Genomic DNA, 71,419 nt, shown 5'->3' on the forward strand with positions numbered 1-71,419 from the left:
CTACAGCTCATTTCTCTGTGTCTTTTTTATACCAGGTTTTATGTTTAAAATGTCTGCACATCAGAGCGCATGGCTGGCTCAGTCAGAAGAGCATGTGACTCTTGATCTCAGGGTCTTGAGTTCGAGTCCCACACTGGGTGTAGAGATTACGAAAAAAAAAAATACCAACTTTAAAAAAATTAAAAAAATAAAAAACAAAATGTACATAAATCCCGATCAAGACATTTTAAATGATAATCTCTTCCATTCTTGATAGTTATCATGCATGGAGAACAAATTTTCTTGGCACAAGAAGCGACGATGATAAAAAGTACAAGCCGTTTTTATCAGTTCATAATTTTATGTAAGATTTTGCATAGAGGTAGGTCTTGGGGCACCTGGGTGGCTCAGCAGGTTAAGCGTCCGACTCTTGATTTCAGTTTAGGTCATAATCTCACGGTTTAGGAGTTTGAGCCCTGCCTCGCGCTGACACTGTGGAGTCTGCTTGGGATCCCCTGTCTCTCCCTCTCTCTCTGCCTCTCCCCTGCTCACGCGCGGTCTCTCTCTCTCTCTCTCTCTCAAAAATACAATAAAAAAAAAACTTTAAAAAAAATCATTAAAAAAGAAAAAGAAAAGTAGGTCTTGCTACAGTAAAATCCGTGTGTCCCTTGTTCATTTTCATGAACACCCAGTACCAGCAACTAGGTCAAGAAACAGAATGATACCAGCATCCCGGAAGCCGCATTCAAGGCTTCTCACATCAAATAGTCCCTCTGCCCTCCCGATAGGGGAACCACCATGCCGACTTCTGGAAGTGTGATGTATACAGACATACTTGCACCTGTGTGTTGGTGCACACGTATGCAGTTCTGCTGGGAAGTGTCTGGGGGTGAAGTTGGTGGGTCACGGAGCTCACACCTGTTCAGCTCCAGCAGCTCCAGCTGAAATGGTTCCAACTCAAGGGGCGCAGTGCTCCAGCTGCCCCGTGTCTTTGTCAACGCGCGGTGGTGTCTGATAAAGCCACAATTTTTTAACACTGATTTATAAATACATAGCAGCCGAAATCATGTTTCAAGGCTCTCATAGCTCTCTTCTTCCATTAACAATGGCAATGGTGACTTTTTTTTTTTCTGACAATGTGACTGGATTTTGGATCCGAGAGAGGTCGGTCACACCGAGTATTTGGACACCATGAAAGTAATCCAGGGTTTGGGCAAGCTGGGTGAGAGGCCTCACTGCAGCCGCCTGCTAAGAGGTCACCAAAAGGCCCACTCAGTTGCAAAAGAAGAGACATTTCCTAAATAGGCGAAGCCAGGATTCAGGGTCACTCCCCACAGCAGCGGTGGGGGAGCCTTCTCCTCCCTCCAGGGCCGAGGGGTTCCCATCTTAAGGCTCACTGGCTGGGATGCGCCAACATGCATTATAACCAGATGCCTGACTTTGGTGTAGTCATGATACTAATTCATCATCTCAAACAGAAAGCCAAGGAGGTAGCAGACATATCACTGTCCCCTTAGTACAGAGGAGGAAACTGAGGCCCCAAAATGTAAGGGATCGTCCTCTGAGTAAAGCCAGAATCCCTGCTTTGCACCTTTTTGCTGCTGCAGAGCCTCATTCACAGAGGCCATCTTCTGAGAACAATATCCTGCTGGAGAGCTGCGAGCCTTCCCTATCAAAGGGAGGCGTGGAAGACCCAAAAACAGAATTCCAAAGGTGAGTGTTATTCCCTCAGAACCTACTGAGGCTTCCTGTGGGCTTCTCTGCTCTCTTCTGTTTCTCTCTCTCTTCCCTTTCCCATCAGGTGCCGAGTCCTGTCTTCCTCACTCCTTCCTCTTTTCCCTCTCTTGCCTACTCTCCTCCCATTTTTACTTATTTTTATTTTTCAAAAGCTTATTTACTTTTGAGAGAGAGAGAGAGAGAGAGCAAACAGGGAGGTGCAGAGAGAGAGGGAGACACAGAATCCAAAGCAGGCTCCAGGCTGAGTAGTGAGCACAGAGCCCGACACAGGGCTCGAACTCACAGCCCAGAGTTCGAGATCTCAGATCATGATCTGAGCCAAAGTTGTCCGCTTAACCAACTGAGCCACCCAGGTGCCTCTCTCCTCCCATTTTTAAAAAGTGTCTATTTGTTTATTTTGAAGGAGAGAGAGTGTGTGTGCACGAAAGGGGAGGGGCAGAGAGAGAGGAGAGAGAAAATCCAAAAGCCAAAAGCCAAGCAGGTTCCGAGCTACCAGCGCAGAGCCCCACTTGGGGCTCCATCTCATGTGAGATCACAACCTGAGCCAAAATCAAGAGTCGGACACTTAACCGACTGAGCCACCCAGGCACCCCTCGTCCAATTTTTTAAGTAGCTAAATACAGGATGAGAAGATTCTAGATACACACATTCTCCTTGTGTCTGTAAGAAGATATCCATTCTCTGTTTTAAACTTTAAACCAGGCAGTTTTAATCTTTTATGTCTTTGAATAGAAAACTAAAAACCAATTAAGTTGCTCTGTAACTTTCTGGCTGTGGGTAAGTTATCTAACACTGTGCCTCACTTTCCTCACCTGTAAAATGGGGACACGGACAGCACCTATTTTGTTGGGTCATTGTGAAGATGAAATGGGTTGATATATATAAATTGCTTTTTTCCCCCCACTTTCTTTTACAGCTTTATTGAAATAATTAATATACCATAAAATTTACCCTTTTAAAGAGCCCACTCCAGTGGGTTTTAGTAGAGTCAGAATTGTACACCCGTCACCATGATCTAATTCTAGAACATTTTCATTATCCCCCAAAAGAAACTCATTAGCAGTCACTCCCCATCTCCCAAACCCCCGAGCCCTTGGCAAACAGTAATCTACTTCTGCCTCTATGGATTGGCCTATTCTGGACACTTTGTATAAATGGAATCATACAATACCTGGTCTTTTGTGACTAGCTTCTTTACTTAGCATAATGTTTGTAAGGTTTCAGGTTTCGTCCACGTTGTAGTATGTATCACTACTTCTTTTCTTTTCCTTGAGCATGTGTAGTATGTGTGTGTGTATAATTTATTTTTTCTTCTTGGTGCTTTGAAATTTTTTCCTATAATTTCTTTTTTTCCTAACTTTATTGAGGCATAATTTACTAATAAAAATTGTTTCTAAGGTTGCCTGTGTGGCTCAGTTGGTTAAGCGTCGGACTCTTGATTTGGGCTCAGCTCATGACCTCACAGTTGTGAGGTCAAGCCCCAAGGCTCCTTGCTGGGTGTGGAACCTGCTTAAGACTCTCTCCCTCTGCCTCTGTCTCCCTCAAGTGTGCACGTGTTCTTTCTCTCTCATAATAACAATAACAATAATAATAGTTTCTATTTAAGGTGTACAATGTGATGATTTGATATACCTATACACTGTGAGATCATTACTACAATCTAGCTAATTAATACATCCATCACTTCACATAGTTACCTTTTTGGTGTGTGGTGAGAACACTGAAGTTCTACTCCCTTAGTGAATTTCAAGTGTACAACACAGTATTATTAACTAGCGTCACCACACTGTACTTTACACCCCCGGAACTCATTTGTCTGGTAACTGAAATGGTCAACGGGTATACGAAAAGGTGCTCGACGCCACTGATCATCAGTGAAGTAAATTTGTGAAAACACAAATTACAACCACAAAGAGGTATCACCTCACACCTGCTAGAATGGCTATCATCAAAAAGACAAGAAGTAACAAGTGTTGGCAAGGATGTGGAGAAAAGGGAAGCACATTAATGTGCTAAGTGTTTGCCAATATTAATTTTAAGACTTCTACCTTGTAGTAAGAGCTCTGCCTCGACTTACCTCTGTGATTATTAAAGGAGCCCCTCTTACTCAGAGTCTCCAGTGGTTAAGCAGGACTCTTCCATTAAGCTGGCATAAGTAATGATTTACCATTGAGAAAAAGGGAGTGAGGAATTCAAAACCAATCGGCACCTAGTTCCTGGAGGAAAGTTGCTGGAACTTTCTGACCCAGAGAAGCGGGTCTTGAGTCTTCTGTATTAGGTGATACTGACTCTGCAGCAGTAAATGCACACTCATACTTCACTTTGGGGAACAGTTCCTTGCTGTCTTACCTTGGGCTGCTAGAACAAAAATATCATAGACTGCATGGCTTAAATGGCGGATATGTGTCTGTCTGTTCTGGAGGCTGGGAAGTCTGAGATTAGGGTACCAGCCTGGTTGGGTTCTAGTGAGGGCCCTCTTCCTGGTTTGCAGATAGCTGTCATCTTGCTGTGTCCTGACATGGTGGAGAGCGAGCTGTAGTCTCTTGTTCTTAAGAGGACACTAATCCAGCCTGGGGGCTTGACCCTAATGAGCCTATCTAAACCTAACTACCTCCCAAAGTCCCCATCTCCTATACCACCCCACCAGGGGGTTAGGATTTCAACATACAAGTGTTAGGGGGGACACAAACATGTGAACCATAGCAAATTGCTACTTGTCAACTGTCTCCCTGTCTTTTTTTAAGTAATGTTTATTTATTTATTTTTGAGAAAGTGGGGGAGGGGAGAGAGAGGGAGAGAGAGAATCCCAAGTAGGTTCCACCCTGTCAGCGCAGAGCCCGATGCAGGGCTCCATCTCACGTGAGATCATGACCTGAGCCGAAATCAAGAGGTGAATGCTCGCTCAACAGACTGAGCCACATAGGCATCCCTCGTCTTTTGTATTGTGATTATTGGCTAGAGGAGTCTATACTCATTCCCTCCTATCCCTGTCATTTATGTGACAATAATCACACAAAACACCCTGCTGGGGGTCATAAATATTTAAACAGATAATCCACTTTTAAATTTGACACCGTTAACACATAAAGGATGTTTTGAAAGGAGAACAAAAGTATATTTCAAGAAGACAAGTTGAAAATTGGTTACAATAGTGAAAGGCCATCTAACTGACAAATTCTAAGGACATGTAGCTTTGCTGAAGGCTCACTGACTTACAGAGAAAAATATCTGGAGTCCACCACAAGTAAAAAAGCAGTCTAATATTGTTTGTTCTTTTCCGAATCACCTGGGTGGCTCAGTCAATTAAGCGTCTGACTTCAGCTCAGGTCATGAAGTAAAAAAGCAGTCTAATACTGTTTTTTCTTTTCTATTACAAAAGAATACAAATACACCTTGAATTGAAGTGCTTCTAACTCCACAGTCTATTAGGGGAGGAACTCAGTTTCCCAATTCAGTGATATATCCTCCTCTGGCTGAGAAAAATGCCATGGACAAAATGTGGTTTGAAAAAAGTATTCAATTTTTTTTATTACATTTCTTACAAGCAATAATCATCTCATGCCGTTTACACTAAGTAACAAACTGGAATAGCAAAGCACTACAGAAATGAATATTGGAGAAGCCCTTGGGTGGTGCTAACCAAGACCTGGTCCTAATCAGTACTGGCCATAGTTCTTTCCACAGGAAGAAGCTTGCTCTCTGTGAATTCCAGTGGGAAAGCATGACTTAATGGGAATACCTTTCCGTTGCCTATTCTATTAGATACTTTACACTTTCCGGAAAGCCAAATTTCTTTCTACCACAAGGAAAAGTGAAAATGATGCCTTGCATAATGCCTTACATTCATTCATTCATTCATTCATTCATTCATTTCCCTAGTAATGTGGGAATCAGGAATCCTGTCTTATTGGTGCAGGAACTGAGGCTCCAAAGGTATAAAGGCAATCTCTTAGTAATTACACGGGAAGCAAGTTGACCAGCGCTTTAAACGAAGAGGCATCGCTACCCAGTTAGCATGCCCTTTAGCCAGAAAGCTTTTCGGTTTTAAGAAAAATCAGAGCCTGACCAGCCAGCCCACAGTATTTAGATGAAAACAGGTGACCGTGTCTGCAACATTTAATTATGGATCTACAAGCAAAAACTCCATCTTCTGGTGGCACCTACCGCGCAAAGGGCCAAAGAGGCTGCGATTACTAAGGCTGGTATTGAGCAAAGGACCAGGGTCAGCAGAACGCTCAGAGGGGACAGATTATGTGTGTGTGAGGGGACGGGAAGAAGAGGCAACCGCAGCCACACTTTCAGCAGTGCAGGGACGCCGCTCCGCGCTCGGCTCTCGATTGCTAGCGCCTGGCGCGGCGGGCGGTGCAGCGGCTGCAGGGGCTCTGCGCTCGAGCGGTCGAGCCTGACCCGCAGCCTCCGAGTCGCGTTCGGTTGCGGCCCTGGGGCCTGGGGCGGGTAGGCGGAGGCCGCGGCGGCCGGCGCGGGGATGTCGAGGAGCTCGAAGGTGGTGCTGGGCCTGTCGGTGGTGCTGACGGCGGCCACCGTGGCCGGCGTGCATCTGAAGCAGCGGCAGGACCGGCAGGTCGGTGTCACGTGACCTCCTCTTCCGGGGCCCGCGAGGGCGACCTAAGGCCCAGTGGCCTCTCTCCGCGTGGTTCTCCGTTGCTCCTCGTCTCTCCCTCTTTCGTCGGCTCCGCGGCGGCGCGATCCTGCGTCCCACCCATTCCTCGATCACCCCGGTCACGCGACTGCGGCTCCCACGCCGTCCGCCCGGCCCGGGCGCCGCAGCCCCCGCGGCCGCGTGCACCGGGAGGCCCCGGCGACCCTGTCCTGCCGGCGCGGGGGAGCCCCTGCCTTCCGCGCCCGCAGCCTCCTGGCTCCAGCTAAGGCAGGCCTGCAGGGTGGTGGGTGGCCCGGTTCCCAGGTCACCTCCAGCCTACAGTGGCACGGACTTTTCAGCGTGTCGCTTGGGCCGCTGCAAAGTAGAGGCGGGAAAGGGTTTTCGTGGGGGTGCACTCAGCAAGTTGTCGGCCTCTCCCCAACCCCAGGCCCAAGGTTGAGGCTCAACCCTAATGTATCTCATTTCCAGTGTTAATGAGATTTTATCCTAGGATTAAGGAGGCTGCCCCGAATCCACTTTCTCTGCCTTTAGCCAAGGTAATTTAGTGGATGCTTTTTGTTTGTTTGTTTGTTTCTTTTAAGAAACAGTATGCTGTGGAAACAAGATTCTGGGAATTAGAGATACCAGCCTCCCAATTTTTCTTTTTTCTGTACCTGTATTTCTAGAAATATCTGTAACTTACTGATCGGTTGACCGACCGCCCGTTCCGTGTGTGTCAGTTCATATTGTTTTTACTCTAGTTGGCAAATGTTTAGTGATTGGTCTGTGTGTGCCAGGCACCACACTAGGCGCTTTGGGAAACAAAGATAGGAAGGACGGGCGTTCCTGAGTTTGTAACTGCTTCACACCGGTGCTGAAAGTTGAGTTGAGAACAGGCAACTAGGTCAGTGCGTGCGTTAGGGTTGGGCTTAGTTTTGCCAAGGGTGGAAGTAATGAACTGGATGAATCAATAGTAAATGGCCTTTTGTCGTACTGGGCTGTGCAGTGTGCTTGGTACACAGAGATGAAGCAGAAGAAGTGTTGTCCTTGTTCACAGTCTGGAAATCGGGAAGGTGTGATGGTATAAGAATTTGGGGGAGGGGCTATTGGGATGAGTAATGAGGGCATGGAAGAGGTTAGAGATTGGGGAACAAAGTATGGGTTCTGAGGGCGGAGCTTTTGGAATAGAGGCAGGCAAGTTTCTCTTCTAAAAGTGAAAGGAAAAGAGGGTGATCAAAAGAAATTTGAGGTGGAGTAGAGGATGGTCAGATGTAGTTCTGAGGTCAGTGGAGGCAGAGATTTTCAGACTATGGGGTAGGGATGGATGAGAGCTTGGTTCTGAACTAACTCAGCATCTCTCGTTTTTACAATGTCACCTACTCCAGACCTCTTAAATCAGAATCTCTTGGATATGGGGAATCTTGATCACGTATGTGTTAAAAGCCACCCAGGGGATTCTAACATGCAGCTGGGGTTGAGTATCTCTGTACTAGAGGGTGGAAAAACAAAGATTTAGGTATTTGGAAATTAGATGAAGAAAAGATTGACCGGAATAACCTGTGTTTATTTTGCATCCAGTCATTCAGTGGACTTTTTTTTTTACACTAGGAAGAAGACAAATGATTGACACATTGGGTATGTTGGAAGGTTCAAGGAAGCAAGAAATAAAATAATGACTGTTGTTTTCTAGCATTTCTTGACTGTTTACCACATGCCAGGCACTGACATTAATCCTCACAGGAACCCAGCAAAACGAGTTGTACTACATGAGTAATAGTGAAGAGGTCTTGGTGGTTAGTAAGAGAGGTGATTAGTAAGGTAGCTAAGTGCAGGTCACAGGCAGTCGGCATACACTGCAACTTGAAAGAAGGTAGCACTACAATGATGGCAGGAGAGCAAGCTCCTAAGCCATATGCTGAAGTCTGAGGAAGGAAGATCAGGTATGGAAGATCCCAGAGGCAGGTATGGAAAGAATGATTCCAGTGGATGGTGTGGGCTTTGGGGGTGGGGTGGGGTGTGTGCATGGGTGTGTCATGGTACAGGAAGTACAGGACCCAAAGGACTGGGGAGGGAGGAGCCAAATGTCTCTGGAGATCTGGCTAAGGAGCAGGGTCCAAAAAAGATGGTTTTCAATTGTGTTATCTGTTCTAGGACTCTTAAACTTCCCAATTCCCCCCATAATAGTGAGTGAAACTCTAGGCCTGGAGGAGATCTGGCAAGTAGGTACTTGGCGAGTTTCTTTAAATAGGCATAATAGGGACACCTCAGTAGCTCAGTCGGTTGAGCGTCTGACTCTTGATCTCAGCTCAGGTCTTGATCTCAGGGTTGTGAGTTTAAGTGCATTGTTGGGCTCTGTGCTGGGCATAGTGCCCGCTTAAAAATAATAATGATGATAGTAGTAAAATAAAATAGACCTAATGATTACCAACAAACAAAACCCCAGGCCCTGGGCCCCACCCCCATTAATTCTACCTCACAAGGCTGCTGTTAAAAAAAAATTAGTATTTGGGGACCTAAAAACTAGAAAATGGCAATTATTAGTAATGACTGGACTTAGGCTTTAAAAAGTCTCATCTTAGGTGCCAAGTCCGTGTTCTGGAATTTCCCACCTGTCTTTAGTGCTTCTCAAAGTAACTACCACCTTTCTTTTTTCCTCTGGTAGTAGCATTGTATTTTTCCCGTCTCTCTCAGTCATGTAATTGATTAGTAATTCTGTATAATTTTTACTTCTTCTTATGCACTAGAAGAAGCTAAGATCTTTATTTTCTTGATCCTGATAGTTTGCTTAAATTTCAGGAATCTTTTTTTCTTTGATATTTATTATTCAGCTAGGATCATTGCTAATAGGAAAGTAGTTTGTAAAGTTACTGTAGTAATTCTCACCAGATCTTTTAAAGCATTGTATATCAATTAAACTTTTAAAATTCACCTCAGGAACAGTTTTTTTTTTCTTTTCTTTTTTTAATTTCCCATGAAGCTTCTATACTGAATGTTCAGGAATTTCTTAAAATATGGTTAAGAAGTCATTTTAAGTAATAACACTGGTGGAGCACACGACCAAATTAATCTGATAGCTTGTTACATTTTACATTTATGCAGAAAGTTGAAATAGTAATTAGGTATTTGGAGTCTCAAAGTTTTCAGTGTATTTTGGTAGTACTGTTACTCAGATTGAATGGCACAAGGAAGGGAACCACCTGTTTGGGTGTTACTGAAATCTGTTTCTTGCGTTTTTAGAGGCTTCACGATGGAGTGATCAGAGACATTGAGAGGCAGAATCGGAAAAAAGAAAACATTCGTCTCTTGGGAGAACAGATTATTTTGACTGAGCAACTTGAAGCAGAAAGAGAGAAGATGTTATTGGCAAAAGGATCTCAAAAAACATGACTTGAAATGGATGCCAAATATTGATGGGACAGTGTTGAGTGTGGGTGTGTGTGGATGGAGAATAGCTTTGTGAGGTGTTCACCCTTTTTTTGTCACTGTCCTTTCAAACTTGACCAAAGACAAGGACAGTGGATCACATATTCTAAATTATTGCTTAAAAGTCCCTTCTATCTGAGTAAAGAAGTAGGCAGACACTCTCGTGAAGTTTCTGTCTGTGTGATCCTGGTAGAAGCCCCTTGAAGCCTGGTGTCCAGAGCTTAGGATTGTTCGTGAAAAGCACTTGAGAGCCTGGGAGAGGAAGGGATGGATAGTAACATCCACCTGAGTAGTTTGATAAGCCGGCATGATGATGAAGCCACGAGAACATCTACCTCAGAAGGGCTGGAGGAGGGAGAGGTGGAGGGGGAGACTCTCCTGATCGTTGAATCGGAGGACCAGGCATCAGTGGACTTATCTCATGATCAGAGTGGGGATTCCCTCAACAGTGACGAAGGAGATGTGTCCTGGATGGAGGAGCAGCTGTCCTACTTCTGTGACAAGTGCCAAAAATGGATACCGGCCAGTAAGGAGCTTCTCAATTCCTTTGATTTGTCAGTTCCAATGTGAAGGTTTGTTTTTCTCACCTGTGAACGAAACATGAATGTACAATGGACCTAAATAAAAAGATAATTATTAATTTATGATTAGTTTAGTTGGTTAATGACAGATTTATATAAAACGTAGACACATTTGTGCTAATAAAAATTACTGTCAACCTCTCACATTGTTAAGTTAACATTTTGGACGGCAACCCAATAAAAGAAAGTTGGAAATCCTGTGTTATTTAAAGAATTAGCCACATTGTTTAACAAGATCACGTTATGGATTTAGGGCCCAATACTAGGCCCAGTATAGAATGAAAGTTCAAGTTATTCTATTAATATTTAACTTCCGTGGAAAACTGCTGTTGTATGCTGAAGTAAGTCAGAATTAGCAGATTAAAAATATTTTATGCTTTTTTTCTGGGACCATTCTTGTTTTCTGCTTGCTGGCTTCCTAGATCTGCTGACAACAGATATATATACACATGCTGCCCCGATACCTCACTCTTTCAGCTAATCTTTTCATCTGCCAGTATCCTGGCTCTCAAGGAGCATGCTTTGGCAGCCATCACGAGTCTTACCAAAATGGGATTTTCCCATTCGGCAGAGACTAGGAAAGACATCGGTACCAGAGGAATTCTTTGTGTAATACTTTGTAACTAGGTCAGAGAAATTTCAGCTGAAACGGGTCAGTTTCTGGTATGTGGAAGTGTTTTTAAGATGGATTTAACTATTCAGATTAGTAGTTACTATTAATAAATTAATAGTAACAGTTTCATAGGAAACAATCTAGAACTTTCTATGCATTAGCTAGCGTTTGCTTCTGAGCTCTTTCTGCTTGTGATTTAGGGCCCTGCCTGAGAAATCTCTGGCGTTCCACCTTGTCCTCTAAGGATACATTTTAAACTGTCCATCAGGATAGGGTCCCTGCTAACTTCCTCAGCGTCTCTCCTCAGTATCCTGTCCCCACACAACCAGAACTTTGCAGTTAGGGTGAGCTTTTAATTCTCCACAAAAAAATTCTTATACCAAGGTCTCTGCACACTTTAATTTCCTCTCTGGAATATGTGTCTCTGTAGCCTCCGTGGGCTCCCGCCATTCACATAGGCACCCCTCTTCCCCTGGCCAATTCTAATCATCCTTCAGGTCCCCTGTCAATGCCACTTTTTCTAGCTCTCCCATCTTCCTTGTATGGGTTGGGCCTCCCTTTTATGTACCCTCGCATTGCCCTGTGGCACACACCACATTCCATTCCAGTGGTTGTCCTGTCTCCCAGAGCATTGGCATCACCTGGGGAACATTAGAAAATGGAGAGACCCAGACCCCGCCTTTTAGAGATTGGTTCATTCTGTGTGAGTAGGCCCAGGCATCTTTTAAAAAAACAAAACCACTCCATGGGTGATTCCAATGTACAGTGAGGATGGAGAACCGTTGTGCTATTATGATTACCTATTTCCTTGTACATCACCCTCAGAACTTCTAAAATGCCAAAAGCAGACTATCTTGGGCGCTGTGTTCCGGTTCCTAGGCCAGTGCCTGGCACGCAGTGGGAACTCAGACATTTCTTGAAAGAGTGTGTGGAGACCCATAGGAGTCAGGAATGTTAACAGTTGGAAAATCCAGTGAGAGCAATGAAAACGTGATTTTCCAGCATCTTTCTCCTAAAAGCTAGGAAGCGTACACTTAACAGGCATACGCTTTCTTCTGTGCTTTTCTTCTGTTTTCCCTATTCCTGTCCTGCTATCATGGGTTAGCTGAAAAGGAGGAAGAACACACGGGAAGCATGGAAAATCTGGTTGATACACTGATAAATGCTGCTCTAGATAAACCTATGATGTGCTTTTTTGTTTTTCTCCTAGGTCAGCTGAGGGAACAGCTCAGTTACCTTAAGGGTGATAATTTTTTTAGATTCACTTGTTCCGATTGCTCAGAAGATGGCAAGGAGCAGTATGAAAGGCTGAAACTGACATGGCAGCAAGTGAGTAAAAAGCTCTTCCCCTAGAATTTGCAGGGTCAATCCCCCAAGGAATTCATTGGAATGAATATTCAGAGAACAGGGAGCTTACACATAGGCTTTTGAGCTGTTTTGAGGGTCGCTCCTTACTTCACAATGAAAATGATAAATATAGGGAGAAAGGAGTTCTTTGTGAAAATACTCCCTGCTAATGTGGTGAATTAGGTTTGAGATTCTCGAAAACCTCACACACACAATTTCACATGAATATGATGCCAGACTCTGATTTTAATTGAATTCCCAATGAGGTTCATATTTTTCTGGCAGCCGTTTTTAGTACAATGTAAAGGTGACCACGTCGGAAATAGTTTGGGAAAGTATAACGTGGCTCATTGCAGAAGCCAACGTAATCTGGCTTTTCCGCGTTTGAACACGGATATGTTTGAATATTGTTGGGGGAATGAATATCTACGTCCACCTTTTAGCCGTCTCTAGTACCAGCCCCCTCCTCCAAGCCAACTGTAGCCTGAACAATAGCTTTTTACTGATCGCCAGCTTGTCTTAATTTTTTTGGTTTGTTTTTATATTACTAACTAGGTCTATTGCAAGGTACCAATGGCCATAGTCTGAATTCTAAAAATGAATGAATTACACATTACTTTGAGTTTTTATGTTTATTCATTTAACAAATATTGAGTGCCCATGATGAACCAGGTGTCATTCTAGGCCTGGAGACTGCTGTGATGAGGAAGACAGCTAGGCAGCTGACATTTTAGACATTTTAGACAATAAGCAGACAAATAAACAAGTTAATTACCCATAGCACTTTTTTGCTATGAAAGAAATAAACAGGGTAAATGAGAAAGAGTTTGGATGAAATGATCTGAGCCACTAAGGTATTCCTTATAAACTGCAGTTGCTTTAGCAGCTTGGACTATTAATTATCAGTGCTTTACTAGGAGATGTGCTAATGAAATCTGTCAGTGGTGAATTTAGGGAGCCTTTTTTGACTTGGCTGAGTATGCAAGTAGAAAATGAAGGGATGTTTGTACTGAGAATATAGTCTTATGCGTATTGTAATTGGGATGTTTTTCTCAAGGTGTACCTGGGATATTGTGTCTAGGCAAGGTCAGATTAATATAATAGATTATTCTCATGTGTACACCCATCAGCAGATTTGCATTTGATCTGTAAGCGTCTCAAAAAGCTGTAAAGTGGAAGAAGAGCAAATATACGTAATTTATTGGCAAGAATATGAGTTTTTGCAGAGGTTCTTTTGAAGAGAACAACTGGCTTTTGGTTATATTGCTCAGAAGATACAATATTGGCTCAGTTTGCACATTTAATTAGGCTGACATCACTTGAAAATTATGTTTTCACTTCCAGAAGATGGATTGATGGTAGATAATATCTTGGTACGATGAAGTGATAGATCAGACACGTCTGGTTCTTGGTAAACTACTGACCAGTATTTCTAGTTGCCTCTAAGAAACCCAGCCTCAGGGTGCCTGGGTGGCTCAGTCGGTTGAGTATCTGACTCTTGATTTTGGCTCAGGTCTTGATCCCAGGGTCATGGGATTGAGCACTGCGTCGGGCTCCTCACTGAATGCAGAGCCTGCTTAAGATTCTCTCTCTCTCTGTCTCTCTCTCTCTCTCTCTCTCTTTCTCTCTTTCTCTCTTTCTCTCTCTTTCTCTCTCTCTCTCTCTCTCTCTCTCTCTCTCTCTCTCCCTCTCTCCCTCCCTCCCCCTCCCCCTCCCTCTCCCTCTCCCTCTTCCCCCTTTCCTCACTTGTACCTGCTCTCTCCCTCTCTCTCAAATAAATAAAATGAAAAGAATTTTTAAAAAAATTAAAAATAAAAACCCCAGCATCTCAAGAAAGAGCTAAATCAGATGGTGTTTTATAGATTCTATTGATGTCACCAAATAATATATTGGAATGTGGGGTTTCTGTCTTTTTAAATCTTAAACTTTATATTTGTTGATTTACCAAAGTAATAAGTAGAAATGCCTGTTTCACCACAAAATACCAACAGTACAGAGAGTCTGGTCTCCTGACCTTTCTTCCATGCTCTTTTTTGTGTTCTCTTCTCCTAGTGACTTGTGAACAGCAGTTTGAAATGCGGGAGAAACCATCATGTGTTTGGGAAGGATAGGGTAGTGGTTATATTCTCATCCTGGATGCTTATTCTTACATGGCAGGTGTAGCACCTACCGTGATCTGTGCTCATTATTTTTCTAGGTGTTTTTCAGCAGGTACTTGTGAAGTGCCTACTGTGGCTGAGCCAGCCCTGAGCTGGGCCCTGGGGATACTCTGTCACTGATAAGCTCTTGTGAGAGTGAAAAACTGAACTGGGATTCATTTTTTTTTAAGATTCCAGATTCCAGGCGAGGGGGAAAACCATGTCCTTCATAGATTTTGCAGTTTGCTTAATAAATATTAAGTGTTACAGAAAAAGTTATTTTCAAGTAAATGTGTGAATTTTAGCTTTTTAAAGTGGTGAAATAATTCAGACATGCAAAAAAAGTACCAGAAATAAAGCAGCAGACAGTGTCTCTACTGCCGAGATTAACAGTGAATACGTGTGTCTGAAGTACTTGAGGGGTCTGGGAGTAGGCAAAAGAAGCTGATTTCAGACTTTCCTTAAAGTATTTCTTGAACAATAGCTTTTAAAATTGAGGTAAAATATACATAACATGAAAGTTTACTATTTTAACCACCTTTAAGCATATAATTCAGCGGCATTCGGTACATTCACATTGTTTTGCAACCATCATCACTGTCCATCTCCAAACATATTTATCTTCCCAAACTGAAACTCCATATCTGTTGAATAGTAAGTCCTCATGGACAATAACTTTTTAAGGAAGCTGTTGGTTAGTTGATGTAGACCTGTTGCAACAGTGAGTGGAAGGACTTGACAAATCCGTCAATGGGATTAATTGTTTGGTGGGGTTTCTGCAGGTTTCACAAGTGTAAGGAGCGGGGAGCTTGGTTAGTGGAAGTGTCAGTATTACTGGGCCCTTTGAGTTGGAGGTTTTCCCTTGGACCATTGAAGGTCTCGAGCTGTGAGCACGGGGGTTGGGGAGCCTGAACTGCAGTTTACTAGCCTCCTTACACTTTCAGGATGTTCCTTCTGGAAAGAATAATTAAGTTAGATTCCTTACATAGATTCTCTGTCCCTTTTTCAATTTCAGTGGCCCCAAATCAATCATTATTTTCATTAGGTTGAAAATGTAGTTTCAAATAGCTTGTATTGTTTTGTTCATTTACATGAATTTACATCATGACAAAATTGCATATATATTGATGCAAAAAGAAATGCCTCAAAGGATAGTCATTGAACATGTTAAAAGTGATTGTTTCTTGATGGCAGATCTAGAGTGATTTTTACTTCCTTCTTTGCTTTTCTATTATGGAAGTCTTTTACAGTGAGCACACGTTACTTATATTTCTGGAAAACACTTCCCAATTCCGGGCTATGAATTAATCACCTGTAGACGAGCAAGGCTGGACCAGATGAGGAGTTTCCACTTGGAGCTCTGAGAGTAATGCTAATTTCATCAGAAGAAAGGTTTCCGCAGCTAAAAATGGCTAAACACAGAGTAGATGGTGACCAACATTATTTTCAGCTTTGAAATTCTGAGAGTCTTTGTTTTTGCTCTCTAAAGAGCTTAGGAAAGTATATAGATAGGCAGGGGTGACTTTCAAAATAAAGGTTAGCACCATCATTCAGAAAATGTGGGCTGCAGCAGATACCTGGATGCCTGACAGCCAGTAGTGTCCCTTTCTCTAGTGCCGTGTTGTATAAGATGGAGGGAAACGGAGGGGGGGGAGGGGGGGTGGCGGGACAGGTTGCTTGCATAGGACAGTCGTTGTTTATCATAATCAGTTCAGCCACACATTAGCCCTGCATGTGCAACGTGTAAGGAACAACGGCAGATACTTAAGTGGATTAGTGATATTGATCTAATGGAAGCAAAACAGAAAATAAAATTCTATACTGAGAGTATTCCAAGATATCACCCTTTCCCCCTCTGTTCCCCACCATTCCTACTCAGAATAGAAAACAAACTTTTTCCCCCTGAAGGTTAACATCCCTAATCGTGCTTGCCTCCCAGCCCTTGTTGCGTTTGTGTTCCAGGTCGTCATGCTGGCAATGTATAACTTGTCTCTGGAAGGAAGTGGACGGCAAGGTTATTTCCGATGGAAAGAAGATATCTGTGCTTTTATTGAGAAACATTGGACCTTTTTACTGGGGAATAGGTAATGTGATTTTTGGAAATCTTATACTTGCACAAAGAGGTGAAGAACAAAGTACACAAGATTTGAGATAGCCTAATGCAGCCCTTTAGGAATTAGAGTACCTGTGGCAATTACAAAGAATTTTTTAATTCAGAAAATGTTACTTTTTTAAGTTAAAACACGTGTTTGTGGAAAACCAAAGTGGAAGTATGTACTGTTTTTTGGATTTTTTTTAATGTTTATTTGTTTTGAGAGCGAGCGCAAGCAGGAGGGGCAGAGACAGAGAATCCTAAGTAGGCTCCGTGCTGCCAGCAGAGACCAGTGTGGGACTCGATCTCGCGAACCATGAGATCATGACCTGAGCCAAAATCAAGAGTCGGATGCTTAACCAACTGAGCCACCCAGGCACCCCGGAAGTATATACTATTAAAAAATGTAGGTTTCCGGACTTTTCTAGTCCTACTTTAGAGGACACTCTTGGTTTCTACTGAGCATGAAGAGATTTGAAGATTCTTAGAATGTTAAACAATAGAGAGCTTAATTCCATGAGGCTGTTTAATAGTTGGATGAATAACTAATTTGAGGATATATGATCATTTGTCCTTTTGAAATCAGTGTCTGATAGAAGGTCAAAGGAAGGAAGATAATGGCAATGGCTGACTTCACCTCTTTAAATTGCTCTTCATTAATAGACTCTTATCAGTATTTGTTTTTATGAACTGGAAAGTAAATACTGGTGATACGTTTTGGTATTACAGTGCTTAGCAAAGTCTAGGCACATTAATACGCATGTGGCTTGTTCATTCATTCCTCTACATGATAACGCATTGATTTTACTGCTGAGCACGCCTCATTGGTGGCTGCTTTGGCTCATCACATTCAGATATGCCAGGGCACAGATCTTAAAACCACATGCTTTAACTAAAGATCCATGCAGATCAACAAGATTTTTATTGCCGTTAGGGATTAGTGAGTTTCCAACTGCATTTGCAAGTTGTATGAGATTCTGATTGTTAGTTGCCATCTTAAGTCCTGTGTGAGGCTCATATGTCTTGCTTAATTGGGTCAGGGTAGACGTGATACAGGCTCTGATCACATCAGGTCAGAACAGGAAGTTTGTACCTGTCCTTTCTCTGAACGCACTGTGGCCTCTGTTTCCTCGGGCGCCGAGAAGACACAGCTCTGCCAGCATCACTCGGAGCTCAGGGAGGGCAGTCGAAAGGAGAGGCGGCTTTCTGAAGGCTCGCTGTGAGGAGAAAATAGAAGAGATTCAGTACATTTTTACAAAAGGAGTTATTTTTGTTCTTGAGTTATTTAGTAGTACTAAGAAAAGAATTGACAGTATAACTGGTTCTTTTCTTAAAGAAAGGGAATCTGTTGTCTTAGTTTAATGATTTAGCACTATTTATGGAACTTAATATACCCCATTTATAAAGCACAAGAAAGGGAAAAAAACTGATAAAATTAGATCTTGGAATGTTTTCCTGATCTCTCAGTGCCATTCTGCTTAGTGGATTGTCTTCTAGAAGAAATTGGATTTAAATTGCCTGTTTTTAAGGATTTTGCTATATTTTAACATAAGTTGTTCAGTTGTTTCATTTGTTCATTTGTAGAGTATGTTTGGAGAGGAATCAGCCAAGGCTTTTTTTCCTTTTTAATCCTTTACTGAAAGGCATTAATTACTCTCCAGTTTCTGTGCAGTTTAACTGTTAAACTAGTGGTTTTTGGCCATGTTAGTGAATCACTAGAATTACCATTTACTTATTTGAATCAAGCCCCCCCCCTTTTTGTAAATACATTCATTTTGAAAAGAAACTTCACACCGCCATGATAAGTGGAAAATTCGTATCATTTGCCATACATAGAATGAAACTATAAAAATAGGTGCACTAAAAATAACACAATGTTGTTGAATTATAGCTGGATCTCATGGCCCATAAAGGCAATCAAAGCCCTCTTTCGTAATCAGAAAGGGAAGCAGTGTGTGCTTTAAGTTAGAACTTAAAGCAACCAACTTTCTTCTTGATCTAACCAGAAGGAATGAGAGATCATTAAAAATTACTCTGTGATTCCTTGTCGATTAGTTCCCTACGTCAACGTTGTCCTTTGCTTTTGGAACTCTGCTATAAGCATCGGTGATTGGAAAAGCCACCGAAACCCCTTGCCCAAGGCAGTCAGCACGTGCTCAGACGGCTCTGTGTGTGAACATCCACAGAATCACTATGCCCCAGGGAAGCGGCCTGCAGAGAACATGTACAGTTAGATTTTTTTCATTGCTACTGAAGATTTTAATTCTGCTATCCATAGAACATTCTTTAAATTCCTAACAAGATAAGCATTTCTCATTTGCCGTATGACCTAAGAGAATAGTGTGCTGTGTAATGAAGTGCGGGATTTGAATACATTTTCTTTTAGATGTTTACAGGTTTTTCATTCGTGGCTTTAATGTTTTCCGAGTCGCCCTCTCTCTCTGCCCCTCCCCCACTCACACTCTGTGTCTCTCTCAAAAAATGAATAAACATGTTTAAAAAAAAGTAAAAGGTTTAATTAATTGCTGCAGTTTAATTGCCTTTGTATGTGTGATCATTTAATCTGCTTTTATAATCCTGACCTTGAATTTTTCCAGGATTAAAAAAAATTTTTTATTAATTTTTTTTTTTAATTCCAGATTGTCTAGGTGGCTTGGTTGGTTAAGTGTCCGACTTTGGCTCAGATCATTATCTCACTGCTTGTGAGTTCGAGTCCTGCGTTGGGCTATGTGCTGTCAGCCCAGAGCCTGGAGCCTGCTTCACATTCTGTCTCCCTCTCTCTGTGCCCCTCCCCTGCTCACACACTGTCTCTCTCTCAAATATAATATACATTAAAAATTTGTTTTTAATTCAATATTTAAAAAAGTTTTTATTTATTTATTTTTTATTTATTTTTGAGACAGAGAGAGACAGGGCGTGAGCGGGGGGGGGGGCAGAGAGAGAGCGAGACCCAGAACCAGAAGCAGGCTCCAGGCTCTGAGCTGTCAGCACGCAGGGCTTGAACTCACAGAGTGTGAGATCATGACCTGAGCTGAAGTCGGATGCTTAACTGACTGAGCCACCCAGGTGCCCCTTTAATTTAATATTTTTTCATTCCAGTGTAGTTAACATACAGTGTTATATTAATTTCAGGTATGGAGTATATAGGAAGTATAACTTTGAATAATGAAGAATACTTTGAATACTTTTTTCTATTACTGTATTTCATTGATTTCTAAGATGCACACTTTTTTTTTTAAGTTTATTTATTTATTTTGAGAGAGACAGAGACAGTGCAAATGGGAGAGGGGCAGAGGGAGAAGGAGACAGAGAATTCCAAGCAGGCTCTGCACTATCAGTGACGCGGAGCTCAAACCCATGAAACCGTGAGATCATGACCTGAGCCAAAACCAAGAATTGAACGCCTAACCAACTGAGCCACCCAGGCACCCCAAGATGCACATGTTTTAAAATTTTTGCATCTCTTTAAAAATTTTTTTTTAAAAATTTCACATTTCTGACATCTAGATACATCTTATAAGGGATAGTGTGTCATAACTGATGGCTAGTTTTCTTCTTTTGTTGTACATAAAATGGTATATCTTAAAGTCAGTGGGTCTTACATATGATGAAATATGATAAAGCACATTCATAGTATTTAAAATTTTTTATTTTATTATTTTTTAATGTTTATTTTTTGAGAGGGAGAGAGACCAAGCATGAGCAGGGGAGGGGCAGAGAGAGAGGGAGACACAGAATCTGAAGCAGGCTCCAGGCTCTGAGCTGTCAGCACAGAGCCTAATGCGGGACTCGAACTCACAAGCTGTGAGATCATGACCTGAGCTGAAGTCAGATGCCCAACCAACTGAGCCACCCAGGAGCCCCTCTTAGCCCTTCTTGATTCTATACTTTTTTGTTTCTTATTGTGTATCTCCTTTATCAGGAATCAACTCAGTGAAGGCAGTGATTTTGACTTATTTTCCTCCCATTGTTCTGTCCCCAGCTTCTTTTTTAAAAAATGTTTATATATTTTTGAGGGGGAGGAAGGGGCAGAGAGAGAGGGAGACACAGAATCTGAAGCAGGCTCCAGGCTTGGAGCTGTCAGCACAGAGGCCGATGTGGGGCTTGAACTCACAAACCACGAGATCGAGACTTGAGCTGAAGTCGGACACTAAACCAACTGAGCCACCCAGGCGCTCCTAAAATTTTTTAAAGGGTGTGACAAAGATTCCAGGGGGATGGCAGAGTAGGAAGCACCAAAAGTCTGTTCCCACCTAGACAACAAACAGTTGAAATGGCAGAATCTGTCTGATGTAACTATTTTGGATCTCTGGATCTATATTGAAGGCTTGTAACTTCCAAGAGGAGACTTGGAAGGTAAATTGCAGTTGAATTTGGTCAAATTCAGCTGTTAGTAACATTTACCCATTCCACACCCTTCAACCCTGTGTCAGGCAGCAACACACTTGTTCCCCAAGCAGCTCACACATAGCTTGTGGGAGCCAGGGTAGACAAAAAGGACCCTGTCCTCCAAATGTCAGGAATCTGTGTTCTGATTGCTGATTGCTGCTTCTCATCACAGAAATGCAGATGAAGAGGTGGGTTGCACCTCCCCTGAATGGTTGCAAACCCTTCTCCCTCTGGTTGAAATGACTTGAAGGAGATTTAAAGGGCTGGCACTCCCCCTACCCCACCCCATTTTATTTTTCTCTTTGTCCCCTTTGTGGAGCCAGACTTTAAAGATAAGACAATCAAAAGTAACCACATATACAGAGGAAATTAGAAAGTCACCATGCATGCCCAGGGAAAGGCACAGTCTCAGAAATGACCCGGGAAGACCTTAAGTTTATACCTCAGGTTGATCTTTGATACACAGACACCCTACAACAATAAAAAAAAAAAAACAAAAAACAAAACCAGACACAAAAACCCGTAAATCTCAGAGGAGGAAGAGAATCTGATTTCCAGAGTTACTACATTATTAAATTCAAATATCCAATTTCAACAAAAAATTACAAGGAATACAAAGAAACAGGAAAATATGGCCCATTCAAAGGAAAAAACAATAAAACAACAGAAACTGTCCCTGAAAAAGACCTACTGGCGTATCTATAAGACAGACTTTACAACTGTCTTAAAGATGTCCTAAGAACTGATGTGGAGAAAGTCAAGAAAATGTTGTATAAACAAAATAGACGTGTCAGCAAAGAGATAAAAAACCTAAAAAGAAACCAAAAAGAAATTCTGCAGCTGAAAAATACAGTAGCTGAAATGAAAAATTCCCTGGAGGGATTGAGAAGCAGCTTTGAGTGGGCAGAAGAAAGAGTAAGTGAGTCTGAGAGTAGGACAGTGGGAGTTTCTGGGTCTGAACAACAGAAAGAAGAAAAATGGAAGAGGGGCACCTCAGTAGCTCAGTTGTTTGAGTGGCTGACTTTGCCTCAGGTCACGATCTCACTACTCGAGGGTTCGAGCCCCATGTCGGGCTCTGTGCTGACAGCTCACAGCTCAGAGCCTGGTGCGTGCTTCAGATTCTGTCTCTGTCTCTGCCCCTCCCCTGCTCAAGCTCTGTCTCTCTCTCAAATGTAAATAAACATTTAAAAAATTTTTTTAAAAAAAGAAAAGTGGGCAGAGCCTGAGGACCTGGGGAGGCACCATCAGCTGGTGTATGAAAGCACCATGGAACCCCTCCCCTCCCATATCCTTTGGGCAAGAGGAGGGAGGCTTGGATAGTTTAGAAAAAGATACAAATGTGGGAGAGGTGCTCTGGGACCAAAACACTGGGGAGGAAACTGAGGTGTCTTTGTCCCCATCTCAGAAAATGCTCATGCTTATTAAAGTTTATATTTGTGAGGTTTTTTTTCTTTGTTTTCTAGCAGATCTTTGTCCCTAAGAATGCTTTTTTCTTTTTACCTCTTGAGCAATATTTTCCAACTGTTAAGACTGGCCTTCTTACGAAAGACTGTGTTATAGGATTTCTGGTACTTGTTTTTTAGAACAGTTGCCTTTAAAAGCATTTTCAACAGGAATCTGAATAGTTAACATTTTACTACGTATCATTAAAAACTTTCAAGAGCACCTGGGTGGCTCAATTCGTTAAGCATCCAACTCTTGATGATAACTCAGGTCTTGATCTTGGGGCTGTGAGTTCAAGCCCTGCCTTGGACTCTGTGCTGGTGTGAAGGCTTTTTATTATATACTTTTTTTTTTTTTTTTTTTTTGCCAAAGTTGGTTATTCCCCCAAAGTTCAACTCTATTTATGAAACACACTGTATAGTTTTATTTCACTTTACTATTTGTACAGGCAAATAGGAGCAGACTGAGATGTGCATCTGACTTCTGGGGTAAAATGAACTGTTTACCAGGGCCAGTGATTCTCTTGCTTGCTTGCTTTCTTGAGAGCTGGTTTTAATTCACATATAAAACCAACTTCATTTGGGGCACCTGGGTGGCTCAGTCGGTTGAGCATCTGACTCTTGGTTTCGGCTCCCAGCGTCATGGGACCGAGCCCCACGTTGGGCTCTGAGCTGAGTGTGGAACCTGCTTGAGATATTACCTCTCTCTCTCTACCCCTCTTTCTCTCCTCTCTGCACTGTCAGTGCAGAGCCTGACATAGGGCTTGATCTCACAAACCCCTGAGATCATGACCTGAGCTGAAATCAAGAGTCTGACACTTAACCAACTGAGCCCCCAGGCACCCATGTGGTAAGTGTTTCATGAGCTTTGTTTGAATTATTCTGTTTAATCCCCACAGCAACCTTGTGAGTTAAGTTGTTATCCTAATTTTAAAAAAGAGGAAACTGAGGCAGCCAGAAGGTGGTAGAGCCAGGATTTGAAGCCAGACAGGCTCCAGAGCCTCTCCCTTGACTCTTATGCTCTGTTCCTTCAAAGATTGGAGGTTCCATAGCATAACACAGGCTTGGAGTCCTAGAGTATCTGGAGAGTGTATTTTCCACATAATGCCAAAATTGAAAAGCCAATAATTTTTAAATTCTTGGACTCTCCAGGAAGAAGACTTCGACCTGGTGGAGCACAGTAGCGGGTTGCCTCAGTGTGGGAAGCCCCATGTTCTTCCGTTCAGGGGCTCAAGAATTCGGAGAACCAGGATGGTGGAAGCTCGTTCACAACAAGCCACCAACGATGAAGCCTGAAGGAGAGAAGCTGTCTGCCTCTACCCTGAAAGTAAAAGGTACTCTTGTGAGAACACTATAGCACGTGCTGGCCAGGCCACAGCCAAGCAAGCATGAGTTTAGAAGACCTCCTGCTTGTAAGGCATAGGCCAGCTGCCTCAATGGAGCTACTCTGCTTGGCAGGTGTATTATTACGACACATTTTGTGTATGCTGTAAATAAATACCATACAAAAAATATTTTGGCATTTCCTAATCAAGTTATCAGTTCTGGAAATGTCCTTTGGTATCTGCAAGGTTCTCTTTTCTTTTTTCTTCTAATGTTTATTTAAAAAACATTTTTTTTAATATTTATTTTTGAGAGAGAGACAGGGTGCGAGTGGGGGGTGGGCAGAGAGAGAGAGGGAGACACAGAATCAGAAGCAGGCTCTAGGCTCTGAGCTGTCAGCACAGAGCCCAACGCGGGGCTTGAACCCAGGAGCCTTGAGATCATGACCTGAGCCAAAGTCGATGCTCCACCAACTGAGCCACCCAGGTGGCCCAAAAATGTTTATTTATTTTGAAAAGAGAGAGAGAGAGAGGGCACACGTTCAAGGAGGAGGGGCAGAGAAGGGGTAGGAGGAGGGGCAGAGAAGAAGGGCTGGACAGAGCATCTAAAGTGGACCTTGCACTATCAGAGTCAGATGCTTAATTGACTGGGTCACCCAGGTGCCCCAAGCTTCTCTATTTTCAATCTCATTTTGTTTTTACAGCTTTTTATGTGGAAATTTGTAAACACCCACCAATATGAAGAGAGTGGTGTAATGAGTCCCTATGTACCTTTCTCTTCACTTCAGCAGTTCACTGCTGGCCATCTCAGTTTAATTTGGCCACTGGGTACTTTCCCCCAACCCTCCACCCATTCCACACCTTGGATTATTTAGAAGCAAATCCCGTCATCAACATCTCATTCTTAAACATCTCAGTACTATCTTTAGGAGATAAGGATTCTTTTTCGTGGCCTAACCTGATGCCATTCTCCCACTTAAAGAAAACTCCTTACAATCACATATTGGTCTGGGGTTTTTTTAATCTAAAAAATTTTAGTGAGCTTTAAATTTTTAAAAATATATTTGAGAAAAAAATCAAATAGTGTTGAAAAGTATAAAGCCTGACAGTGTCCTCCTCCCCTACACCTGCCTGCAGTTTCACTCCCCAGAGTAACCACTGCTGTGTCCTGTGAATGCTTTTAGCATTTTTAATTGAAAAAATAAACTCATGCTGTAATACTTGTTCTCTATCTCTATCCCTCTCCCCCACCTTACTAGGAGCCCCTGGACATCTTTCCATAGCATTCCATGTAGATCTGCCTTATTTTCTTTTTTTCCAATTGTATCCCATTGAATGACCTTCATAGGATAATATAATAGGACATTCCCGCTATTGATGGATATTTTGGTTACTTCTGCCTTTTTGTTGTTGTTATTTTAAATAATACTATATGTGGGTAAATTATTTGTGATAAATTCCTGGAAACAGGTTGCCATATCAAGGGCATGTTTATTCCAAATATTAGTGTTGCCAAATCACCCTCCAAAAAGTTGTAATAAAAATTCACACCTTACTAAAAAGGCATGAAAATACCCATTTCCCCATACTCTTGTTGAACATTACCAAACTTTTAATATTTGCCAATTTCAACAGGCAAATACGGTATTTAATTATTTAAATTTGCATTGTAATCCCTTTTTTCTTGTCAGAAGCACCCTAAGTCCTAGTTTAGGACGTTCTTGTTGAACATTTCTCTATTTTGAACATGGTAATAGGTTCACAATTAAATTAGCAAAAGAAACTAAAGTTGAGATACTTCTCTTTTGGCAGCCTCCAAACCAGCTTTAGATCCCGTCATTACTGTGGAGGGCCTTCGAAAACGGGCAAGTCGTAATCCCGTGGAATCTGCCATGGAATTAAAAGAGAAAAGGTCTCGTACTCAGGAAGCAAAGGACATTAGGAGAGCCCAGAAGGAAGCAGCTGGCTTTCTGGACAGGAGTACTTCTTCGACCCCTGTGAAGTTTATAAGCCGCGGCCGCAGGCCAGACGTGGTTCTAGAAAAAGGGGAAGTGATTGACTTCTCGTCCTTGAGCTCCTCTGACCGCACCCCTCTGACAAGCCCGTCTCCTTCTCCCTCTCTGGATTTCTCTGCCCCTGGGACCCCCGCCTCTCACTCGGCCACACCCAGCTTGCTTTCAGAGGCAGATCTGATTCCAGATGTGATGCCACCACAAGCCTTGTTTCACGGTAAGACTTGCCTTTCTTGGGTCTTTTGTTTTTCGTGTGTGATAGAATGTGTGTATTTTCACTTTGTGGGCGGTGCGCCCTTCATTTCTTCTTTCCCATGTCTTGATTACACTGTCTTGCACTCTGCGCAGACGATGACGAGATGGAAGGCGATGGGGTCATAGACCCAGGGATGGAGTATGTACCTCCGCCTGCTGGGGCAGCAGCTTCTGGGGCAGTGGTCGGGGGCAGAAAGAAGGTCAGAGCGCCTGAACAGATAAAGCAGGAGGTGGAGAGCGAGGAGGAAAAGCCTGACAGGATGGACATTGACAGTGAAGACACAGATTCCAACACATCTTTGCAAACGAGGACTCGAGAGAAGAGGAAGCCCCAGCTGGAGAAGGACAGGAAACCTAAAGGGCCCAAGTACACCCCCGTGAGCATCTACGAGGAGAAGCTGCTCCTGAAGAGGCTGGAAGCTTGTCCCAGTGCCGTTGCCATGACGCCAGAAGCTCGCAGACTGAAGCGGAAATTGATTGTCAGACAAGCGAAAAGGGATAGGGGATTACCACTTTTTGACTTGGATCAAGTTGTTAATGCTGCTCTTCTGTTAGTTGATGGAATTTATGGAGCCAAAGAAGGGGGAGTTTCCAGGCTTCCAGCTGGACAAGCCACATACAGAACAACCTGTCAGGACTTCAGAATCCTTGACCGATACCAGGTAAGATTCCCGGGGGCAGCAGATGGGGGCGGGCAGGCAGCACTACAGAAGGAGGGGGCACAGCTGTGCTCGACTGGAAGTCCTGAGTGACTTTGGGAGAGAGAAGGAAACAGCAAGGGAGCAAAATAGAAAAATTTCTGGGCTTTGGTTTTTGAAACTATTCGGTATGAATACCCATGATTACAGCCGGGTTTGTTTGTTTCCTTTGGGCATTCAGGACAGAGCCTTGACGCTTTCTTTGCCTCTCCTAGTCCCGGATGGGGACTGAGTTTGCACATGGTTTGTGTCATAGCCCTGAGTGGCAGGCTTGTTGAGGACATATGATGTAGCAGACCACATGCTGAGCAGAATCCGAGGACGTGTAAACATCTGTGTAGTTAGGAGACAACGCGTAGAAATAGATCCATGTGTGGCAGCATAGCTTGAGAATATTCAGGGGAATCCAAGTCTGTGAGTGCTCCTGGGAATGGTCAATTCCACTCAGAACTTCGAGAATGCGCCTTCCCAGAGCAGGAATGACAGGTCTGATTTCCCTGAGTCTTTGTTAGCACTTGCTCCTAAACAGCCTTTAACTAGTTCTGCTGGTCTGATGGCTGTAAAGTGAAATTGCATCTTTTATTTATATGTTTCTGATTACATTCTTATATCTCTGCCCATGAATTGCTAAATAGGATTAAATAATTGCCAAATAAGATTATTTGCACGTTTTCTGTCTTCTTTGGAAACTAGTGGGCTGATATTGCTGGTGTTGTGATCTTATTCTATGAGGTACCGTGTGTGGGGCTTTTTCTTCCACTGTGTTGGGCATGTGGTGTGTGGGCTCTTTCAATTTGAAACTCTCCTAGAGCTCTGGAACATCTTAATTTCCTATATTCTATTTTCTCTCTCTCTCTCTCTCTCTTAAATGTTTATTTATTTATTTATTTTGATGGTGGGAGCAGGGGAGGGGCAGAGAGAGGGAGAGAGAGAGAATCTCAAGCAGGCCTCACTCTATCAGTACAGAGCCCAACATGGAGCTGGATCTCACAAACCATGAGATCATGACCTGAGCCAAAATCAGGAGCCGGTCGCTCAACCGATTGAGTCACTCAAGCACCCCATCTCTGTTCTGTCTTTTTGGAACACATCTATTATTTGGATATTGAACCCTGTATACTAGGGGTTGGCAGGCCTTCTGTAAAGGGTCAGACAGTAAATGGTTTTGGCTTTGCAGGCCACACAGTCTGAGTTGCAACTACTCAACTCTGCTGTTGTGTGAAAGCAAGATATAATGGATGGGCATGGCTGTGTCCCAGTAACACATTATTTACTAAAACAGGCTGGATCTGGCCTGTGGGATAGTTTGCTGACAACCCCTACTCTAGGTGGATCCCTTAATTTTTTTTTTTTCCTATTTTGCATCTTACCTGGGAAGTAGTAACCTGCCTGCCTACACCCTAGAGGTGAATGGGGTGGTCCAGGAGCCTACCATTCAGCTGGAAAACTTCCCTGAGTCTCCCTGTTTTCAGTCCCATCTTGGCTTGGCCAGGTGATCTGGTGTCCAGAGTCTTTCCCAAGCCTCTCCAGACACTCTGGTCTTCTGCCCATGGAGGGAAAGATCATTTCCGGATGTGGGCATTGGGGGTGTAGTTGGAGGCTTCAACCTCTTAGGTAGAGAGACTCTCAGTCCGGAGTCTTCTTGCCCAGTCTCAGTGTTAGCAGGACCTGATCGATGCCTTGTTGCCTTTCCTGAGGCTCTGCATGTATATCATCCTGCTCCTGGCCTGTCTTCACTGCTGCCTTAAGTTCTGGCTCTCTCGTCTCAGGTGTTTGCCACTTACTCCTGTGCTTGGACTGCAGTCACCTGTTCGCCTGTTCTTTGTTCTTGTGGGTTTGTCTTTTTAATCCCTGTACTTAATTTTTTAAATTATGACATGTGACCTGTAGCTACAGAAGAATACATAGGACATGTTATAGTTTATGGGTTAATTTAAATAAATACTTTTGTATCTGTCTCTTGGGTTAAGAAACAGAACATTATGAAAGAAAGAAAGAAAGAAAGAAAGAAAGAAAGAAAGAAAGAAAGAAAGAAAGAAAGAAAGAAAGAGAAAGAAAGAAAGAAAGAAAGAAAGAAAGAAAGAAAGAAAGAAAGAAAAGAAAGAAAAGAAAGAAAGAAACTGAGCACACAAGCACCTTGGAAGTTCTGTGTACTGCCTACTCCCTCCCCCTAAGAGGGAGCCGCTCTGAGTTTTTTATGTCACTTTTAGTTTTTAAAAAACTAAGTAGGAGGCACAAATCTAACTGTGTAAGAAATTGCCACTATTAGATGAAGGCTTCCAGGAGAGAATAAGCTAAGCAATCTCTCTGGGTCATTGTTAAAGATTGAATTGTGTTCCCCAAAAGGATATATTGAAGTTTTAACCCCTTGTACCCATGAATGTGAACTTGTTTGGAAATAGGGCCTTTGTAGATGTAATTAGTTAAGATGAGGTCATACTGGAACAGGGTAGGTACTTAACACAATATGACTGGTATCCTTAGAAGAAGAGAAGAGGCATAGAAACAGACACAGGGAGATCACCATGTGATGACTGAGGCAGAGCGATGTGTCCACAAGTAAGGGATACCAATGAATGCTGGCAACACCAGAAGGTAAGAGAAAGTGTGGAACAGATTCTTCCCTAGAATATTCAGAGAGAGCATGGCCCTGCTAACACCTTGATTTCTGACTTCTGGCCTCTAGAACTGTGGAAGAATAAGTTTGTTATTTTAGCCATCTCGTTTGTGACAAGCCATTGATATGGCAGCCCCAGGAAGCTCCCACAGTCACATTCTGGCTTCAGGTTCCATGACCCCTTTGGAGAGAAGTCAGTGTTCAAGGTCATTAGGCAGTTCTGGGGAGTGTAAGGCTTACCACAGTCTGAGCCTCAGTCAGGGCTGCAGTGTATAACACTCAGTGTGGCAGAAATCTGGGCAGGGACAGTGGGGCCCTCTGTTTCCTGCGTCTGGACTGATGTGGTTCCTTCCAGCTTGTAGGAGGTCCGAGCAGTTGTTTGTGGGGCATGTGTCCTCAACTGATCCATGGAGTGGGCATGGAGGTTGTAGAGGAGTCTCAGAGTACATGGTGAAGCCAAGCTGAGCACCAGTGATATTCTGGGCTACAATTCCTTAGGTTTTATAGATGGTCCAGTGTACCCTATGATCCAGTAATCACATTGTTTGGTGTTTACCCAGAAAATACAAATACATGAATTCAAAGGGATACATGCACTCCTATGTTTATTGCAGCATTATTTACAACAGCCAAACTATGGAAGCGGCCCATGTCCATCGATAGATGAATGGATAAAGAAGATGGGGTGTGTGTGTATGTATATATATATACATATATGTATATACACACAATGGAATATCAGCCATAAAAAAATGAAATCTTGCCATTTGCAACAATATGGATGGAACTAGAGTGTATTATGCTAAGCAAAATAAGTCAGTCAGAGAAAGACAAATACTATATGATTTCACTCATGTGGGATTTAAGAAACAAAACAAACAAGTGAGGGGGAAAAAAGATAAAACCAACCAACAGACTCTTAACTATAGAGAACAAACTGATGGTTACCAGATGGGAGGTGGGTGGGGCAATGGGTGAAATAGGGGATGGGGATTAAAGAGTACTTATTTTTTTAAAGTTTATTTGTTTATTTTGAGAGAGAGAATGAGTATGAGTGGGGGAGGGACAGAGAGGGAGAGAGAGAATCCCAAGTAGGCTCCACACTGTCAGCGCCAACTGACAGGGCTCCAACTCAGGAGCCCAACTCAGGGCTCGAACTCATGAACCATGAGATCATGACCTGAGCTGAAATCAAGAGTTGGCCACTTAATCCACTGAGCCACCACCCAAGTGCCCCTGAAGAGTACATTTATGGTGAAAAGAATAAAATAAACTGATAAAAATGAGTAAATAAAAGATGGTGCAGTGCAGCAGGGACTTATGATAGCCTCTGTAGCTGCCCCTTGAGTGACACCTGTCACCCAGTAGTGGTCCTGGGCTGTCCCTTCACTGGAGACTCCTTTGCCCTTCTTCTGTTTTGAATCTTACCGTTTCCTGTGCCTCATCTTTGCCATGCTGTAATTTTAGTCCCTTGTTTTAGTGGAGCATATTCTTAGTGACTTCCTGAGGAAAGCTGCCTGGGAAGTAAAATCGGAGACCTTACATGTCTGAAAGGCCTTGAACTTAAAGCCAAAATTCCAAGCTAGTGTTGGGGCAGGCTGAGAGACAACTTCAATACCAGAAGCAGTGCTTTCCCTTTGTGAGGGAAAATGAGGCCGAACCTGAGATTCTGTGTACAGACCCATTATCTAGGAGCATCCTTTGACAAGGACCCCCCAACATCTCTTCCTTGAGGTCTTTCCCCCTGGCTAGTCAGTCTCCCAGTCTCAAAATCCTGGTTACCACTTAGAGGAAGAGGGACCTTAGCCTTCAACTTGTACTCCCACCTTCGTGCTAGATGAGCTGTCCCTCCAGAGCGCTGGTTACACCTTCTCTAGAGATGGGACCTCCAGACTTCTGTGGGGAGGCAGCCACCTGGCAGCAGGGGATTGAAGATTTGGGAATCGAACTGCTGTGCACACAACTTTTACCTGCTCCTTCTACTAAGTACCCCATTTATTCCCAGCTCCAGAGGAGTCTGGTGCTGCCACTGGGTTTTACGAGGGTACTGTGGTACAGATTGGGCTGGTTCACACCTAACCCAAAGCCAGCTTGGGAGTTTGGGCTTTAAAGCAGTTAGTATTTATCCATCTGCTTCCCAGATGTTTTTTTCCCCTGATCTTCCTATTTTTGTATGCTTCTCTCCCTTTTTTAGAAGGCTGATTCTGTAGGTTTAGTGGGTTTGGGGAGGGAGTAAAATTGTGCATTTAATCCCCCATCTTAACCTGGAACTTTAGTACCGTTTTAATGCAGCTACACAAGGAGCAGCTCTAAATGCATTTGTTCAACCCATACTCTTTCTTGTTTTCTGATAAATGTAGTCATAGCTATAAATATCCCTACAATACTGCTTTAGCTGTGACTCATGAAGTGATGGGAGTTTATTATCAATCAGTACTAAGCATTTTGTAATTTTTCTCATTATTTCTTCTGTAACACAACAGTTTGTTTCTTGGTTTGTTTACTTTTTACATATATAGAAATTTTTAAGGTATCTTTTAGTAATTGATTTAATTTCTAATCAAATATGTGTTGTCAGAGAAAGTATATTATGTTGATTCTTTGCTATAAAGAAAGTTATATGCTCAATTTTTATTCTTTTTGTAGGTTCTAACTTAGGACATCTATTTTTTCTCTTAATTTTTTAATATTATCATGTGGTCTTCCCTTCAAACAGAATATTTTTGTGTGCTCTTATCTGTCTTTTTTCTTTTGTGTTGTTTAGACAACGGTAAACCTCACTAAATTATTTATTCACCCTTACTTCCTATCATTTCTTCCTAGGTTAATTTTTTGCTAGACTACTTCCTCTAACAGTTTTTAAAAATCTGGTCTTTTTGAGTTTAATTTTGAATACCTGTATGCCTAAGAATAGCTTCATTTCACTCTTGAATTTAAATGATAGCGTAGCTGGATATAAAATTGTAATTTTGTTTTTTCTTTCAACATTTTGAAATTATTACTCCTGAGAGCCTCACTGTTTGTCTCATTCTTCTTTCTTTGTAGGTGGTCTCCTGTTTTATTCTCTCATATCTTGGAAGCTTTCAGAATTTTGTCTTTGTTTCTGATCTTTAATTTTATTTGCGCATTTAAAGTATTTTTTTTTTTTTAATCTCATTTATCGTGTACTTCTCCTTCAGTCACAGGTGTCTTATATGCTAATATGCTGTCAAAAACCAGTAACCTCTGCTTCAGAGCCCAGTACAACACAAGACAACACAAGAGTTTGGGATAAAAAGAAACAGTAGATTTATTGCTTTGCCAGGCAAAGGAGGTTACAGCAGGCTAAGGCCTTCAAAACTGCAAGCCTGCCAGGAGGAAGGGTCTGGGGGTTCTATAGGGAAATACAGGATCTAGCCTGTTTTGTCAGGAATTGTGTCTGTGCTGCCAGCCTTGTTTGTCATGTCTTCAGCGTGGTACTGGGTTCCCAAAACAAAAGGCTAAGAAGGGAGGAGAGGAGGTTTCCGAAGAGAGTGAAAAGGTTACTTAAAAAAAAATTTTTTTTAATGTTTTATTTATTTTCAAGAGAAACAGAGCACAAGTGAGGGAGGAGCAGAGAGAGGGAGACACAGAATCTGAAGCAGGCTCCAGGCTCTTGAGTTGTCAGCACAGGGCCCGATGCCAGGCTCGAACTCATGAACTGCAAAATCATGACCTGAGCTGAAGTCAGATGCTTAACTGACTGAGCCACCCAGGCACCCCAAACAGATTACTTTAAAGTGGAGCTTCACTGGGGTGCCTGGATCGCTCAGTTGGTTGAGCCTCCAAATCTTGATTTTGGCTCAGGTTATGATCCCAGGGTGGTGGGATTGAGCCCTGTGTCTCACTCTGTGCTGAGAGTGGAGCCTGTTTAAGGTTCTTCCTCCCTCTGCCCCTCTCTCTCTCTCTCTCGCTCTCGCTTGCACGTGCCCTCTCTCTAAAATTAAAAAAAGAAAATTGAGCTTCACTGAAGCATTAGTGTGAGCATTTAGATTTTTGTTCAACTTTATGCTTTTAAGCAGTTTGATCTTGACATTTATCCTCCTCTTGTTCTCTAGCTTCCTGGATTTGTGCTTTTTGGTGTGGTGTCTTGATTAATTTGGGAAATTCTCAGTCATTATTGCTTCAAATATTTCTTCTGTTCCTTTCTCTCTTTTCTTTCTGGTATTCCTATTATGTGTATTTTATACCTTTTGTCCCTGTAACACAGTTTTGGATGTTCTGTTCTGGGTTTTTTAGTCTTCTTTTATCTTTATTTTTCAATTTTGGAAGTTCCTCTTGACATATTCTTGAGCTCAGAAGTTCTTTCTTCAGCCATGTCCAGTCTACTAAAGAGCCCACAAAGGTGATTCTTCATTTCTCTTACGACATTTTTGATCCCTAGCATTTCTTCTTGATTCTTTTTAGAATTTCCTTCTCTCTGCTTAAATTGTCTGTCTGTTCTTATGTGTTGTCTGCTTTGTCTATTAGAGCCCTTAACATACTAATCATAGTTGTTTTAAATTCCCAGTCTAATAATTCCAACATGTCTGCCTTGTCTGAGTGGTTCTGATGCTTTCTCTGTCTCTTTTAGACTGTGTTTTTGGATGTTTTTTTTTTTTTTAATGTTTATTTATTGAGAGAGAGTGTGTGCGCGCAAATGTGCAAATTGGGTAGGGGCAGAGAGAGAGGGAGAGAGAATCCCAAGCAGGCTCTGCACTGTCAGCACAGAGCCCTTCACAGCTCAGTCCCACAAACTGTGAGATCGTGGCCTGAACCAAAATCAGGAGTCGGACACTCAACCAATTGAGCCAACCAGGTGCCCCTAGAGTGTGGGGTTTTTTTTTGCCTTTTAATATGCCTTGTAATTTTTAGTTGAAAGCCACATATAACCTACTGGGGAAAAGGAACTGTGGAAAGTAGGCCTTTGGTGGTATGGTGGTGAGCCTTCTGTGGTCCTAAGATTAGTTCTCAGTCTGTTAGTGAACACGTGCCTCTGGGCTGTGACCGACACAGGCTACATGGAATAACTGGCGGGAGCTGGAGATGGGCAATTCCCTTTCCACAAGTTGGTTAGGCTCTGATGAAACCCAGTAGGTTAGGCTCTGGTAAAATACTTTCTCTTGAGTGCAGGCCTTGTTAAGAAGATGAAGTACTCTGAAGTATTTTCAGAACGGCTGCTTTTTCCCTGCCGGAAGCTTGAGGGGATTTTTCTTTGATCCCTACCACGAGAACCTGGTAGAGCTCCTGGAGGTAAAAGTCACAAAAATGTGCATCCCCCACCCAGAGTTTTGTCTCTCAGAGGTTTCCACATTGTGTCTCCAGCACTTTGCTTGTTGCTCATCAAGTTTTCCTACTGGGCACTGATTCCTGGAGGTTTCTACTCTGCTAAGTTATGATTCTCTGTATGCACGTGTTTGTCTTTCCAGTTTTGGGGGGAGTAGTGTGCCCTGTGATCTCAATTCTCTGATGGATCCAAGAAGAGTTGTCGATTTTCAGTTTGTTTAACCTCTTGTTAGAATGTATTGACAGCTTCCATTCTCCTTTTATGCTGGACAGGAAACCAGAAGTCTTCTTACATGATTCTTTAATCTGGGAAATTCTGATTTTTTTAAAAGTAGGCTCCATGCCCAGCGTGGGGCTTGAACTCATGACCCTGAGATCAAGAGTCATATGCTCTGCCAACTGAGCCAGCAAGGTGCCCCCCATCTGGGAAAGTCCTTATCATTGTGTCTTGTGTTTTTTTTTTAATGTCTATTTATTTATTTTGAGAGAGAGAGAGAGAGAGAACGCATGCACGAGTGGGAGAGGGGGAGAGAGAGAGAGAGAGAGAGAGAGAGAGAGAGAGAGAGAGAGAATCTTAAGCAGGCTGCACACCCATTGTGGAGCCCTTTGTGGGGCTTGATCTCACAAACTGTGAGATCATGACCTGAGCCGCAATCAAGAGTTGGATGGTTAACTGACTGAGCCACCCAGGTGCCTCTATCATTGCTTCTTTAAATATATTCCTCCTTTTCTGGACTCCTAATATGGATGTCGACACATTAATTCTTTCCTTTCTCTCTTCCTTTGCCTTTGTGAAGAGATCCTCAATCTGTCCCTTACTCATTCGCTGAGTGCTTTGTTTCAGTGGTCATGCATTTAATGTCCAGTAAGGAGTAAGAGATCCATCATAACTACACTCATTCCTGTTTCTAGGTTTATTACCCTGGAGTCCATTTATTATGTTGTTTTTTTTTAAACGACCTTATTGAGATACAATTCATATACCATACAATCCCATTTAAAGTGTACAATTTGGTGGTTTCTGCTATATTCACAGAGTTGGATAACCATCATCATAATTAATTTTAGAGCATTTTCATCAGTATTACTGCCCCCCCCCCCCCCAGCTCCCAGCTTCTGTAGATTTACTTATTTTGGACATTTCGCATAAATGGAACCCCATAATACATAGTCTTTTCTGACTGCATTCTTTCACAGCATGTTTTTAAGATTTGTCCATGTTGTAGTATAGATTAGCATGTCATTCCCTTTTATGGCTACTTAATACCCCATTGTATAGGCGTACCACATTTTGTTTATCCACTCATCAGTTGATGGACACTTGGGTTGTTTCCACCTTTTGTTTTTTGGATTTTTTGTTTTGAGTTTATTTTATTCATTTTGTGAGAGAGAGAGCTGGGGAGGGGCAGAGGGAGAGGGAGAGAATCCCAAGCCGGCTCCGCACTGTCAGCACAGGACCCAACGTGGATCTGAACTCACCAGCCGCGAGATCATGACCCGAGCTGAAATCAAGAATTGGACACTCAGTCAGCTAAGCCACTGAGGCACTGTTACTCTTTTTGATTGTAGCCATCTTTGTGGAAGTCAAGTGGTATCTCGTTGTAGTTTGGGTTTGCATTTCCCTGATGACTGTTTATTTGCTTTTTGAAAATTCTTGGCTGTCTGGTAAATTAATTCTGCTGTTTCCAGTGCAGTTGGTTTACTTTGCTTTCTTTTCATTTACACTCTTTGTTGACATATCTTGTTTTTTTTTCCCCCTGTGAAAGAATATTCTCTTGGTGTCACCAGATGCCTTTGCTGGTATAAACACCTGAAGGGAAGAGCAAAAGCCTGGTTCCTGGCTTGACACCCTGTTAGCAAGTTTGAGGCTCCAGCAGTGTCCTGATGTGACCCCTCCAGCTGACACTTGCTGGCAAAGTTGATTGGCCGAGGTCCACCCAGAGCAGACCTTGCAAGAGGAAGTGGCCTAACTCGGAAGCTCCCCCTCCCCACCTGTGGTGCAGAGTGTGCTCTGGGCTGGCCTTTGCCGCCTCACATGGACCCGGCCACCTTTGGTCCCTCCCTGGGGTTTCTCACAGCCTTTGTGTTCCGTCCTCCCTCTCACTTTTGTGGCATCTTTCAAGACAGATGGGAAGGAACACAGCAGCCCATCTAGTGCTCCTTTTATTTAGAACTAGAAGTTTGAAGAAACTCATTTAACATTTTCCAAACTTATTTGACTTTGGCATGCTTCTTTCCCCACCATTTTATCATTCAGCAAACCTAAGTTGAATACTTCATGTGTGCCAAGCACTCTTCTAGCTGGGGACACCGCAGCAAATTAGGGCAGAAGGTGCCCACCCTATGGAGCGGGGAGATGACAGGACTAACTCACTAAACAGGATCATTTCCTGCAAGGCGGGTGTTGCGGTGGAGGGGAAGAGCAGAAGGCAGTGGTAGCACGTTGGATGGGTGCTTAAGGACAGTCTTGTGGTGGAAGTGGCACTTGGCCCAGTCCTGGTCCACAAGGAGGAGGCAGGCTGAAGGGGGTTCAGGGCAGAAGGCCCAGGGGCAGGCCCTCAGGCAGCAGGTAGTTTGGTGTGATGGGCTGGAACATAGTGATGGCAGAGGAAGTGGGTGGGAGGTGGGGTTGCCGAGGTAACAGGACAGATCCTGTAAGTCCCAGGTAAGAACTATGAATTGCAAGGGAAGGCCAAATAGGAATTTTGACCAAGGGAAGTGGATTTACTTGTTTTTAAAAGAAGCTCCGGGCTCTGTGTGGAACGTGGGTGATAAAGGCTGAGAGTTGCAGCAGAGAAACCAATAGGAAGCAGCGGTAGTGATCCAGGCAGAAGTTGAAGGTGGTCTAGACTAGGGTGAAAGCAGAGATGGCAAGAAGTTGGGGTACTGGGTAACATCTGTGGAGTTCCACAAAACTGACCCCGAAACATTAACCAGATCGTCTCTCATGGGCCAGTGGTTCGGTGACTGGTATTTCAGTCATCTGTTGCTGCACAGCAAGTCATTCCAAGACTTAGAGGCTTAAAACAATATTTAATATTTCTTCTGATTCTCTGGGTTGACTGGGCTCAACTGGGTGGTGGTTCTACCCTGTGTGCTGAAGGCTGAGGTCACTCACGTGGCTGCCTTCAACAGGAAGCTGGATCAGGTTTGGAATGACCAGGATGGCCCTCCTCCGGGCTGGTCTCCATGTGGCCTCTACGCATTCAGTGGTCCAGCCTGGACACCATGGCTGCTGGACGCAAAGAGAGAGAAAGTAGAAGCTTCCTGTCCTCTTAGGGCCTGGGCTCAGGGTCGCAGAATGTTACTTCTGCACTTGGTAATTGGTCAAGGCCTGTCACAGGCCCACCCTCATTCAAGGGGAGGGAACAGACTCTGCTGTTTGACATAAGGAGCCACAGCACCCCACAGGTACAGGAGGAAGTGTTGAGGCCGTGTTTGGACACTACATGCCATAGCTCTGAATTGCCCTCCCAGACTTATTTGAAAGTGCTGGAAGAATTTCAAAGTCATCCTTTCAAAGTTTTGGTGTCCAGTTTGGGATAGTAATAAGAGAAATTACAAAGAAGAAATTCTTGCTCTCCTTCCAAGAAAGTTATTTTCTAAGCTAAAGAGCAAACTGACTCTCCAAAAACAACTCAGGTTTCTAAACTTCGTCCAGCCCTTGGCAAACCACTTTATAAGTGTGCCTTTTAATCTTCCATCTGGGCTCTTTGCTGTAAAACCCTAATTGCGCATGTTCTGTTACTACACGACTGAGGGCCCTGGGGCAGCACTCCCGGAAACAGACATCTCCAGTCGGGCTCCCAGTGTGAAACCCACCTGTTCTGTTAGGACACTCACCTAAGAAACGCAGACCACCTTCTCATTCAACCCCTGGCGGGGCTTCTCTGCTGTCTTGATTTATCTTAGGAATGCTAATCTACATCAGTCCTACTCTTATCAAATTTACTCATTGGAATAGAGGCATATTTTATTTATTTACTTCTTAATTTTTTTTTAATGTTTATTTTTGAGAGAGTGTGAGTAGGGGAGCGACAGAAAGGGGGGGAGATGCAGAATTGGAAGCAGGCTCCAGGCTTTGAGCTGTCAGCACAGAGCCCAACGTGGGGCTCTAACTCATAAACCATGAGACCATGACCTGAGCCGAAGTCAGACGCTCAACTGACTGAGCCACCCAGCGTCCCGAGTCATCTTTTAATGAATCCATACACAGGGGCAGCAGTAATTGGCCCCTACCGCTCTGTGGATAACAGACTGCTTCTACAGTGTGACCCACGTGTCTGTCACCCAGTTGACGCTAGTGCAGGTTAGTATCTGATGACTGGGTTGGTTGTGTTATCAGGTGAAATGAAACTTGCGGAAGCTGTAAATCCAGTGCTCAGTCCTGCATTTCACTCACTTAAATGACTTAAAATTTTTTTTAAGTGACTTAAATTTTTTTTTAATTATTTAGATTTTAAACTGTTACAAACGGCCCTAGTTTTTCATATCTAGTTTTATGCAAAGGTACCTATGAGGTTTGTGCTGAAACTTGAGCTCTCCAAAGAAATAATACAAAAAGACCTACTTTCTAACACAAAGCAATGTCCTAAGTACTAATTATCTGATAAGTTAAAACAGTCTTTTGAGTGGCTATTTTTACATCACTGGGGTTCCTTTCTCCTAGACTGCCTTGCCATCCAGGAAAGGGTTTCGGCACCAGACCACTAAGTTTCTGTATCGTTTGGTGGGATCAGAAAATATGGCTGTGGACCAGAGTATCGTCAGCCCTTACACCTCTCGGATCTTGAAACCTTACATCAGGTACGTGGGGAAGAGCTGTGATGTCGAGTGTGTTGTGAGGAATGACATTTGTGGCTTCTCCACCCTGGTCCCCTGTTAGAGTGAGTCAAGACCAACCCTGTAAGCAGGCGTCGGCACGGACTCCGCGTGCAGTCTGATCCTTGGCTTATTTGAACTGTACGTTTTTTTGCAGAAAGGATGGTCGTTTGACAGAAGTATAAAAAGCAAGAACAAGCTAACACTGTTAGATTGTATTTCATTGTGTTTCTTTTCAATTTTAAAGTTGCGTATATTTAGTAGTGTGTAAAATGAGAACATGGGAGAGATGCCTCACTTGGGCTTGTATCTGGGGTGATGATGAGTCTTCTTGTCTAGGCAGTGCTGTGGAAGCCGAGCTGGCTAGGGCCCCCCAGTGCTGTCCTGAGAAAGCGTGTTGTCTTGATCGCCACAATGGCCCCAGAGTCCCAGGATCCTCCTTGTCCAGCACTGCCATCCCAGACCGGCCCCGTGAGAAGCAGTGTGAGAGCCTGCCCCAGCGGCCCTGGCAGAGCTGGACCATCCCTCCCTGGGCTGTGTCCTGGGCTGGAGCTCTCAGGGTTGAGTCAGGCTGCTGTTTGTTTCCTCACTCTGTTTGTTCAGGCTCCAGCACAAGCAGGCTTCCTGGTCGGTATAGAGGGGTTTGGTCTGATGTATGTTAACAGAGCAAATTTTAAATTTCATGCCAGAAAAGTATCGTAGCTCTTATCAAGCTCCCTGCCATATAAAGTAGCAGATTGAAGAGTTTATGTGAATCAGTTGGCTAGGAATAATACTGGGTATTTTTCTTGACTTGAATTTGTTCTTTTCTTGAATCTTGTTCTTTTCTTCTTGGAGGCGTGATTATGAAACAAAGCCACCCAAACTGCAGCTCCTGTCACAGATTCGCTCCCACCTGCATAGGAGTGACCCTCATTGGACCCCGGAAGCTGACGCACCTCTTGATTACTGCTACGTCCGGCCAAATCACATCCCAACAATAAACTCTATGTGTCAGGAGTTTTTCTGGCCTGGTATGTTCCCCCTCCCAAACTAGGCAGATCAGTTTTCTGTCTAGTTCACGTTAGTAATTTTTTTTAAATTAGTGCATGCTGTGTGACTCTAAAACCTTTACTCACGATTTCATTTAGTTTGTCTCTACTCTCATGGAAAGAGTAAAATATGAACACCTCTTTCTTCCTAAGTTCAAGAAGGAGCCAGCAATTAAAGTAATAAACAGTGTTTTTGTATGTTTCTCAGTGCCAGAGTAAAAGATTCATCCTATTTTGCTTCTACATATGTTTAGATACCAGGTAATGTCTACCCGTGGTATACAGGCTGGTAGTTTGGACATGTTTGGACATTTTTTATTTTTTGCTTAATAATTCTGTAATTTTGTTTACTTAGCTGTTACTTGGAGAGTGTTAGTACAGCCAAAAGGGGTTTTTTTGTTTTTGTTTTTTTTTGTTTTTCCTTGAGTTTATTTATTTTGAGAGAGGAAAACATGAGCGGGACTGGGAGAGCTAGAATCCCAAGCAGGCTCACGCTGTCAGCACAGAGCCTGATGTGGGGCTCGAACCCACAAACTGAGATCATAACCTGAGCCGAAGTCAGACGCTTAGCCAACCGAGCCACCTAGGCTTCCCGAAAAGGTATTTTTAAAAAGCCAAATACCCCAATTGCAGACTTTGAAAATAAGAGTAAACCCAATACGCTTTGTCATTTTATCAGTCTTAATATATTGTCTTTCTGAAAACCGAAGCCATCAATTAAAGAAGCACATTTTCATTGTTAAATATAAGCCTGTTCTTTGTGGATCTGCCTTACTGCACTGCTTTGAAAGTAAAGGAAAATTACATGTCCTCCAGAGGTTAGATAAGATTTCCTCGGGATTAGAGCTGTGTCTTCTTTGTTGTGTGGTAATCGTGTAACAGTGCACGTGGTGGCAGACTTGTGCTCGTTCTTTTAGGAGCGATATGGAGGCCGAAAGCATCCTGGGAGCATCTACTATTTCTTGACCTTATGCTGGGTTGCCTTCCATACATGATGCATGGAATCATTTTTTGTTTAAACCCCTTTATTGTCAAATGTAGCATTTGTACAAAAGAGCTTATAAATTATACTTGTATGAGGTGAGGAACACAATAATGTGAGTTCTCTGGATCTCTGCTCCCACCCTATGAGGTCTAAGTGTGCAGACGCTGAGGCCCACACATTTGGAAAGGCGTCAGCTGACACATGTTGTAGAAGTGGCTAAGTTCAAAGCCAGAGAGATGTATCCCATTCTAAACCTGGGTGCTCTCTGCTACCCACCCTATCCTGCCTACTTCTTTTAACATGTGTACTTGGAAAAGATGCTGTTAATTTTGATATTTTCTAAAATTCACTTTTGTTTTTATGATCTGAATGTATGATGTCTATGCTAATATCTTTGTCTTCAGTTTTTTGTTTTTTGGTTTTTTTTAGCATGCAGGTGTAGACCAAACAGCTTGGCATGTGTTAATTCCAAAAGGCACATGGTTTTAATATCGAATTAACTCTTCTCTGTAGGCATTGACCTGTCTGAGTGCCTGCAGTATCCAGACTTCAGTGTGGTTGTCCTTTATAAAAAAGTTATCATTGCCTTTGGCTTCATGGTTCCTGACGTGAAGTACAATGAAGCTTACATTTCATTTCTGTTTGTCCATCCTGAGTGGAGAAGAGCAGGGATCGCAACTTTCATGATTTATCATCTGATTCAGGTAAGGCGTCTGGGCTCCCCTGGAAGACTTGAGGAGGGACGGGGCTGAGCTGGGCCTTCCTAGCACGGCCCAGCAGAATGGGTGGTCTCGAAAACCCAGTAAAAGAACGACAGTGACCATCACACAGATAAGAATCTTTGGCCCTCTAAAACAAGATCGCTATTTGGGCACCTGGGTGGCTCAGTTGGTTGAGCAGCCAACTTCAGCTCAGGTCATGATCTCACAGTTCATGAGTTCGAGCCCTGCATCGGGCTCACTGCTGTCAGGGCAGAGCCTGCTTCGGATCTTCTGTCTCTCTCTTTGCCTCTCTCTCTTTCTCTCTCTCTCTCTCAAAAAAAAAAAGAAAAGAAAGAAAGAAAAGAAAAGAAAACCCTTGGCCCTCTAAAATAAGATCACTATTCAGGCCCAGGTTTCAAAGAAACCAGTTTGAGGGGCCCCTGGGTGGTTCAGTTGATTAAGCATCTGACTCTTGATTTCGGCTCATGTCGTGATGCCAGGCTCGTTAGGCTGAGTGTGGAGCCTGCTTGAGATTCTTTCTCTCCCTCTCCATCTGCCCCTGACTCAGTGCACATGTGCACTCCCTTTCTCTCTTTCAGTAAAATAATCTTCAAAGAAACCAGTTTGTAAACACATTATAGTAGATAAAATGAGAAAATACCAAAAGTGAGAATCCAAAGCCCTTGTACAATGACCCATATTGGTAACTGCTGCTGCTCTTAGAAGCACCATCGCCACGACTCTGAGATGGAAGTGGAGCTGTGATTTTTAGGGGTTTTCTCCTTATGGGAGCATAAACGTACAGAACACACTCACTTCAGCCATACAGCGTAATGATCTGATAGATACTTGTCTATATTGTGAAACATTCCCCACAGTAAGTCTAGTTACCACCCGTCGATACACGCAGTTACAGACGTTTTTCCTCTTGGATGAGAACTTTTAAGATCTGCTCTCTTAGCAACTTGCAAATATGCAGTACAGTATTGTAAACTATGGTCTCCATGACATCCCCAGGACTTACTTGTGTTGTAAACTGGGTATCTTTTGACCCCCTTCATCTAGTTCACCCACCTCTGACAGTCACCAGTCTGTTGTCTGCATCTGTGAGTTCAGCTTTTTATTGTTTGTTTTTTAGATTCCATATATAAGTGAGATCATACAGTGTTTGTCTTTCCCTGTCTGACTTGTTTCATTGAGCATAATGCCACCTAAGTTGTTGCAAAAATTATCAAGTATTTTTAAACATTTTAGCAAAACTCTATCAATGAGTAGTACATAGTCTATTATTGCTGATTATTCTTAATTTTACTATCACTGTAGAAGCTGGTATCAACCTTTTAAGATTTGATTGTAATATCAAATTATAATTCATCCTTTGATATATCTGTAACACTGTTGAAGAAAATATACCATATATTTATATACTAACATCAGAAAAACACGTAAGGGATTTTTCACCCCCAGAATCTTATTTAGAAACCATTTGGCATGAAGGATTGTGTGTTATGTGGGCAAGATTCCCTTTAAATAGAGGAAGGAGAAGATAAAATGTTGTTTTTCCAATCTTTTTAAGTTTATTTATTTATGGGGAGAGAGAAGGAGAGACAGCATGAGTAGGGTAAAGGCAGAGAGAGAGAGAGAGAGAGAGAGCGTGGTGGAGGCAGAGAGAGGGGCGTGGGAGACAGAGAATCCCAAGCAGGCTTCACGCTGTGAGCACAGAGCCTGATGCAGGGTTCAGACTCACAAACCATGAGATCATGACCTGGGCTGAAATTAAGTCAGACACTTAAACGACTGAGCCACCCAGGTGCCCCCAATTTTTCCAACTCTTAATGAAACTTGCTCAATACTTCCCAAATGTCGGCAGAAACCTAGAACCATTTTGTAGAAGTTGCTTTCTTCTCTCTTCACTTGGCAGTTAACACGTGCTCCCTTGTGTTGTGTTCAGCTGAGACTCTCAGTTTTTCATACCACACCCCACCGCCTACCCCACTCACAGCCACGACCTCCACCCTGTTCACCCTTCCATCCTCGGCCGCTGCACCACTGCCTTTCCCATCACCAGCAGGAGCAGCCTTCCCGCGTGTGTGCCTGGCGGGGGGCCTGGCGCAGAGTCAGTCCTGACTGAGCGCTCACTGGGCAGGTGAGGAGTATTCGTCCTTTCATGCGGGTCCTGGCCCTCAGCCAGACCGTGAGTCCCGGGCCCAGGCAGCACTGCTCAGTCGGGCAGTAGTACTCGATGCTGTGGTGACACTGTGCGTGTGTGCACGAAAGTCACTCCACGAAATTCATCTTACACACTCACAGTAACACCACAGGGCACAGAACGTGAATCAAGCAGAGAGAAGATGGCAGCTGTCTACCTGAGAGGCCTCTTAAATCTAGGCCTCGGGAACCATGGCTTACAAAACCTCAAGGACCCTGTCAGCCTCAGTATTTCGGTGCTTTCCTCATTAGAAAGCACATTCTTAGTTCAGATGACTTTTGGTACTTTCTTCTGTGTAGCTAATTAAAGAATCTTAAGAACTTACCTCGTATTAGTAGAATGATGATTACTCTTTCCCCCTAGGATTAGGCCAATGCTGAATACAGAAATCACAGTTCTGAGAAGCTAATTCCATCGGTTTGTGAGGGATGGAGGGGGACTGTGGGATTCTGAACATCTGTACAGGGTTTTCAGGTCTCATAACTAAATGAAAGTCTTAATACCTCATATCTAGCCTCATAATGTAGCATCCTTTCTAGTAAGTCTAGGAACGGAAGGAATTTTTACAAGTTTGAGTACAGGATAACATCCAGTTTTTAAAAGCAGAACTTCTCGGAGCACCTGGATGGCTCAGACTTTTGAGCGTCCGACTCTTGGTTTCTGCTCAGGTCATGATCCCAGGGTTGTGGGAGCCCACGCTGGGCTCCGTGCTGAGCGTGGAGCCTGTTTAAAATTGTCTTTCTCTCTCCCCCGCTCACTGTTCCTCTCTCTAAAATTTAAAAAAATAATAAAAAGCAGAACTTCTTGTCTTATTCTCTATTTCCTCGAGATTGTCAGAGTGCCTGCTATTGATAAGTGTGATATGTTTAAGTGTAATTGAATTCTAAATAAAATAATCCAGTTGACAATGAACTTTTCCCCGGGCCCTTGGCTTCAGAGAGCAGAAACAGCCAGCATGCCACCCGTTCCCTTGGTCTCGTAGTTTCAGTCGGGCTACCAGCTGTTGTGGCGTGTTGCAGTGCCTCAGCTGAGGTCCCTGCTGTCCCCAGTTGCCATGACTACCTACCTACACTTCACAGCCTTTCCTCACCTACTCATTTTCCCTCAGGCACTTTCATTCTCATCCCGTACTTTTCCACTCTTTTGGCAGACCTGCATGGGCAAGGATGTGACCCTTCACGTCTCGGCAAGCAACCCTGCTATGCTGCTCTACCAGAAGTTTGGATTCAAGACTGAAGAGTACGTCTTAGATTTCTATGATAAATATTACCCGTTGGAAAGTACGGAGTGTAAACACGCGTTCTTCCTGAGGCTCCGGCGCTGAAGTGAGCACAGCGCTTCACAGAGAGACGCATGTGCTGTCAGAGGTGGGTCCTCACGTAGGCCCGAAGGCAGGTGTTCACGTCCCTGTGGGCCCTCATCTCTGCGATCAGACGTCCCTTCAGACCTCTCGCTGGAGGCTACACAGGCGGTGGGCAGAGGAATTGAATAGTGCGCAGCCCGTCAGCAGAACCACTGTCCTGTCCTGTCCTGTCCTGTCCTGCACAGGCCTGGGCCCACATCTTGGGACTCCACAGTTAACTGGAATCGAGCGGTGCTGCTGTCCTTCCGCCAAACAGCTTCAGCAATAAAGGATTCTCGGGGAGAGAGAATCTGTTCTAATTTAAAGGATGAGGAAGGGTGGCAGCCATTAACGAGGGGTGCTGTGTCATCGGGACAACGGGAGATTACGAGGTGATCACACAAAGGGCCGGCACTTCCCCAGCCGTCGATGAGCCATCATTGAACCCGGAGGACCTTCAGGGCACTGAGGTTCTGCTATCTCCCTGACTTTGGCCACAGTCAAAATAAACATGGTGTTTGTGTCCACACGTCCCGTCACCTGGTCTGCTGTTAGTACCTCCTGCTGGGGGCTTTGGCCTAGGAGTGGACACCTCTCCCTGCGCCTGTGAAGTTGCTTTGGGGTCACGTTGTCTGAGCAGCCTGTCAGTTAGACTGTGCTGGCGGGGAGGTGCGGGTGGTGGAAGCAGAGCCAGCTGAGGACGGGCCCGTGTGTCTCCAGGACCACTCTTGTCGTAGGGGGTGTTGGAGAGGGACTGTCCGTCAGGGTGTTTTGGATCCAGTAGGAGCTTTTCCAAAAATATCAGATGTTCCCAAATAAAGATCTTTCCTTATGACCATCAATGGCCAGAGCTCCAATCCAGTCAGTTTGCTTTCAAACTCTATTTAAGAGTGGTGGCTCTTAACTTCTGGGGACATGGATCCCTCCCTGTGAGAATCCAAAGAAGGCCGAATATTCTCTAGAAAACTGTGCATGCACATTTAAAATCTTGATCGGAGATCTGTGGACCACAGTCAAAAGCCTCTGTTTTAGGGGCTACGCTTGCAGCCAGCTCGAATCCCTTTGCTCAGAGGAACGTACTGCACCTCGCGCGAAGCCTGGAAGTTCTGTCCTTGGAGAGCAGCCCAGGCTCCACTCCACTGCCTGAGGCCCAAGAGTGGCATTACCTCCTTTCTTCCTTTCCTTTTCTTTTCATCCCTCCCTCCTTCCTTCTCTTCTTTCTGAGAGTTTTCTACCTTTTAAGGATTTGAGGACTAGGACCCCAAGAAGTAAAATTGAAGAAGTGACATTTTCCGAACCTGCAGTCCAGCTTGTGATTGTTGTACGTGAATGTCAAGCGTTTGCTGCAAAAGGTGGCCGAAGCAAGTGTCTCCCATCGCTTCAAGGAACTGGAGAATTCTGTGATTACATTAATCAGTTCTTTGTTTTACATTTCGATCGATTGATTGATTTTATTTTCAAGTAATTGCCACACCCAACATGGGGCTCCAACTTACAACCATGAGATCAAGAGTTGCACGCTCCACCGACTGAGCCAGTCAGGTGCCCCACATTTTTAAATTACGATACAACAACCCCCTCCCCATATTCAGTAATTATCAAGATTTTTGCCCCATTTGCTTCATCTGTCTTTTGCTGAATATTTTAAGGCAAATCCCAGATATCCTATACTTTCACACCTACTTCAGTAGGTATTTCTTAAAAAATAGGGATATTTTCTCACATAACCTCAATACCTAATACCACTCACAACAAGGTGAGCCCATTTCTGGAATTAGCTAGTAGTCAGTGTTATCACATCCTGTGGATGGTCTCAGAAGTGCCTTTACACTTGGTTTGTCTGGATCAGCATCTGAGTGGGGTTCACACGGGTGGCTGACGGTCCTGTCTCCACAGTCTGTCCATGGAGACGTGCCCTGCCACACCACAGTCTTGCTCCAGTGTCGGGCTGGGCGACCTCCCAAGATGGGTCTGGTGGCCCCAGTACAGCAGACAGCTGCTGGTTTTGATCTGCCTTTGGCCTTACAGCTGACACTGTAAGAAACCTCTGTCCACCCTCCAAAAGTGATACTTAACAATGCATACAGATGGGGCCCAAGGTGCCAAGAGTGTTCTCAAATTACCACGTTCTGGTGGACTTTCAGGTATAATTTATTTTGAGATTTCAAAATTCCAAGTAAGAGGAGGGCTTGTTTCTTTCTTCCACAGAAGTGGGTGTGAGCTTTAAAAAGCTGAGGAACCCCATCTCCAGCTGTGTGTTCCTGGGAGTCTAGATTGTCCTTGACCTGTATCCAGGCCTTCCTGGCCCTGGGGAGGTGGCTCGTGGTAGCCAAGTGGGCCTTCAGGGTCCAGGTTGGAGTGAGACCAGAATTAACTGTGTCTTTATTTACCCAGAGTCTTTCTAGGGAGATTGAGCTCTTTGCAGCAGGATGTTTGAGAACCAAAACCATACTTTTGAATTTTCCAGATTTAGTTAACATGCTTTATGCAAAATGCTCATCACCTAAAAGCCTTCCCTGGAACGGTCTTCTGCAAGTGGGCTCAGTGTTCCCACTAAGCCCTGGGGGGAGGCCTCCCAAGTCCACTCCACAAGGGCTGGGGTGCGTGGCACACTTTGGTTAAGGATGTGCTTCTGATATCTACTAGCAGGAGGTTGGGATAAAAAACTGTATCTTAGTACTGGGGTATGGCCATGGAGTGGTTTTAAGACTATTCATCGGTACACACTTAACTCACATACTTGCATGGTCAAGCATGGGCTTGACTCTGAGAAACATTCTAAGTTAACAGACTTAGACAATGTCCTACCTCAGCTTGCTCCCTTGTACGATGGGGTTGATGACACCTACGTGGCGGGTTTGCAGCAATAGGCACAACAAGGCTAAGAAAAATCACTAATGGAGGACCCTGAACTCAAAGGCAGGTAGTCTGGTGTCAGCCCACAACCTTCCCCACCCAGGCCCTGCCCAGGATCGGGAGTGGCCAGGGGCGCGTAGGTAGGAGTTCTGGGAGGGATCAGTGCGTGCTTGGCTCCCGACTATTCCCAGTGCCTAGAACTGCCTGGTGCAGAACCAGTACCCTCTAAGCCTTGGGTGAGTGAGGGGAAAATGAAGCATCTTACTGTGTGCATCTGGGCTCGATGGGGGGACAGACCTCAGTAAGTGGCTTCCCCGCCCCCCCACTTTCCAAATCTCATATGCACAGCATCTTTCTGTTTATCACAAAGTTTTCTCACTTCTTGGAGTCTGCATGAGTACTGGCCCCTTCTCTCTGGATGGGAAAAGGCGGCTCTTACCTTTTAGAACCTTACAACACTCTACACAGGTTCCATTAGGCCGGGAGAATCCTACCCAAGTAAACAGAGACTGTAATCATTTGGATTCGATGAGCTAATGGAGAAGACTGAAGGTTACTCAGGTAAGAGCTGGAGGGGGCCCATGGCTGTACTGCCGTGGGTGGTATGGCTTCAGGCAAGTCCACGTGTGCAGAGGGCAGCTCAGCCTCCCCCTCCAGCTTCACTAGATGGTTTCCTACTGTGGGTGACATTATAGCATGTGTCAGTGTCAAGAAGGCCACTGCTCTAAACCCTCAGCCCTCAGGGCAGCTGGAGCCCCTAGGTGTTTGTCCCCAGGGGCACGCAGCCAGGGGTGTGCTGATCAATATTTGACCACTGGTGGGGGGTGAGGTTCAGGGAGAGAGGAGCAGTAAGTCAAGGCCCCAGGTGCAGCATTTGCTGATTTCCATGGCATAAATATTCGCGCCACGGCAGATCCCAAGCCACCAATGTGCTGTCACTGAACCCAGAGTTGGAAAGACACGCACAGTAGCACACCGTGACACAGCACTGCCATCATATACATACGATGGATGGGTATCACCTCGAGAGCATAGGTAACGGTCGTGTGGTCTAATTATCAGCCTGTGGTGAGTTTTGAGAATTTATTACCTTTATTTTTAACATGATTCATGTAATTATAAGTTCATATAATTCAGCATTTAATAATGGCTCACAAAATTCCCAGAAATGTCACCATCAGCTCCCGCATGCAGCGGGCACACGGCAACATGAGCCCAGGTGAAGGTGAACCTGTGCGGCTGGGCCGGGGAGGCCTGGGTCCCAGCCCTATGTCCACCGGCGGCTGTTGTGGCCTCTGAGCTGGCCACAGGGAGACCTTGAGGGAGCTTCCCCAACACTTGAAAAGATCACGTGAAGATAAGGCCTTTGGGTTCAAATTCCATTCACTTTCACAATTATCAACATTACTTGTGTCCACGAGAGAAACAAAATGGGCTGCTAGACTATCATTTCAGCTCTTCGAAATTTTTCAGTTAAAAAAGGTTGAATATCACCTCCTGTTAACTACTTTTCTCATGGGTGACAGTCAAAAGCTAGAAGAGAATTAGTGAACATTCATGATCGAGAATTGTGTGTAATAATTTCACTTATTATTTTCTTTAATGTTTATTTTTGAGAGAACACGAGCGGGAGAGGGGCAGAGAGAGTAGGAGTCACAGAATCCAAAGCAGGCTCCAGGCTCCATGCTATCAGCACAGAGCCCTACGCGGGGCTCAAACCCATGAACTACAAGATTGTGACCTGAGCCAAAGTTGGACGCTCATCCGAGTCACCCAGATGCCCTGTGTGTAATAATTTAAAACCTAATATCTAATATTTTAAAAAAATGTTCCTGGAAGCCAGACGAAGTTTCTCATGAAAACATCTGAAGAGGTTTTGGGGGTAAACGGCATACAAATTCAGTATTTAGTGTCATAATTACTTTACCTTTCTCCTATTGATATAAACATTATCTCCTTCACTAAGCCCTGGGTAGAGGTGGCCCATCCCTGCATTGCACCCAGCATGCTGTACGTGTGTTCTTTGGGTTGTGTGACATGACATGAGGCGAGTTGTGCGGGGCCCCCCGTCTTCCCCACACAACAGAACATTCTCAGAACCTGTGGTGTCAGCCAGCCAGCCACACGGGGCTAGTGGTTAGAGTAACCAGGGCTTGGCAACAGCCACAGAGGGAACAGTCTGTGTTCTGTGCAATTTATGGCCATTACGAGCTATTTGTTTTTAGCATATCTCTCTTTAAAAATAGAAACAGCAGGGGCACCTGGGTGGCTTGGTTGGTTAAGCATCCGACTTCGGCTCAGGTCATGATCTCACAGTCCGTGAGTTTGAGCCCCTCGTCGGGCTCTGTGCTGACCGCTCAGAGCCTGGAGCCTGTTTCAGATTCTGTGTCTCCCTCTCTCTCTGCCCCTCCCCTGTTCATGCTCTGTCTCTCTCTGTCTCAAAAATAAATAAACGTTAAAAAAAAATTAAAAAATAAAATCAAAAAATAAAATAAAAATAGAAACAGGGGCGCCTGGGTGGCTCAGTCAGTTAAGCGTCCAACTCTTGATCTCAGCATGGGTCGTGATCTCAGAGTTTGTGAGTTCGAGCGCCATGTCCAGCTCTACTGACAGCACGGAACCTGCTTGGGATTCTCTCCCTCCCTCTCTCTCTCTGCCCCTCCCCCCCCTTCTCTCCTCCTCTCTCTCAAAATAAAATAAACATAAAAAAATTAAATGAAAATGGAAACAACTTGATCAAATTAAATTACAGAATTTTGAAACCATTGAAATTGAATGTTGGGGGAAAAGTGAACATAAGGAACTATGGGAGAGGCCGTTTGCGGGTGTCTCCCCACGTTATATTTCACTTGGGAAACGAACAGGCCTTTGCTTGGTAAAATGTTAGCTCACGTCAGTGCCCATGTGGGCGCTGTGGTCTCTATCAACCAGGTTTGCACTCCCTGGGAGCAGAGGCCATGTAACATGTTTGTCCTCCCCAGTACCTGGTGCAGGGCTGGACTCATACAGTTGCTCAGCTGCCAGGTTCCCCGAAGCTTACCTCCAGAACACGAGTCCTCTGGCTCTTAATCACCTTCCTCCCCTTCCCAGGGAACTACACCAGTACTTCCTAGCCTAGCCCTGCATGGACCCCAACAGAGCGGTGGGGGGCGGGGTGGGGGGGAAGCCAAGCCATAACCTGACATGCACTCATGTCCTTTAAGATTTATGTGTCTAAAGTTACAGCTCCTTTATTGTTAATGTTTTATTTAGTTTTGAGAGACAGCAGGTGGGGGAGGGGCAGAGAGAGAGGGAGACAGGATCTGAAGTGGGCTCCGTGCTGACAGCAGAGAGCCCAATGCAGGGCTAGAACTCATGAACCGCAAGATCATGACCTGAGCTGAAGTCAGATGCTCAACTGACTGAGCCACCCAGGTGCCCCTCAAATTACAGGAATTTTAAATTTTGTTTTTAATCTTTATTTATTTTTGAGAGAGAGACAGAGCATGAGCGGGGGAGGGGCAGAGAGAGAGGGAGACAGAATCCGAAGCAGGCTCCAGGCTCTGAGGTGTCAGCACAGAGCCTGACGCGGGGCTCGAACTTCCGAACCGTGAGATCATGACCTGAGCCGAAGTCAGACGCTTAGCTGACCCAGGTGGCCCTCAAATTACAGGGATTTTATGTTCTACTCTTTAAGTGTGTCTGTTTTAATGTTAAAATGATGGGTTTTTTTCACCCAAAGCTTCAGGGTGAGTCGGCGGTCTAGGCAGATGGGCAGTTTGAGGGTGTGTGCCTCTGTGCAGCACAGCTCTGCAATCCTGTTCTTTTCCTCCACAGTGAACGCTCCAGGGGCTCAAGACAGACCTGTCTGCCCTTTGAATGACACCGTATAATTCACGTCATTTTGAGAGAGAGTTTCGAGGCGAAGATGGGCAGCTGTTGAAAAGCAAACATGCTGCTGGTATGCTTACCTTTGGCCAAAGTGTCTAGCTCTCTAGTTAAGCTGAATATGGCTGAAGGCTAAACTAAATGAAAAAGTATGTCCGACAGAAGGCATTAGGCTCCGAGTGGGATGAACAGCAAGGGTCTGAGCTCAGAGGCCCTTGGGAAAACAAGAATTGTGGGCAACTCGGGCCTCTGGGGCTTGGGGCTCGGGCGGTGGGCTCGTGTCTGAGTGGTTTGTCGCTGAGCAGTGAAGCAGCGCTCACCGTTTCCAGGGCGACACGAGGTAGAAATGGCAAGGTCCGCAAGGCATTGATTACGCACACATTCCAACGGCTCCGTAATGGCCGTGCTGGAATTGCCTCTGTTCTGTGGAAGAGAAAACTGAGTCTTGAGGGCTTGAGTAACTCAGTGCCGAGGGCATGCCCATAGAAAGCAGAGGACAGCAACCCGGGTCCCTGTTGGAACTGCCACTGCGCCTGCCCCTCTGTGTCTGCAGAGGGGTGAGAAATGGAGGAGGGGCTCTCGCTCAGGCCACTCTTGGACCTTAAACGGCGTCCTGTGGTTGAGAGCCTCACCATTCACCTCCCACACTCACTCTGCTGCTTGTGCCTCCTTAGACTTTTGTGCGTGTGGATATTTCTTTGCTGGTCTCCCAGGCCACGGAGTAGAAGTGGACGTGGTGGTGTGCAAAGGCAGGTGTATGTGAGTGTGCCGAGTATGAGTGTTTTTCTGGAGAGGAGCCTGAGGCTTCATCAGATGTTCACAGGGATGTGTGAGCCAAAAAGAAGTAACAAGCCCTCTTCAGACTAGAGGAAGGAACTTTCTAGAGCCGGCTGGGAGGTTGGGACAAAATTTCAAAAGAAATGACACACCAAACAATTCCTTCAACGTGTTTTATTTTTACTTTTGACATAATTCCAGGCTTGACGTACAGTTGCGAAAGAGAACAAATGTTAATATTTTATACACTTGCTGCCCCCGACACATACACATACACGTACCTGTGTGCACACTTTTTTCTGAACCATTTAAAATTAAGTTACAGGGTGGGGTGCCTGGGTGGCTCAGTCGGTTAAGCGGCCGACTTCAGCTCAGGTCATGATCTCCTGGTCCGTGAGTTCGAGCCCCGCGTCAGGCTCTGTGCTGACAGCTCAGAGCCTGGAGCCTGTTTCAGATTCTGTGTCTCCCTCTCTCTGACCCTCCCCCGTTCATGCTTTGTCTCTCTCTGTCTCAAAAATAAATAAACGTTAAAAAAAAATTAAAAAAAAAATTAAGTTACAGGGTATTAACCAGGGCACTTGTTATGATGAGCACTGGGAATATGGTATGTAACTGATGAATCACTGAAGTCTGCTCCTGAAACCCAATATTGCACTGTGTGTTAACTAACTAGAATTTAAATAAAATTTTGGAGAAAAGAAATAATTAAAAAAGTAAGTTGTAGGGACGTCTGGCTGGCTCAGTCGGTAGAGCATGCAACTCTTGGTCCTGGGGTTGTGAGTTTGAGGCTCACATAGAGTGTAGAGATTAACTAAAAATAAGATCTTAAGGGCACCTGGGTGGTGGCTCAGTCAGCTGAGTGACTGACTCTTGATTTTGGCTCAGGTTTGTGAGATCAAGGCCCGTGTTGGGCTCAGTGCTGAGCACAGAGCCTGCTTGGGATTCTCTCTCTCCTTCTCTCTTTGCCCCTCCTCACTCATGCATGCTCTCTCTCTCTGTCTCTCAAAAATAAATAAATGTTTAAAAAAAAAAAAGGCTTTAAAAAAATTTTTTTACATTTATTTATTTTTGAGAGACAGAGAGCACAAGTGGGGGAGGGGCAGAGAGAGAATGAGACACAGAATCTGAAGCAGGCTTCAGGCTCTGAGCTGTCAGCACAGAGCCCGATGCAGGGTTTGAACCCACAAACCGTGAGATCATGACCTGAGCTGAAGTCAGACACTTAACCGACTAAGCCACCCAACTGCCCCCCCCAAAAATAAAGTCTTAAAAAAATAAAAGTAAGTTGCAGATACCATGCTCCTTTTAACATTACAATGTGCATTTCTAAAAGCAAGGAATGTTCTTACCTAACCACAGTACGATGACCAAAATCAGGGAAGTTAACACTGACACCATGCTGTTACCTGATCTACAGACCTAACTCAGGTTTCACTAATTGTGAAACTGCCCTTAAAAGCAGAAGAAAATCCAGACCAAGAGTGCATTCAGTTGTCAAGTTTCTTTGGTCTCACAGGAACCGCCCCCGAGTCTTTGTTAAGTGGACCCTTTTGAAGGGTAGCGGCCAGTTGATTTGCAGAATGTCCCTGAGGCCGGGCTGTGTGCTGTGTCCTCCTGTTCAGAGTCCTGTGGGGCCCTTTGGCAGGAACACCCTGCATGTGCACCACTTAGCAAGTCCCTGCTGCCCCTTAAGTCCCATTTCTGGCAAAGTGAACTCTGTCCTTCACTCTGTTTGCAAATAAGGCTTCCAGGGGAGATTGACTGAGAAGATGCAAATATCCTGCCTCTCCTCAAGTTCTGCACCACCCGTCTTAGCATGCAAACGATGTCCTTTTGGCCTTCTAGATGTGCATCCCCTTGAGGAAGCAGCATTGAGAACTCAGCACTGCCCGCACTTTCACATCGCAGCACAGTGAGCACCCAGCCTAAATGAGAGCCTGAGTGCAGGAAGTAGCTCTTGGACCCCTGACCCCCCTTCGGTAAAATGCCTGCCACCACTGCAGGAACAGAAGTGTTGTGGGAAGGTGGAGACGCCTCAGCCTGGGGTCGTGCGTCTCAACATTTACCAGAACTTTTCTGATGACAGAGAAGATAAAGGATGTCTTACTGCTGTATAAGAAGCCACCACAGAATCTAGTGGCTTGAAACCATAGCAGTGAGTTTTCTGGGTGGTGCTCTTCCCATGGTGCTGACCAGGGCACCGGGGCAGCTACTGGCATCTGGGAGCTCAGCCGGGGCCGCTGGCCAGTGGTCTCAGTTCTCCAGTCCATGTGGGCCTCTGCACATATTTGCTTGGACTGCGTCATGCCACGGTGGCTGCGTTCCAAGAAGCAACATTCTTCCAGCACTCCCGGGGGACAAACCCCAGCTGGAAATGCTTCCCAAGCCTCTACCTGCAACATGCTTCCTGCTGCCCCATTGCCCAGAGCCAGCAACATGGCCAAGCGCCAACACCACATGGGAAGGCTTCACAAGGGACAAATACCAGGATATGTGGTCCGTGAGGGGGGCCACCAAAATATAGTCAACACAACAGGCTTTTATAGAAGTTCTAACACCTTGATGTGGCCGCCCCACTTGGAGTAGTTCCGCTTTGGGGCAACTGGGTGGGCCAGAGCTGGTGGGCACCTCGTGCACACTAGGAATGATAGGGCAGCACGACTAGTGGCCAGAGTGCAGGAGCCCTGGGTGGCCACGTCTGTAAAAAAATAAATAAATAAATAAAAAATAAGGGTAAGACAGTCCCAGACAGACTTGAGGTAAGGGGCTTCTCCCTGAGGCCTGGCTGTGTGAGGCCCATCCCAACCCCCATTTAAATTACCCCCGACCCCCCCCTTAAGTTTTATTAAGGTATAATGTACATACTGTAAAATTTGCCAATTTTCAGGACACAGTTTAGTGATTTTTAGTAAAATTATAGAGTTGTGCAACCATCACCAGCCCAGTTTTAGAACATAGGCCCAAATTGCTCTCTGGAGCTCCTCTGTGGCCAACCCCCACTCCTACCCCCAGTGCCAGGCAACCACTAATTGGTTTTGTCTCTAGAGACTTACCTTTTCTAGGCATTACTTGTCAAAGGACCCTTTTTTGCATTTCCTAAGAGTTGGCTTTTCTGACCCAGTAGTGCCAATCACCTTAGAAATTTTAGTATAAATCTTCCAAAGCCTTTTCTTTCGCTTACATAGACATGCCCTTGTAATACCATTTGGTTTTTTCATATACTACTTTTTAAAACAAACTGTGGTCATATTGTATACCTTGTTCTATAAGGCATTTAAATTTTTTCTATTTTTTTTCTGTAGGTGATCAGAAATAGCATTCCAAGTTATCAAACATTGTTTTAAAACTGTCATGTATGGGGACGCCTGGGTGGCTCAGTTGGATGAGTGTCAGACTCTTCATTTCAGCTCAGGTCATGATCTCAGGATCGTGGAATCGAGCCCACGTAGGGCTCTGAGCGTGGAGCCTGCTTGGGATTCTGTCTCTCCCTCTGCCCCTCCCCTGTCCATGTTGGCTCACTCTCAAAGAAACCAAACCAACCAAACAAACAAAAACACATCATGTATGATAGAATTGTATTTCATTATAGGAGCGTAACATAAGTTAACAAATGCTCCTTGTTTCAAATTTCTCTATTGTAAACGATACTGCATTAAACACTCCTGAAGCTAGATCTGGAGGCACATGCATGGATGTTTCCTTAGAATACATTCCTAGAGGGGCACCTGAGTGGCTCAGTCGGTTAAGCATCCAACTTCGGCTCGGGTCATGATCTCATGGTTTGTGAGTTCGAGCCCCGCGTCAGGCTCTGTGCTGACAGCTCACAGCCTGGAACCTGCTTCAGATTCTGTCTCCCTCTGTCTGCCCCTCGGCCACTTGCACTCTGTCTCTTGCATTGTCTCAAAAACAAATGCACATTAAAAAAAAAAAAAAAAAAAAAAAAAAAAAAAAAAAAAAAAAAAGAATACATTCCTAGAAGTGGAATTGCTGGATAAAAGGAGACACAGTGTCTTGAAATACAATCAGTAGAAATCATAATCATGCCTATCATTTACTGAGTGTTTCTGATGTGCAAGCACCATTCTAAGAGCCTTGAACAACTTGGAAACTTATTTAAATCACCATAGTTCGCTGAGGTACACACTATCATGATTCTCGTTTTTCTCAAGGGAAAAAAATACTGAGGCACAGAGAAGTTATTAACTTGCCCCAAATCTCACAGCCTGGCAGAGCCTGGCAGTCTGACTTCAGAACCTTTACTTTTAACCACACAAATAATTTTTTTTAATTTATAATTCAACCCACTGTATTATAACTACAATCCTTTCTCTTGTTACTGTTGAATAGACAACTTGTAAGATTCAAGAAATTCCAGAGCAAAGTTGGAAAACTTGTAACTCTCATTTTCAAAGCTTGCTACAAAGTCACAGTGATCAAGGCAGTGGGGTGATAGCAAAAGGGCAAACAATATTGAACAATCAAATAGAAATGAGAGCCCAGAAATAAACCTTATATTTATGATCAACTGACCAATGGGAAAGGAATGATCTTTTTAGTAAATGGTGCTGGGACAACTGGATATTCACATGCAGAAAACCCTACCTCACACCATACAAGAATTAACTCAAAATATATCAGAGACCTAAATGTGAGAACTAAAACTAGTAAGTTCCTAGAAAGAAATATAGAAGTAAATCTTCACAATCTTGAGTTTGGCAATGGTTTTTCTGAGATACAAAACCAAAAGTACAATTGATAGAAGAAAAAAATGGATAAAATTTGACAATAAAAATGAAAAACATTTACACTTCAAAAGACACCATCTAGAAAGTAAAAATACAACCCACAGACTAGGGGAAAATACTTGGGAATCATGTATCTGATAAGATACTTCTATATAGAATGTATACAGATCTCTTAATACTCAACAATAAAAGAACAAACAACTGCCTACATAGGTTCACTGGTAAATCCCACAAAGTGTTTAGGGAAGAAATGATACCAATTTTCTACAGTCTCTTCCAGAAGATAGAAGCAGAAGGAATACTTCTTAATGCTTCCATGAAGCCAGCATTACCCTAAAACTAACACCAAAGACATTTGCAAGAAAACTACTGACCAGTTTGATCTCTCATGAACATTGATGCAAAAACCCTCAACAAAATACTTACAAATTAAATTCAACAATTTGTAAACAGAATTATACACCGTGACCAAACGGGATTTATTCCAGGTGTGCTAGATTTGTTCAACATTAGATCATCAACTAATATAATCCATCAGATCAGCAGGCTAAAGAATAAAAATCACATGACCATGTCACAAGATACAGAAAAAACACTTGACAAAAGCCAACATGCAGTCATAACAAAAGCCCTCAGAAAACAAAAACAAAAACCAACTCTCCGAAAAGTAGTAAAAGAAAGGAACTTCCTCAACTTGATAAATTACTTCTACAAAAAGCCTACACCTAAGCACCATACTTAATGGTGAGAAACTAGAAGCTGGCTAGCTAAGATCAGGAATAAGGCAAGGATATCCTCTCCTACCACTCCTTTGAACATTGTACTGGAATCCTAGCTAATGCAATGAGACAAGAAAATGAAATAACAGATACACAGATTGGGAAGGAAGATGTAAAACTCTGCAGATGACATGATTGTCTCTACAGAAAATCTGAAAGAATTGACCCAAAAAATTAGAACTAATAAGCAAATAGCAAGATTACAGGATACAAAGTCAGTCACAAAAGTCAGTCACTTTCCTATATGCCAGCAATGAACTAGTGGAATTTGAAATTAAAAACACAATGCCATTTACATTAGCATCCAAAAAACTTGAAATACATAGGTATAAACCTAACAAAATATGTACAAGATCTATACGAGGAAAGCTACAAAACTCTGATGAAGGAAATCAAAGAGCCAGTAAATGGAGAGATATTTCATGTTTGTGAATACAAAAACTTAATATTGTCAAGAGGTCATTTCTTTCAAAATTGATGTATAGATTCAAGGCAATTTCAACCAAAATCCCAGCAATTATTCTGTGGATATTGACAAACTGATTCTAACGTTTATAGCCAAAAGACTTAGAATAGCCAATACGATATTGAAAGAAAAGAACAAAGTTGAAGGACTGACACTAGTCAACTTCAAGACCTACTATAAAGCTACAGTAATCAGGACAACGTGGTATTGGTGAAAGACAAAGAGATAAATGGAACAGAATAGCGAGCTCAGAAATAGACCACTGATCTTTCACAAAGAAGCAAAGGCAATACAGTGGAGAAAACATAGCCTTTACAACAGTGATGAAACAGCTAGATAGATGTCCACATGCAAAAAAAAAAAAAAAAAAAAAAAGAATGTAGAACTTAGGCCTTTCACAAAAATTAACTCAAAATGGATCATAGACCTAAATGTAAAACACGGAACTATAAAAGGAACTATAAAAGCCCTAGGAGAAAATCTAGATGACATTGGGTATATAACTTATTTATTTATTTATTTATTTATTTATTATTCAAATGGGAGTATTTATGTAACATTTAAAATTCAATTTTAATTTCTTTGTTTTTAATATGAAATTTACTGTCAAATTGGTTTCCATACAACACCCAGTGTTCATCCCAACAGGTGCCCTCCTCAATGCCCATCTCCCACCCCCCACCTACCCTCAATTTATTCTCAGTTTTTAAGAGTCTCTTATGGTTTGGCTCGCTCTCTCTCTCTTAACTTTTTTTTCCTTCCCCTCCCCCATGGTCTTTTGTTAAGTTTCTCAGGATCCACATAAGAGTGAAAACATATGGTATCTGTCTTTCTCTGTGTGACTTATTTCGCTTAATATAACACTCTCCAGTTCCATCCATGTTGCTACAAAAGGCCATATTTCATTCTTTGCATTGCCACGTAGTATTCCATATTATTTTTAACATTTATTTATTTTTGAGAGAGAGAGAGACGGAGTGTGAGCAGGGGAGGGGCAGAGAGAGAGGGAGACACAAAATCCAACACAGGCTCCAGGCTCCAATCTGTCAGCACAGAAGACAACACGGGGCTCGAACCCACGAACCGTGAGATCATGACCTGAGCCGAAGTCGGACGTTTAACTGACAGAGCCACCCAGAGGCCCCATGATAACTTTTTAAATACCACACCAACGTCACCATCCATGAACGAAAGATTTGATAAGCTGGACTTTGTTAAAACTAAAAATTTCTGCTCTATGAAAGATACTGCCAAGAAATTGAAAAGACAAATGGCAGAATGAGAGGAAATCTTAGCAAAATATGCATCTGATAAAAGGACTGTTAGCCAAGATATACGGAGAACAGTTAAAATTCTACGATAAGAAAATGAACAATCGGATTAAAAAATGGTGGGAGATATGGACCCCTCACTAAGGAAGATACACAAAGAGCAAATAAACATATGAAAAGATGTTCCACATCATGACGTCAAGGAAATGCAAATGAAACAACAATGAAGTACCAATACACATCTATTAAAAAGGCTCAAATCCAGAACACTGACAACACCCAGTGCTGGAGTGGATGTGGAACCACAGGAACTCTCTCTCACTGCTGGTGGGAATGCAAAATTGTACAGCCACTTTGGAAGACAGTTTGGCAGTTTCTTACCAAGCCAGACATAGTCTTACCATATAATCCAGCAATCATACTCCTTCATATTACCCAAATTGAGGTGACAATTTATATCCACATAAAACTTTATCCATATTTGCCAAAACTTGAAAGCAACCAAGGTGTCTGTCCTTCAGTAGGTAAATGGGAAAAAAAAAAAAAACTGTGGTACATCCAGATAATGAAATATTTTTCAGCACTAAAGAGACATGATTATCAAGCATGAAAAGACATGGAGGAAACATAAATACATACTTAGTAAGTGAAATAAGCCAATTGGAAAAAGCTAGATACTGTGTGATTCCAGCTATGTGACATTCTGGAAAATAGCAAAACTATGGAAACAGCACAAGGATCGGTGCTTTCTGGGGGTTAGTGAGAGAGGGAGGAATTATTAAGCAGAGCATAGAGGATCTTTAGGGTAGTGAAAAGACTCTGTATGATAGTACAATGATGGATATAAGTCATTATACATTTGTCCAAATCCATAGAATGCACTTCAAGAGTGAGCCCTCATGTAAACTATGGACTTTGGAGGATAATGTGTCAATATAAGTTTCCTGTAACAGATGTACCACTCTGATGTGGGATGTTGATCATGGAGAGAGGGCTGTGATATGGGGGCAGGGGTCTATGGGAAACTCTGTATCCTGCTTAATTCTGCATGAGCCTAGAACTGCTCTAAAAAATCAAACCTATTTTTGTTATTTTTTAAATGTTTATTTGAAAGAGAGAGAGAGAGAGAGAGAGAATGAGGGAAGGGCAGAGAGAGAGGGAGACACAGAATCTGAAGCAGGCTCCAGGCTCTGAGCTGTCAGCACAGAGCCGGTCGCAGGGCTTGAACCCACGAACTGCGAGATCATGACCCAAGTCAAAGCTGGCTGCTTAACCGACTGAGCCATCCGGGCACCCCAAACCTATTTTTATTTTTAAAAAATGTTTATTTGTTTAATTTTTGAGAGAGAGCATGTGTGCAAGTGGGGGAGGGACAGAGAGAGAGGGAGAGAGAGATAATCCCAAGTAGGCTCCATGCTGTCAGCATAGAGCCCAAAGCCAGGCTTGATCTCATGAACCGTAAGATCATGACCTGAGCCAAGATCAGGAGTTGGACACCCAACTGACTGAGCCACCCATGCGCCCCTTGAATTATTCTTAAAAAGACAAACAACCCAATTTAAAAATGGGCAAAGGATTTGAAGAGACAGTTCTCTGAAGAAGATATACAAATGGCCAATAAGCTCATGAAAAATGCTCAGCATCATTAGCCATTAGGGAAATTCAAATGATACTCACCAGCATGGCTTTAATCAAAGAGACATAATCAGTGTTGGCAAGGCTGTGCAGAAATTTGAGCCCTCGTACAATGCTGGTGAGAACGTAAAATGGTGCAGTCACGTTGGAAAACTGGCAGTTTTTCAAAACGTTAAACATGGAATTGCCATATGACTCAACAATCTTCTCCAGAGAAATGCAAACATATGTCCACACAAAGACTTGTACACGAATGTTAATTCCAGCATTATTCAGAATAGCCCCCAAATGGAAACAACCCAGTGTCCATCAACTGATAGATGGACGAACAAATACAGTATATGCATACGATGGAATACGACCCAGCAATAAAAAGGAGCGAAGCACTGATAAATGTTCCAACATGGATGAAACCGCCTGCATGAAAACGTTTCAAAACATTATGTTCACTGAAAGAAGCCACACACAAAAGAATACATACTGCATGATTCCTTTTATAGGAAATATCTAGAGAAGGCAAATCTATGGAGACAGAAACATTAGGGGTTACTCAGAAGGGCCATAGGAATGGGAAGTAGCTGTAAATGGGCACAACGTTTCTTTTTGGAAACGTTTTAGAATGGGATCCTGGTGTGGTTGCACAACTTTGTAAATAGGCTACAAAATCATTGACTCCTATACAAAAATGGGTCAATGGTAAGCTATGTAAATCACACCACAATAATGCTGGGTTTTTGTTCTTGTTTTTGTTTTAAGGAGAAGAGAGAGAAAAGGAGGAGCAGAAGGAAGAGACCCCAGGTTCCTTTGCTGACAATCTGCTCCCCTTGCTGTGTTTTCCATCCAACAGCAGCACCACTGCTCAGTGCATTGCCCAAACTAAAACCTTGAGCCTCAGTTTACCCCACCCCGCTTCCTTTTTGGCCAGTCAGGACCAAATTCTGCCAGTCAGCTTTCTAAATATCTCTCTACTCTGGCCCACCCTCTTCTCTCCGCTTTCTGTCACCTTCTCTTGGCATCCCTTTCCGAGGTGCTCTGTGAGCCTTCTCGATGCTTCATACTCCCCGTCCACCTTTCATCCTGCTACCAGGTGGTGATGCTTCTTTTTAAAAAAGTTGGGGCATGCCTGGTTAAGTGCCGGTTAAGTGCCGGACTTCAGCTCAGGTCATGATCTCGCGGTTTGTGGGTTCGAGCCCCGCATCCGGCTCTGTGCTGACAGCTCAGAGCCTGGAGCCTGCTTCGGATTCTGTGCCTCCCTCTCTCTCTGCCCCTCCCCCACTTGCACTTTGTCTCTCTGTCTCTCTCTCTCTCTCTCTCTCTCTCTCAAAAATAAATAATTTTTAAAAATAATAAAAATTTAATTTAATTTAAAAATTGGATGCTTTGTATATAAATTATTATAAGCATAATAGAGAACATTTTTTAAAAGAAAGTAAAAACAATTTTGCACTCTAAAATTGCCTTCATTCGGGGGGTCCATTTATTTTTTAAGCACAGTATAATGCTGGTACACATGAATTCCGTGCCCTGAGCATATCACTTACTGTTTTATATCCTCATGATTTTTCCCACTTGCTAAATTGTTTTCACGCCCAATTTCCAGTGGCTCTATTTTCCTAGTTACTCTTTATTTTTCCTCATTAAGAGGTCCACTTTTGTAAATAACACTCCAGGGACATATTTGTGCTTAAGGCTTTTTGCCACAGATTGGATTTGTTTAACTTCTGGATACAGCAGTGGTTTTCTCAAGTCAAAGGATGTGACCATTTTCATGGCCACTTTCTCCTCATCAATATGGTCGTTAATGTACCAAGGTAGCAGTCTCGCCCCAAAACTACCAAGATTGGGTTCTATCACTTAAAGACATTTGGCTAATTTTTACATAAGCAATAATTTGTCACTTAAATTATTAGTGTGTTTGAACATTGTCCATTGTTTCCTAGTAGCACTTCTTTTGTAAACTTTCTGTTAATCTCAAGGGAATAGGGGAGTCTTGGTGCTTCTCCTTATTTATTTATAACCATTCTTTCTACAATCAAAGTAGTGATTTTTCTGAGTCTAACCTGGCTGGCCCCATCTTGGGAATTTGCAGAGAGGGTCTCTTGAAAGTTTTTTTCGAAGGAAAGAGGGAAGCAGTAGGGGGTGGGGGAGGGAGGGAGGGCAAGAGCAGGGAGAGACCAAAGCAAAAACAAAACAACCCTAAGGCAGGTGTTGGGGCATTTTTTTCCAGGCCCTCAGCTGGTCCTCAACCAAGCACACTCCATTGCGGAGTCCCGGGAGCAAAGGCTGTCAGGAAAAACCGGGCTGCTTAGCCTGATTCCCTTCTCCATCTGCTCCCATTGGGCTTTGAGGGCCTGGCCACCCCCAGGAACCTGGCTTCCTTCTCCAGGCTCCGTCCAGCCAGCCACAGTGGACTGTTCATTCTGCCCACCCAGGCCGGGCCCTGTTTTGAACCTCATGGAAATTTCTGTCTTATGTCCTAATTCTCAGGTCATTTGAATCACAGAGGTATGTGTGCGACTGTAAAAAGCTTGGCCTCTGGACTGTTTGGGCTTGACTCCAGCACCTGCTGCTTGCTAGCTCTGCCTCAGTTTCCCTATTTGTTAAAAACATGTTATTTGTGGTGGGAATCACCTGTGATACCATGCGCGGCATCTGGCATGCAGCCTGGTAGCTGGTGGGCACATAATAATGGTTATTACCCTCAGGGGAGCGGAGAAATCCCTAGTTAAAACGGGACTGTGTGTATACCCCAACCTTGCCCACAAAAACTCCAGGGCCTGGGGCCTATCCCCGGAGAACTTGATGTAATGGGTTTGGGGCATGGCCATGGCACAGGGATTGTTAAAAGCTTCTCAGCGTGGGGCACCTGGGTGGCTCAGTGTCTGACTCTTGATTTCGGCCCAGGTCATGATCTCACAGTTCGTGAGCGCAGAGCCTGCTTGGGATTCTCTCTCTCCCTCTCTCTCTGCCCCTCCTCGCCTTGTGTGTACGCGGCATGCTTGGGTGCACTCTCTCTCTCTCTCAAAATAAATAAATAAAGTTAAAAAAAATTTTTTTAATGTTTATTTATTTCTGATACAGAGAGAGACAAAGCATGAGTCAGGGAGGGGCAGAGAGAGAGGGAGACACAGAATCAGAAGCAGGCTCCAGGCTCTGAGCTGTCAGCACAGAGCCCGACGCAGGGCTCGAACTCACGAACTGTGAGATCATGACCTGAGCCGAAGTTGGTCGCTCAACCATTGAGCCATCCAGGCACCCCAATAAATAAATAAACTTAAAAAAAAAAGAAAAGCTTCCCAGCTCTGGTAGTGATTCTAATGTATGGCCAAGGTTGAGAACCACAGGCTGGGGGAACTAACCAAGGATGGAAATCTGTGCACCTGATCTCACACCATCTGCACACTCACAGTTCCATGCCCTTGCTCTGAGCCTGGCCCTCAAAGGGTTCCCAGGCACGAGATTCCTCATCTCTCTTTTTGAAATGCATTCCTTCTCCAGGCCTGACGATCTGAGTGTTCATAACTAACCTGCTCTGAAAGAAGCCAGAGAAGGACCCGCTTCTCTTCTTTAGGTAGAAGCTGACTCTGTTCAATTTCATCTTGTGCTCACAACCCCTTGTCTTTAGCCTCAAAGTGGTGTTCGTTCTTGCCCTCCCTGCCCATCTGTAGACAGGAAGCTAGACTCGCTGGCTTCTGTGCTCCAAAGGTCTAAACCCTTGGAGCACCTTGGAGGATACCAAGTGTAAGTTAATGTTCGGGGAAAGCAATGCCTCCTCCCCAAGGTCATCAGGGATTCCCTAGGGCTGGAGAAGATGAGGCCAGGAGGGAGGCAGGGAGAAGGGTTGTGCAGGTGGCTGAGGCAAGACGTGTTAGGCTGCAAGTAAGATAAGCCTCAACTCAAAAGTGGCTCAAACAACCACCACCACCACCAATTATTGTCACTCAAGTGGAAGTCCAGAAGCAATATGTCCCATGGTCACATAACCTACTATCTTACTAACTAGGTGACCTTGAGCAAGTTACGTAAACTAGTTTCCTTATCTGTGAAAAAGGATTGTTGTTGGTATAATGACTTAACATAAGTAAAGATCTTACAAAGATCCCTAAATTGTTGTTTAAATATTAGCTACTGTATTGGCCAGTCATTGCTGTATAACAGACAAATGCAAAACTCTCAGTGGTCTTCTGCAACAAGTATTTATGTCTCCTGTGTCTACAGGTTGGTAGGGGTTGGCTGAGCCACTCCAGATCTATTTGTGTGTGCAGCTGGGTTAGGCTCAGGTCTGCCCCACACCTGTTCCTTCTGGGTCCCAGAGCAACACTGAATCAGGTGCCAGAGGCAAGCTCTTCTCAAGACAATGGCAGAGGTCCAAGATACTGGAAACACAGAAGGCCTTGGTCAGGAACCAGCACATTCTCACTCTGGCCCCTTTCATGTGGCCAAAGCAAGTCACATGTCCCAGCCCAATATCAGCAGGGAAGGGAAGTAACCACCCATTCCAGTGAGTGGGTATATAATGTCACATGGCAAAGGACAGGAATTATAAACAATCTGTAAAGGAAACATAGGGGCACCTGGGTGGATGGTTCAATCAGTTAAGTGTCTGATTTCGGCTCAGGTCATGATCTCACAGTTCATGGGTTTGAGCCCTGTATCTGGCTCCATGCTGTCAACTTCAGATCCTTTGTACCCCCACTCACTCTGCCCCTCCCCCATTCTCTCTCTCAAAAATAAATAAACATTACAAAAAAAAAAAGGAAACGTGAATCTGTAGCTTAGATGGGAGTACTCTTCTTTAACATTGTTAGATTCAAAATATATTCTCATGTCTCCATGACTGACTCTTTGACCCATGAGTTGCTTAGAAGTGAATCATTTAATTTCTGTATCTTGTGGAAAATTTCCATATATCTTTCTGTTACTGATTTCTAGTTTAATTCTCTTGTGATCAGAGAACATAATTAGCATCAATGCTAAATTTCTGAAGATCATGACCACCCTGTGGTCCTATTCTTAGGACCACAAAAACACATCAAAGAATTTAGGGGTAAATTTCCATGATATATGTAACTGACTCTCTAATGGATTAGGAAAAAAATTCGGGGTGTGTGTGTGTGTGTGTAAAGATCCCAAGCAAGAGAGAGAGAGGGAGAAAGTGAGGGATGCAGATGAGAACATACATGAATCATTTAGTAAATAAAAAATAAAGTGAAAAAAGAGGGTATAAGCTAACAAGCTTCCCCCCTCCAGGTGTGTATCCTTCTGTACCTTCTCTATACCACACACAAGCTCATACTAATATTTATTCACTTAGATGGGATTTTGTTGTTTTATAAAAATGCGATCCTTCTCTGTGCATTAATTATTGTGTAACTTGACCTTCTCCTTTAACAATACAGCATAGAGATTCCCTCCAGGTCAAAAGACATGGGTTTAAACACAGCTGCATAATATTCCATAGGTGTAAAACTATCACAATCTTTTCAACCGCCTCCCTAATGATGGATATTCCTACAGTGTCCAGGTTTTTTGCTGCTACAAACAAGGAAGCAAAAAACCATCCTTGTGCATCTAAACCATTGTATTGGTGCCGAAGCTGGGACTCACTTCTGAAATGAGAATTCAAGCACCACAAGTTCTCGGTGATCCACTAAAGCTCAAAGCTGTTCAGCAGTGGGAGGAAGGCACGCCGCCAGGGGCCATCTGCTCAGGTCCAGTCGTATGCAATCCCAGCTTTTCCCAGAGGAGGGCCCGAATGTCCTCCAGGAAGCTGGGCGTGGACTGTTGAAACCTGTCTGCTGGCTCGCAGCAGGTGCCCAAAATTTGCACGGCAGGTGAGTCCAGCATCACATGTCCACCAGACTTCACACGTCCCTTCTCAGCTAGTTCATCGGTGTCTGTTAATGATAGAACTGTAAAAAGGTTTGGCTAGAAATTTTAGGCAGAGCCCAGGCTTCTGTGGGCGGGGCCACATACGGGTCCACGAGTGGCCTTTTCAGTGCTCAGGTGGAGTCAACTTCCAGTGTAATTAATTCGGCCGAGATTGTGGGTTTGATCTCCTTGTTGAGAGTAACAGTTAGTATTCGTGGAATGTGGCCTCGCGCCAGCCACCGAATTACACTTTTACATAGACCCCCTCTTTTCATTCCCTCCAGAGCCTGTGAGGTGTGTGAGGCACATAATCCTGTTACAGTGCTTTCCTGTGCTGCAATGGTTTTGCAGGAAACCACCTCAAAACGTAGCCGTTTAAAACAACCACTAGTCATGTGCTTGTGATTTCGTGAGTGAATAATTTCGGTTGGGCAGTCCTCCTGGCTTGTCCTGGGCTCCATCGTGTGTCAGCTATGGGTCAGCTAGGAGGCTCAGCTTCTTGGGGTCGGATGGCTGTTGGCTGCAGCCATGGGGGGTTTGGATCCACGTGGCTCCTCACCCTCCACCAGGCTAGCGTGGGCTTGTTTCCACCGTGGGGGCAGAATTGAGAGGGGAGACGGGTGGAGGAGAAGAAGAGGGAGAAGGACAAAGGGGGAGCGAAGGCCTGTGAGGTCTAGCTCGGAATCGGCACAACGTCACTTTTGCCACATTCTGTTGTCCAAAGCAAGTCACAAAGTTGGCCCGGATTTGAGGGGTCGGAAAATAGGCTCAACCTCTCCAGGGGAAAAGCTGAGAAGTCACTTGGCAAGGGGTGTGGGTACAACGGGGAGTGGAGGTTTGTGGGCATTTTGGTAATTTCCCTCACTGGCTTTTGCAGGTCACAAGACTGAGGAACAGAGAGGTTTCTTAAAATTGCCCAGGCTCGCAAAGCCAACGAGTGGTGGGTGTGAACCTGAGTAATCAGACGCCAGTGACTCGTTCAACCTCCCTCCCATCTCTCTGTGTCTGTGAAGGCTTCCTGACTGTGAGGACAGCCCTCAAGGATGTCATCCTCTCTGAAAATCCCCAAGACACGCAATCAACCTCGAGAAGAAAATCACCTCCAAAGATCCTCGGCTCCTCACGTGAGGGACAGAAGTTGGAGGTGACAGGCCGGCGGGCTGGTGGATCAGTGGCTCCATAGATGGTCGGGGGCCTCAATGGACATGGCGGTGGATGGGTGGGTGGATAGGTTGTTGGCAAGAACATGACATGATGGGCTGAGAACCGCCCTAACCTCATCTCTGTGTGGGTTCTACTAAAGTTGAAGAACAGGAAATAAAGGAATCGGAGATGCCAGGAGGCCTTTCCTAGAACCTCCAGCTGAGGGCCTGAGGTCTGACGTCTACACTGGGATGAGACAGCCATACCATCAGGGAGACATGAGCAACTTTGGTCCTCTGAGCTGGGGACAGTGAGTGCAGAGTCTGCCTTTCTTCGGAGGAGGGAGTGCTCAGTCGATTTTTGAACGTATTCTTTCAGTCCCAAGGCTTGGGCTGATCATTTTCCCTGTCTCTTTAAAGATTTCCTTTTAGGAGAGCCTGGGTGGTTCAGTCGGTTAAGCATCCAACTTCGGCTCAGGTCATGATCTCATGGCTTGTGAGTTCGAGCCCCACGTAGGGCTCTGTGCTGACAGCTCAGAGACTGGAACCTTCTTTGGACTCTGTGTCTCCCTCTCTCTCTCTCTGCCCCTCCCCTTCTGGTGCTCTCTCTCTCAAAAATAAACTTTAAAAAATTTCCTTTTAAGTATGTATATTTTATTGAGTCAGCTTGATGATTTTTTTTTTTTAACCTAGGTATACCAGACACCTAGACCAAGGACACTGTGGAAAGTAACTTGTGCCTCCCCTACTTGGTATGCTCCAAGATCACCATTTTTCTTTCTCTCTTTTCTTTTAAGTTTATTTATTTATTTTGAGGGGGGGGGGGAGAGAGAGAGAGGGAGAGAGAAAGAGAGAGAGCAGGGGAGGGGCAGAGAGAGAGAGAGAGGGAGAGAGCGAGAAGCCCAAGCAGGCTCTGCACTATCAGCACAGAGCCTGATGCAGGGCTCAAAGTCACAAACTATGAGTCATGACCTGAGCTGAAGAGTTGGACACTTAACCAACTGAGCCACCCAGGCATCCGTATGGTCAATTTTCTGACCTTTATCCCATAGGTGAGTTTTGCTTGTTCTTGACTGTCATAGAAATGGAATCCTCCTGAAGCCTATGCTTTCCTGTATTCACACTCGTTAATTTGCAGGGCTGGAGCTCCTCGAGGTGAGAATAGGTCTTAATCACCCATGGCCCGTTCCCTTCTCCCCGAGGCTGATGCAGAGCAGGTGCACAGTGGATGTTCCTTCCATGAAGGCCAGTCTGCCTCTCACGGCACACACTGATGGGTAAGAGCACAAATCTGACATTCACTTACCACTGTGTGACCTGGGGCAGGTGACCTAACCTCTCTGTACCAAACCAGGGAGAAAAATAGCACTTGTTTTATAGGGTTATTGTGATAATTAAGTGCATCAATATTTATAAAGTTCTTCCAAATGTCTGGAACATAATGAGGCTATTTGTGTTTGTTAAATGAAGAGATGAAAATACATATTTCCCACCTCAGCAGCTAAAGGCAGGGCTCTGCCTCTTTTTTAACCACCATCTCCTGAGTCACAGGTCAGCAAGATTTTGTAAATAAAGTTTTATTGGCATACATACAGCAACACCCAATGGTTTGTGTTTGTTTTTTTTTTTTTAAGTTTATGTATTTATTTTGAGAGAGACAGAGAGAGCACGAGCAGGGTAGGGGCAGAGAGGGAGGGGGAATTCCAAGCAGGCTCTGTGTGGTCAGCACAGAGGCGGGGCTCAAACTCACGAAACTGTGGGATTTTGACCTGAGCTAAAATCAAGAGTCGGATGCTTAACCAACTGAGCCACCCAGGCACCCAATTTGTCTTCTTTCACACGTACGACAGAACTGAGTGGTTGCGGCAGACCATATGGTCCAACAAAGCCTAAAACATTTATTATCTGGTCTTTTCCAGAATAAGTTTACCACCCCCCCTCTAGGTTTTCTAAACCCTTGACCACCAAAGCTATGCTGTAGCCTTAACGCAAACTGCTTTGACCTGCGGGGGGAAATGGTTTCTGTGGATGTGGTAGCACGTTTAAATGCCTTAGATATTCTCTGTGTGTGAAAGCCCCTTGACTCTCAGGGGTTTCCTTGGCCTTCCTCCTGGTCTTTGGTGGGTTTGAACTTGTAATCTCTAAGAGTGGGGACAGGTGAGGAGAGAGTAGACACGCCCTCTGGGAATGAAAGGCCCACCCAGAGAGACAGCGGGCTCCCTCTCTGCCACAAGGGGCACAGTCACAAAACAGTCCTGTTTGAAGTAGATTATTAAGGGTTGGCCTCGGGGCTGAGCTCTGGCAAGTCTGCCATTTCTTCTAGCACTTTCCACCAAGCTTGTGTTGGAGATTACTCAGGAAGGCGCCAGAGAGAAGATAATGAGATGCAATTT

The 71,419-nt window shown here is 44.0% G+C and overlaps 2 protein-coding genes across 2 annotated transcripts; both read left to right on the forward strand.

Moving 5' to 3' along the window:
- Window positions 1-6,100: 6,100 nt before the first annotated feature.
- LOC102954507 (protein PET117 homolog, mitochondrial) lies at window positions 6,101-9,722 on the forward strand. The gene is made up of 2 exons (XM_042980952.1): window positions 6,101-6,298; window positions 9,554-9,722. Exons 1-2 carry the CDS (start codon window positions 6,203-6,205, stop codon window positions 9,701-9,703), a joined length of 246 nt encoding a protein of 81 aa, XP_042836886.1. The 5' UTR covers window positions 6,101-6,202; the 3' UTR covers window positions 9,704-9,722.
- Window positions 9,723-10,002: 280 nt separating this feature from the next.
- KAT14 (lysine acetyltransferase 14) lies at window positions 10,003-47,048 on the forward strand. Its single transcript, XM_007096542.3, has 10 exons — window positions 10,003-10,265; window positions 12,144-12,262; window positions 16,381-16,502; window positions 23,494-23,675; window positions 25,476-25,892; window positions 26,024-26,592; window positions 39,198-39,334; window positions 40,187-40,362; window positions 41,879-42,069; window positions 45,426-47,048. The coding sequence occupies exons 1-10, from the start codon at window positions 10,007-10,009 to the stop codon at window positions 45,597-45,599; spliced, it is 2,346 nt and encodes a 781-aa protein (XP_007096604.1). The 5' UTR covers window positions 10,003-10,006; the 3' UTR covers window positions 45,600-47,048.
- The last annotated feature ends 24,371 nt before the right edge of the window (window positions 47,049-71,419 follow it).

This window comes from Panthera tigris, chromosome A3, assembly GCF_018350195.1.
Source record: "Panthera tigris isolate Pti1 chromosome A3, P.tigris_Pti1_mat1.1, whole genome shotgun sequence".
Classification (NCBI taxonomy): domain Eukaryota; kingdom Metazoa; phylum Chordata; class Mammalia; order Carnivora; family Felidae; genus Panthera; species Panthera tigris.

Bases quoted from the DNA above. Each gene is read 5' to 3' on its own strand.
- LOC102954507 (XM_042980952.1), top strand. From the start codon at position 6,203: ATGTCGAGGAGCTCGAAGGTGGTGCTGGGCCTGTCGGTGGTGCTGACG. The intron at 6,299-9,553 runs GTCGGTGTCACG...TTGCGTTTTTAG, and splicing joins AGCAGCGGCAGGACCGGCAG to AGGCTTCACGATGGAGTGAT.
- KAT14 (XM_007096542.3), top strand. From the start codon at position 10,007: ATGGATAGTAACATCCACCTGAGTAGTTTGATAAGCCGGCATGATGAT. The intron at 10,266-12,143 runs GTAAGGAGCTTC...TTTTTCTCCTAG, and splicing joins CCAAAAATGGATACCGGCCA to GTCAGCTGAGGGAACAGCTC. The intron at 39,335-40,186 runs GTACGTGGGGAA...TTCTTCTTGGAG, and splicing joins ATCTTGAAACCTTACATCAG to GCGTGATTATGAAACAAAGC.